The sequence below is a fragment of the Capsicum annuum genome, chromosome 3 (genome assembly GCF_002878395.1).
Source record: "Capsicum annuum cultivar UCD-10X-F1 chromosome 3, UCD10Xv1.1, whole genome shotgun sequence".
Taxonomy (NCBI): Eukaryota; Viridiplantae; Streptophyta; class Magnoliopsida; order Solanales; family Solanaceae; genus Capsicum; species Capsicum annuum.
Window position 1 is genome coordinate 30443667 of NC_061113.1, and position 62519 is coordinate 30506185.

General features: G+C 33.7%; 3 protein-coding genes across 8 annotated transcripts; 2 read left to right on the forward strand and 1 right to left on the reverse strand.

The window, feature by feature from the left end:
• Positions 1-32319: 32319 nt before the first annotated feature.
• Positions 32320-38909, forward strand: LOC107854418 (beta-glucosidase 11). Of its 6 annotated transcripts, none has more exons than XM_016699430.2 (13): positions 32320-32587; positions 32901-32964; positions 34066-34121; positions 35181-35256; positions 35357-35428; positions 35544-35631; positions 35740-35995; positions 36247-36362; positions 37238-37458; positions 37549-37571; positions 37649-37736; positions 38067-38157; positions 38527-38909. In XM_016699430.2, the coding sequence occupies exons 1-13, from the start codon at positions 32435-32437 to the stop codon at positions 38759-38761; spliced, it is 1539 nt and encodes a 512-aa protein (XP_016554916.2). In that variant the 5' UTR covers positions 32320-32434; the 3' UTR covers positions 38762-38909. The 6 variants fall into 6 exon arrangements, with proteins under 6 accessions (XP_016554916.2, XP_016554917.2, XP_016554915.2 ...); XM_016699429.2 differs by having other exon boundaries at positions 32324-32587; positions 35740-36034; XM_016699431.2 differs by lacking the exon at positions 38067-38157 and having other exon boundaries at positions 32322-32587; positions 35740-36034.
• A 9779-nt stretch (positions 38910-48688) lies between these two features.
• LOC107854425 (probable E3 ubiquitin-protein ligase BAH1-like 1) lies at positions 48689-53697 on the forward strand. The gene is made up of 6 exons (XM_016699438.2): positions 48689-49151; positions 50597-50841; positions 50921-51175; positions 52351-52488; positions 53127-53185; positions 53299-53697. Exons 1-6 carry the CDS (start codon positions 48941-48943, stop codon positions 53402-53404), a joined length of 1014 nt encoding a protein of 337 aa, XP_016554924.1. The 5' UTR covers positions 48689-48940; the 3' UTR covers positions 53405-53697.
• Positions 53698-55108: 1411 nt separating this feature from the next.
• Positions 55109-58348, reverse strand: LOC107854423. Its single transcript, XM_016699437.2, has 3 exons — positions 57881-58348; positions 55647-55768; positions 55109-55558 (listed from the first exon to the last, which is right to left on the reverse strand). The coding sequence occupies exons 1-3, from the start codon at positions 58236-58238 to the stop codon at positions 55442-55444; spliced, it is 597 nt and encodes a 198-aa protein (XP_016554923.1). The 5' UTR covers positions 58239-58348; the 3' UTR covers positions 55109-55441.
• Positions 58349-62519: the final 4171 nt, after the last annotated feature.

Consider the following 62519-nt stretch of genomic DNA (forward strand, 5'->3'; position numbering starts at 1 on the left):
ATGAAACAATCAAGGGGGTGAAGCCTAGGGTCAAAGCACTTCGAACAATCATACTATGTTATTTAACTTTATTCGTTAACTCACTTATCTTGGTTGTTGATTCATAGGGTTAATCGCATGATCATAGTCTCCCGACCTCTAATCGTTTACCTAATTTGGACATTACAACTACATGATTGAGTAGGGATGTAATAATCCAATTAAGTTCTTCAATCATCCTACGTGTGAATCAAGTAAGGCTTCTAAGTACATCCCTGTCCTAGACACTAATTCAAATTCTTTATTTCAGAAAAGAATACAAACTATACTTTGTTCATCCCCATGTTCTATCTACCTATTCCCTCACCCGAGATCATAAAGTCAACAACATATAGATAAATAGCTAAATTTATCAATCCTCAAAATAGATAAATCAAGAATAAACAAACAACTAATAACGATAAGCGAATCAAACAAAATCAATCCATAACAATAGTAGACATGTTCTTGGCTTTAAACCCAAAAAGGGAGTGCTTAGCCACTCATAGTCATAATCATCATCCAATTAATTGTATGAAAGATCAAAAATATAAAATAGCTAAATTAAAGAATGAAAAAACTAATAGATGAAGTTACAGCAGCCTCCCCACATCCAAGATATCCCAAGATGATTACAAAATATGATAATGTTCTATTTAAAGTATAATTTTACAAGCCTAAGACGTATAGGATTGGATTTGCACTTTGACCGAGGGTGGAATATGTGGTGCGGCGCCTTAGTTATTTGTAATACCTCAAAAATCTAAACCTATGTTAGAGCAATATTCCAAGCTCATGCAAAGTACATTATAGTTCTTTAGTAGTTTTATGAGTGAGTTAGATGTATATTAAGGCATCAAATAAATCCCAAGTATTAGATGAATCAAAATAATCCTTACCCATTGAATTTTTGATAAAAATATTGCTTTAGTCAACTTCAAACAAGTATATCTTTTGATATATTGAGAATTTTTCATCTCAAGACCGACCAAACTGTAGGAAATTGAATTAGCTTCCCAACGATACCAATTTCACCTAAATTTGATACTCGGGTGAGAAGTTATGACACTTTTAGTGAAAAATAGTAGCCCAGCGCGATAAAGCCGCATCGCGGTGATGTCCAAACTCACGTTCGTCCTTTTCCATTGTGTCACCATGATAAGCACTACGTTGAACCAAGGGACATTTTTGCATTTGTCATTTTCCAGTGAGGCACCACGATTGGCACCACATCGCTCCAAGGTGCCATTTCAAAATTGTTAGTTTTTCAGTGGCTTGATACAATTGCGCTGCGTCGTGTCGGAGCCAGAAATTGGGATTTCCATCTTTTGTGATTTAAATTCCAGAGACTGTTTGGTCTTTTCCCAAGGCCTTAAACTCGTCCAAAACACAAAATTAAAATTCTAAAGGGGCATTATGTGCCCTATTACTCATAATTCCTCTCCAAGAAACTAATTATCTTTCAAGAACAAACCTTATCCTTTAAGATTCAAGATCAATTCTCAAGAAAAACCCCAATAACTCATCATGAATTCATCAACTCAGGTATGTTAAGTGTTTATCTATGGGTTCCTTTCACCCATGGAATCCAACTATCCAATTCTAAATTAAAAGTTGGTATCTTTACAAGTTTTCATGATTTTAGTTGTGATTTTAACCATGAATTCCTGTGAATTATAATTTTGTATTATGTTTCCATTAAATTGTCATTGTTATTCAACCCCGTATGTTTTAATGATGTTATTCGCTGATTTAATTCATAATTAGTGATGCTGATATTGAAATCATGTTATTACTACAAGCTTTAAACTATTCACATGCTTAACTTACATTATGCATATCAAGTGTTTGATGAAATGCCTACAAGAATGAAATTTGAATAAATGCATTCATATTATGTCCCCAAAGTTTTAGTACTATCTTGCTATTAATGATATCGAGTCCTGGGAGTTATGAATACCCAAAAACATAGTTGTTTACTTAGTCTCAGTATCTTCAGAATAGTTTCAAAAATATGTTATGAACATTATTAGTTCAATCAGTTATCATAATCAGTTAAACTCTGAATAGTTCAGTATTCCAAGTCAGTTCAGTTGGGAGTAGGATTTAGCACCGAGCGAGTACAGGGATGGAGAATTTCTCATCAGATAGGTAGAGTCATTAGTAGTAGTCTCTATAGTCCAAAACTACGTAGCCAGCCTAGGATATGAGGAGTCACCCGTCATTTTAGGCTTGACTACCTTGCAAGGGCCACGAATCATTTTAGGCTTGACACTCTTAGTCCTTTGGGATAGTATATTAGTGGATCCACATAGCCAATGTTAGTACCCATGGCACGATACTGACACCCTTCCAACTGGGGTCACAAGTTGGACCCAAAATGTGCTTATTTAGGGCATTTCAGTTAGATGATAGCTCGCACAGTCTTAGTCTAATAATCAATCCAGTAATTAAGTTTCAGTTTTCCTTGACCATAGCATACAGATATTTGTTATTCAGTTATTAGATTTCAGTTTACAAATTATATTTAGGACATGTTTTATGCTTGGTCATGCATTTTCAGCATTTACAAATTTCATGCATACTATTTAGTACTTTATGCTATTCATTCAGTCAGTTAGTACTCATGCTCACAAAACTATGCATATAAGCTTACCTCATTTAGTATACCAGTACATTCAAAGTACTATACTCTTTTATTGTACAATGATGTATCATATCATAGGTTCAAACTCTTTATTCCGGATCATGTATAGATCTTCTAGATTATTAGCCATAGCAGTGGTGAGTCATAATATTTTGAGGACAGACTATATTGATTTTTATGCTTTTAGTTCAGTAGTTAGTTAGAGTTAGTTGGGGCCTTTCCCATCAACTCTTATTGAGTCAGTTATAAAGGCTTTCGGACACTTCAGACCATCAGTCAATTTATCTTTATTTTATCAGTTTTAGGCAGTTGTTTTCAGACAGTTGTTGTTTTCCAGATTCATGCTTCAGAAATGCTTTATTATTTAAAACCTTATGGAATCTTTAGATATTCTGTGTATGTTATTTTTTTAATATAATTTAGTGCTCATAGCAGGTACCAACTCATGGGTTAGCTTGTGGTCCCTCAGGACTGTAAGCACCATAAGGCCCCCAAGGTATACTCTTAGGGCATTAAAAACTTGGCATCAAAGCCTAAGGTTTTAAAGTGTCCTAGGAAGTCTCAAAACCACGTCAAGTAGAGTCTTCTACATGGGTATGAATTTGGCCACACTTATGGACAAGAGGCTATGAGGCATTTTAGGAAAAGTTCCTTTTTTTAGTATTCATGTTGTGTGACTGAGCATGAGCTTATGTTAAACTCTCTGTATAATCCATTATTTCTTCTATTTGTAAAAAATGCCTCCTAGAAAGACAAATGAAAGAAAAAATGTAAACCAGCTAGCGTCTTCACCCATTCAAGAAGAACCCCTGAATGAGCATGTTTCTCATGCAGGGTTAAGAGTTTCATTCACTACTCTAGATCACTCTGTAGCGGCTCAAAATGCTCACCCATCCACTGTTCTAGCCAACCCACTGGTCAATACTATCGCATTTCTCTGTCAGATATCAGGAGTTTCTTATATTTGAATGGCTATTACCAGTGATTTGTTAAAGGGTTTTCATCTATTGAATCCCCCATGTCCAGATTGACTCAGAAGAAGGTTAAGTTTCAGTGGTCAGATTCTTGTGAGAAGAGTTTTTCAGAGTTGAAGACTCGACTCACCACAGCCCCAGTTTTGACATTGCCAGATAGTTCGGATAGGTTTGTTGTGTACTGTGATACTTTTAGAGTTTGTTTGAGGTGTGTTTTGATGCAGAAGGGTAAGGTTTTAGCCTATGCCTGTATACAACTTAAACCCCATGAAAAGAATTATCCTACCTATGATCTTGAGTTAGCTGTTGTTGTGTTTGCCTTAAAGATTTGGAGGCACTATTTGTATGGGGTACATGTTGGACTGTTCACAAATCACAAAAGTTTGCAGTATGTGTTTTTACAGAAAGATTTGAATCTACGCCAGAGAAGGTTGTAATAATTATTGAAAGATTATAATATGAGTGTTTTGTATTACCCAGGCAAGACCAATGTAGTGGCAGATGCCCTAAGTAGATTGTCTATGGGTAGTTTTGCTCATGTTGAGGGTGATAATAAGAAGTTAGTTAGAGAAGTTCATCAGCTTACCAGATTAGGTATTTGTTTGGTTGATTCAGCTGAGGGTAGTGTTTGGGTTTAGAAGAGTTCAAAATCTTCTTTGGTTGCCAAAGTAAAAGAAAAGTGGGATAGGGATCCTAGTTTGGTGAAGTTGAAGGAGTCAGTCAGAGATCAAAAAGTAGAGGTTTTCTCCTAAGGGGGAGATGGTGTGTTGCGTCGCTAGGATAGACTGTGTGTGTCATGTGTTGATGAGTTGAGACAGCAAATTCTTTAAGAAGTGCATGGTGCGCATTACTCGATTCATCCAAAGGCCAAAAATATGTACCGCGATCTATGAAAAGTCTATTGGTGGAGTGGGATGAAGAGAGATATTGCAGGGTTTGTGGCTAAGTGTTCCACTTGTCAGCAGGTTAAGATTAAAGTTAAGATTGAACATCAGAAGCCTAGTAGGTCTATGAAGGAGTTCAGTATTCCCACTAGGAAGTGGGAAGTAGTGACCATGAATTTTGTGACAAGTTTCCCTCGTACTCATCAGCAGCATGATTCCATTTGGGTCATTATGGAAAGGATAACCAAATTAGCTTATTTCTTACCTATCCATACTTCTTATTCAGCCGAGGACTATGCCAAGCTCTATATTAGAGAGTGGTGAGGTTGCACGGTGCTCCACTATCTATTATCTCATATAAAGGTACTCAATTTACCTATTACTTTTGGAAAGCTTTTTAGAAGGGTATTGGTACCCAAGTTCACCTCAGTACAGCCTTCTACCCTCAGCCAGATGGTCAGGCAGAAAGGACCATTCAGACCCTTGAGGACATGCTGCGAGCATGTTAGTGCACTTTAAAGGCAGTTGGGATGACCACTTGCCTTTGATTGAATTTGTGTATAATAACAACTAACATTCCAATATTCAAATGGCTCCGTTTGAGACCCTATATGGAAGGAGATGTAGATCTCTGATTGGTTGGTTTGATATATGTGAGGATGTGGTAGTGGGTCCTGATTTAATGTTTGATGCTTTGGAAAAAGTACAGTTAATTAGAGAGAGGCTTAAGCCAGCCCAGAGTCGACAGAAATCTTATGCATATGTGAGGAGAAAGTATCTTGAGTTTGAGAGTGGTGACTTTGTATACCTAAAGATCTCTCCCATGAATAGAGTGAAGAGGTTTGGTAAGAAAGGGAAGCTTAGTCCCCGATATGTTGGCCCTTACAGGATTTTGAGCTATTTTGGAAAGGTGGCTTATGAACTTGAGTTGACTGCAGACTAAGCATTAGTGCACCCATTATTCCATATCTCCTTGTTGAAGAAGTGTATTAGTGATCCAGTTGTAGTTGTTTCCTAAGAAATCATGGATGTTCAGAACAACCTTTCTTACAAAGAGTTCCAGTCAAAATACTTGATTGATAAATTTGTAGACTAAGGAACAAAAAAGTTCCCCTAGTCAAAGTTCTTTGGTGGAATTAGTCCATTAAGGGAGCCACTTGGGAAGCAGAAATGGATATGCGAACCAAGTACCCTCATCTTTTCTCCGCGAACTCAGACTCAGCTTAATGTAACAATCTTCTTTGAATTTCTCTTTTTCATGCTCAGTTTCACCTGCATATCATTTTCATGATAGTCATGCATTCACAGAACTAGTTCAGTCATGAATCATGTTTCAGACTCAGTCATGTAACCACATTTTCATCACGTACATTCAGCATATAACTTTATTTCCTCAGTACTTTCAGTTTAACCAGTCTCATTCGAGGACGAATGATCCCAAGGGAGAATTATTGTAATACCCCAAAAATCCAAATCTATAATAAATTTAGGTTCCAAGCTCATGCAAAGTACATTGTAGTTATATGGTAGTTTTATGAGTGAGTTTGATGTATATTAACGCGAATCAAAATAATCCTTACCGATTGAATATTTAATAAAAATATTACTTTAGTCAACTTCAAATGAGCATATCTTTTTTTCTATTGAGAATTTTCCAGCTCAAGACACACCAAACTGTAGGAAATTGCATTATCTTTTCAACGATATCAATTTTTTCCCAAATATGATACTCGGGTGAGAAGTTATGATACTTTTAGTGAAAATAGTAGTCAAACGCGATAAGGCCACGTCGCGATGATAGCCAAAATCACGTTCGTCCTTTTCCAGTGCGTCACCGTGATAAGTAGTGCGTCACAACAAGGGAAATTTTTACGTTTGTCATTTTCCAGTAAGGCACCGCGATTGGCACCGCATCGCGCCAAGGTACCATTTTAGAATTATCAGTTTTCCAGTGGCCTGGTACGATTGCACCGCGTAGCGTTGTAGCCAAAAATTGGGATTTTCAGCTTTTGCGATTTAAATTCCAGGAACTGTTTGGTCTTTTCCCAAGGCCCTAAACTCATCCAAAACACAAAATTAAAACCTAAAGGGGCATTATAGACCCCATTACTCATAATTCCTCTCCAAGAAACTAATTATCTTTCAAGAACAAACCTTAACCTTCAAGATCAATTCACAACAAAAAACCCCAAGAACTCTCACGAATTCATCAACTCAGGTATGTTAAGTGTTCATCTATGGGTTCCTTTCACCCATGGATTATAAATATCCAATTCTAAATTCGTAGTTGGGATCTTTACAAGTTTTCATGATTTTAATTGTGATTTTAACCATGAATTCCCGTGAATTGTAATTCTACACTATGTTTCCATGAAATTGTCATTGTTATTCAACCCCACATGTCTTAATGATGTTATTCACTGATTTAATTCATAATTAGTGATGTTGATATTGAAATCATGTGACTTCTACAAGCTTTAAAGTATTCATGCTATGCATATCAAGTGTTTGATGAAATACCTACAAGAATGAATTTTGAATAAATGCTTTCATATTTTATCCCCAGAGTGTTAGCACTATCTTGCTATTATTGCTATCGATTCCAGGGGGGCGAAAACATAGTTGTTTACTTAGTATCAGTATCTTTAGAATAGTTCCAGAAATATGTTATGAGCATTATCAGTTCAGTCAATTATCATAATCAGTTAAACTCTGAACAGTCCAGTATTTCGAGTCAGTTCAGTTGGGAGTAGGATTTAGCACCGAGCAAGCGCAGGGATGGCGGCTTTCCCATCATATGGGCGGAGTCATTAGTAGCAGTCTCTATACTCCAGAACTATGTATCCAGCGTAGGATATAAGGAGTCACTCATCAGTTTAGGCTTGACTACATCGCATTGGTCACACATTAGTTCAGGATTGACACCCTTAGTCCTTAGAGATAGCATATTAATAGATTCACACAGCTAGTGCTAGTACCCGTGGCATAGTACTAACACCCTTCCAACTAGGGTCACAAGTTGGACCCCAAATTTGCTCATTTGGGGCATGGCGGTTAAATGATAGCTCCCACAGTCTCAGTCCAGTAATCAGCCCAATAATTTTGTTTCAGTTTTTCTTGACCATATCATACAGATATCAATTATTCAGTTATCACATTTTAGTTTACAGATTATATTCAGGATAGATTTTTCTTGGTTATGCATTCTCAGTATTTACAAATTTCATGCATACTATTAGTACTTCATACTATTCATTCAGTCAGTTATTACTCATGCACACGAAACCATTCATATCAGTCTACCTTATTTAGCATACCAATACATTCAAAGTGCTTATCGCATAGTCTTTTATTGTGCTATGATGTATCATATCATAGGTTCAGACGCTCAGTTCCCGTATTGTGCATAGACCTTCCAGATTATCAGTTGTAGCAGTGGTGAGTCATCATATTTCGAGGACAAACTATATTGATTTTCATGCTTTCAATTCAGTAATTAGTTGGAGTTAGCTGGGGCCTATCCCATCAAATGTTATTCAGTCAGTTTTAGAGGTTTTTGGACACTTCAGATAGTCAGTCAGTTTATCTTTATTTTACCAGTTTAAGGCAGTTATTTTTCATACAATTATTGTTTTCCAGATTCATGATTTAGAAATGCTTTATTATTTAAAACCTTATGGCATTTTTATATATATCACATATGTTATTTTGTTATTATTCTTTAGTGCTCACAGTAGGTACCAGCTCATGGGTTAGCTTGTGGCCCCTCGGGACTGTAAGTACCGTGTGGTGCCCAGGGTATACTCTCGGGGCATTACATTATTCCATAAAGTTGGCAATGCTTCACCTCAGATATCTCATGTAATTAGAAAAACATAACATTGCTTATTTCATCAAAGGAGTGGTGCATCACGTCTATATCGTGTTACTTCACTGGAAGTTGCATCCAAAATAATGGTTAAGTGTTGATCGTCCTTCCCTTTTGTCCAAGCTTTTGTAGTGTATTTCCTATGGGTTTCCAGACTTTATATCATCAATATATCACCATATTGAGCTCACAAATCTTCCTACATAATTACACACCATGGAGTAGTGATCAAAACAATACAATATCCTCAACGATGAATCAAAAAGACAAGCTAAGACTAGGCTAATCCACATTGATCTTAAGCTTATTATTCCAACCCTTAACTTAATCCACTTGAACTTCGCAAATTAGAAACAAGTTGGTCCATATATAAATACACATTTAAACTATTGGGAACTCGTTACACAAATCATAATCCAACAAAATAACCTAGACAAGCACCTAGCTCAAGCTAGTCAAACTAGTTTTCTTGATCGAACTCTAAATGACTCAATTAAGTATGAACTTGTTTGAAAGCACTTTCAACCATTTTAATCACATCCTTGAAAACTTATATGCTTATTTATATCATCATCACACATAAAGTACACAAATCATCCTCAAAACAAGGCTAAATAATCTAGAATAGTAACACTAGAGTGCATAAATACACCCAACATCACCACCCCACACGTAAATCCTAGTTTGTCCTCAAACAACTCTTCACTATAAGCATCATAAACTAAAGAGACTCTTCACTTCCACTATATGCAAGACACTCAAGCTAGTACTATAATGACTACACAGAATACAAGTTTCTACACTAAACATGTTATTTACACAATTGGTAGCTCATGAATACTACTCCAAAACATCCTAGCCTCAAGAATTGACTCACCAAGTTGGGAAACTAATGTGTATTGGTCAATCAAGGACATCATAAAAATCACACACATTCATCAAACATGTGCCCCTCACAATAAGAGAGTTACCCATAATTACTCACAATAAAGCATTTTATAACATAATGGGTACAATAATCAAATTTCGCTCACACTCATAAGGAATTCACAAGTTACACATAATGAAACATAGGCTTTCCCTTAGTGTAGTGCTCCAGTAATATCAGAATGCTAAACTTAGGATCAATTAGGTCTTTTTCGGGTTGTAATGTAGCCTAAGGGATGGTTAGGAACTATTTTGGAATAATAGTGACTATCTTCCCTAAGAGCTTCAATACATCACTTTTTATACTTAAAACCAATCTCCAACAACCAAATTACACCATTTTTGTATACCCCATTCTTTTGTTTTTACCCCATCTTATTAAGCTCAATTACACACAATAAGGTGGGAGGATTCTATGCACAACTCATTAAATTTGAACAAATTTTTATTCTTTTCATAACTCAACTCCCCACCACAACACATAACAATTCTTTTTTTTCACACCAATAACTATCACTTTGGGGCTTCACTTTCACCTTTTCTTCTCTTATTTCTCACAATCCTTACTCAATTAATTTTTTATTAAAGCGCTTAGGAGCTTTGGATCAAATTATGGTCTATCAAATAAGGGATTAGGTTACATATGAGGCTACCAAAGAAAAATCTAAAGGCTCAATGGGGCTGACTAAGATTAAGAACAAAGAGTAGGTCAACAGAAGGTATAAAACATAGCTATCAAAGAAATTCCTAAATCATCTCCTAGACCTATACTATTTATTTCGCTTTTCACACACACCAGGAAAGTTCTAGAAATCACATTCAACAAGGAATATACAAATAACTCATATTATACATGGCACATGCTCAACTTAAAGTAGGATCATCATAGACACTCAACCAAACAATCACATGAATTCAACTTTAAACCAACAGTACAAGAGTCATAATCATGAGCCTAGGAGTCTCAAAAGTAGCGATTCACACAATCAACATATTTTTTACAACCAAAACACTTGTATCATCTAGTCACATATAGAACTAACAAGAATTCTCACTTACTCCTAATCTTAAAAATTTTATATTGACCCTAAAAATGGGGAACTTCTCCATCCCACACTTAAAAATCTACTTTATCCCCAAAGTATACTTAAAAGTAGAGATAGAAATACTCTCTAGGGCATATAAGCCTAGCTAGTAGCATCTTTAAACCTTAAGAGGGTCCGGGGACCCCACACTTAGTCTTCGCCATGATCCTTAGCTCAAGTTTCCGGTACTCAAAATTCCCATCAACCTGTGATCCAATCAAAAACAAAAATTATGTGAAGTAAAAACTACTAAAAACTAAAAAATAAAACATACCTACTTAACTTGGGTTGCCTCCCAAGCAGCGCCTGATTTAGTGTCGAGGTACGACCCAACTACGACTCAACCAAGTTCCTTCATCCTTTTACTTACACTTGGAGGCCATCTTTTTATTTTTTTCTGACCTCTTGAGTGTGAACTCTCAAGGTCAACCTCTTTTTCAACTTTAGCCTTTTCAGGCACATCAATCTACATCATGTCTAGTTTAAGTGGTTGTGGTTTAGGGTGCTCAATGATGGTGTCCGAAGATATATTTTAGGGAACAAGTTCCACCACCCCACACTTATCCCCTTCAATCATAGTAATCATACATAAGATTTTATAGTGGTATAGTGTGTTAAGTTATTTGTAAACTTTGAAAAACAAATCTTCATCCTCCAAACTCATTGTAAGCGTACCCTATCTCATATCAATTAAAGATTCATATTTATTAAAAAGGATGCCTCAAGATGATTGGTAGCTGTTTATCTTCCTGAAAATCTAGAATAATAAAGTTAGCAGGAATAATAAATTTACCAACCTTTATGAGCACATCCTCTATCACTTCTTCAGGACGGGCTATGGTCCCGTTTTCCAGTAGTAGTAGCACAAAGCTCAGTCTAGGATTCCCCAAACCAAATATGTTGAACAGAGATAGAGGCATCAAATTGATACTTGCCCCCAAATCACTAAGTGCCTAAACTACCTAGTTGTTACCAATCTGAATGGGGAGAGTAAACTTCCCAGGGTCCTTAAGCTTTTTTGGAATCTTTTGAGTAACCACAAAACTACACTCCTCAGTGAGTGTTACTGCCTCCACATCCTGAAATTTAACTTTATTAGCCACCATATCCCTCAAGTACTTAGCATACTTGGTTATTCCCTACAAAACATTTAAAAGAGGTTAGTTAATGTGTAATTCTCTGAACGTGTCAAAGAACTTCTTGAAACACGCATCCTCTTTTATCTTCATATGCTTTTGTAGGAAGGGTAGTTGTGGGATCTTCTTCACTTTTTTAGAAACTTTTTATTTTGAGTACTCAAACTTCCTCGACTTTTCAGCAACTTTGTCATTTACATGTTAGGGAGTCAAATCTACGTCTACCTCCTTAGTTACCTTTGGAGGTTCTCCATGAAGCTTTTTACCACTCATCAAAGTAATTGTCATAACTTGTTTTGAATTTTCTGTATCACCGGCAAAACCACCTTGAGACCTAGTATTTAGTGTCTATGATAACTACCCCAACTGTAATTACAAGCTTTACGTGGCCATTTGCTGATTCTTTACATCTGCGGCCAACTGTGTTTAATTATCTAGAATCTGCTTTATTATCTTTTCTAAGTTGCTAGTTAACTAATTTTTGTGTGCCTATGATTGTTGATTTTGCTATTGTTGGGTATTCCACAGCTGAGTTTGCCACTTCATATTATAGGCATTACCATAATTTAACTTCTGAACATTGCTTACAAATATCACTGACTCTGAATTTGTAGCACACATGGCCGCAGAATGACAACTATTGCCACAAACCTCACACCAACCACTGGTATGTTGAACTATATTAACTCCTATTGTAGGCTGTGTAGCTCCTACTTTTAGGCTGCTAAACTGAGTGTATATAAAATTTTACAATGCAGAAACCTAAGCTGATAAAGTAGTGTATTGGTACACCTCCAACACACCTGTAACTTTCTTTGTGTCACTCCTAGAATCACCATGACACTCTACATTTCCTTATATGTTACGATTCAATAAGGTGTACAGCTCCTCATAATAACTCCAACGCTTGACCATCTGCAATTGAATCTGGCAAAATTTTTGTGTTGTGATCAAGTACTTCTACAAAAGTATGAGCAAGTACCTTATTGGATCATTGATGATGTGTACAATCCCAAAAAAGTGACTTGAACCTCTCCCAAGCATGATAGAGTTTCTCATCTGGCCTCAGTTTGAAGCTCACTATCTTACTACAAAGTTTCGCAGTCTTGCCAGATGAAAAGAATCTGATGAGGAACTTTCGTGCTAAGTTATCCCATGATGTGATTGAATTTGATGGCTTAGAGTTCAACCACCTTTTGGCTTCCCCAATAAGTGAATAGGGGAAGAGTGTCAACCTCACATAATTAATATTCATATTTGCCGAAATAAATGTGTCAGTGAGTTCAATGAAATTCTTCAAGTGGACCTGTGGATCTTCATATGCAATACCTGTAAAGTATGCACTGCTAATCAACAGTTGCACCATATTGTTCTTTATCTCGAACCTCCCTCTAACAGCTGATTTTTGAAAAGGAGAGGTCAAATTTGCCAAAAACGGGATTATCACTTCTCCAACTGTCTTATGGCTAGCTTGTTCATCAAATATGATAGCAGGATTATCTTGATCTTATTTGATTTGCAGTATATGGGAGAGAAGGATTTCTTCTCTCCTTCATTGATGAAAAAGTTGCTCAGGATTTGGACTTGGTTCAACCAAGTCCTGATCCCTTACCAGCTTACTACTTTGAAAACCTGTTTCCTGCAAATACAAAAATAAGACCAAGTGTAAAAACATCAAAGAAATCTAAAATTCAAACTAACAATAAAACAGTTGCCAATTTATAAGTCCCCAGCAATGGAGCGAAAAACTTGACAGCGCACACGCAAGTGTACGTGGTCTACCAAGTAATATAGTGGCCTTCAAGATAGCTGAATATCAATCCCACAGGGACTTGTTCCAATAGCTATTTGACTTCAGTTCATAATTCAGATTCAATTGATGCAAGAGTAACCAAAAGATAGTTTTAAAGTTATAACTAAATGTAAAGTAAATAATGTGTAAAGTAAAGTCTTGAAACAATCAATGGAGTAAAGCCCAGGGTTAAAGCACTTTGAATAATCATACTATGTTAATGAACTTCATTCATTAATTCGCTTATCTAGTTGTTGATTCGTAGGGCTAATCACATGATCATAGTCTCCTGGCCTCTAGTTGTTTACCTAATTTGGATATTACAACTACATCGTTGAGCGGGGATGTAATAATCCAATTTAGTTCTATAAGATATTATCCTATATGTGAATCAAGTAAGGCTTCTAAGTACATCCCTATCCTAGAAGCTAATCCAAATTTCTTATTGCATAAAAGAATACAAACCATACTTTATTCATCCCCACGTTCTATCTCCCTATTCCCTCTCCCGAGATTACAAGGTCAACAATAGATGTATTTTAAGGGTGATCAATCCTTAAAATAGTTACATAAAGAATAAAAAAACAACCAATAATGATAAGTGAATCAAATAAAATCAATCCATAACAATAGTAGACATGTTCTTGGCTTTCACCCTGGAAAAGGAGTGCTTAGCCACTCATAGTCATAATCATCTTCCAATTAATTCTATGAATGATCAAAAACATAAAATAGCTAAATTAAAAAATGAAAAACCTAAAACATGAAGTTGCAGCAGCTTATCCATGTACAATATGTCCCAAGGTGATTACATAACGTGACAATGTTCTATTTATAGTATAAGCTAACAAGTCTAAGTTGTATAGGATTGGATTTCCACTTTGGTCGTGGGTGGAATATGTGGTGTTGCACCTTGGTTATTCCATGGAGTTGGAAATGCTTCACCTTGGATATCTCATGGAATTAGCAACATTTCCCATTACTTATCTCATCAAGGGAGTGGTGCATCGCATCTGTATCACGTTACTTCATTGGAAGTTGCATCCAAAATAATGGTTATGTGTTGATCTTCCTTTCCTTTTGTCCAAGCTTTTGTAGTGTATTTCTAATAGATTTAAAGCCTTTATATCATCAATATATCACCATATTCATTTCACAAATCTTTCTACATAATCACACACCATGGATTAGAGATTAAAACAACACAATATCCCCACCAATGAATCAAAAAGACAAACCAAGACTAGGCTAGTCAGCATTGATCTTAAGCTTATTGTTTCGACTCTTAACTTAATCCACTTGAACTTGGAACATTAACAAAAAGTTGTTCCATATATAAATACACATTTAAGACATTGGTAACTCATTACACACATCAACATCCAACGAAACAAACTAGACAAACACCTAGCTCAAGCTAGTAAATCTAGTTTTCTCGATTAAACTCTAAATAACTCAATTAAGTACAAACTTATTTGAAAATACTTTCAACCATTATAATCATGTCCTTGAACACTTATATGCTTATTTATATCATCATCACACATAAAACACATAAAACACATGAATCATCCTCAAACAAGGCTAAATAAGCTAGAATAGTAACACTAAGTGCATAAATACACCCAACATCACTTTGTGTCATTCTATTCTAATTTTTGTATATTTCAGGACCTTCAAAGTGGTAAGGTGAAGTCGATTAGTAAAGAAAGAGGAGGTATATATATGCTCAAGAATGTTTGTAGAGTAGATGAGATGCACAGAGATGGTCAAAAAGTGGTTGCAGAAGTGAGTATACAAGATTATAATCTATGGAACAGAAGACTTGGGCATTCTTCTACTCAAGCTCTAAAGTCACTAAAATTGTTGAGACACACAAAAGACATAGAGTCTTTAAGGAAGTGTCATGTTCTCCCATTAGCTAAACAAACAAGGTTAGTGTTTCCTACAAGTAGTTCTAGAGTTGAAGATGTTTTAATGTTGTGCATATGGATCTTTGGGGGCCTTATAAAATTCCAACTTTTGATAAGAAGCATTATTTATTAACTGTTGTGGATGATTACAGAAGGTATACTTGGTTTTATTTGTTACAACTAAAATCTGAATGTATTGTAGTTGTTAAGAATTTTTTTAGTATGATTCATAATCAGCTTGATGCTAAGATAAAAGTTATTAGATCTGATAATGGGACAGAATTCCTCAACTCTAAGTGCAGAGAGTTATTTTAGTTTTGGGCATAACACATCAAAGCAGTTGTCCCTATACACCACAGCATAATGGTGTAGTTGAAAGAAAACATAGACAGATATTGAATGTTACTAGAGCTATTAGATTTCAAGCTCAAACGACCATCAGATTATGGGTTCTAATTGTTAAATATACAGTTTATATTATCAACGACTACCATCTTCATCCATTAGAGGCATGAGTTTTTGTGAAATATTGTTTTCTAAGGTTCCCTCCTTAACACATTTGAGAATTATTGTTTGCAAATGTTATTCTTCAATAGTACCAAAAGCTAACAAGGTTTTAGAAAGAGAAAAGTCTGTAGTATTAATGGGATATTCTATTTCTCAAAAGGGTTATTTGCTGATGGATTTGGTCACTAATAAGTTGTTTGTTACTAGAGATGTTGTATTCCAAGAGAAGGATTCCCTTTTACAGAAGCAATAACTTTAGAATCATCTGAAGATTTTCTTAAGATTGATGCAAGTATAGTAAATCATGAAATTGATGATCTTTATGCATCTTGCCCTGAGATATCAGAATCTCAGATTCAGGTTCCTGAGGTTCTTGAGTCATCAAAAGAGGATTTACGTCTGTCACATAATCCAGCAAATACATTAATTGGCGTGCCTTCTAGATCACCAGATGTAGTTTATCAATATCATTGTCACTTACAACTGATGCTACAAGAATAGCATTTAGAATAACTAAGAAACCTTCTTGGTTGATGGATTATACTTCACCAGGAAAAAAGAAAAGGACTAGATACCCCTTAACTAATTATCTATCCTATGCTAATACTACTGCAGGTTACCAGTGTTTTTTTCTACCATGTCAGCACTGATTGAACCCCAAACTTATAGCCAGGCTATCAAGGATAAAAAGTAGATTAAAGCCATACAGTTAGAGATCAAAGCACTTGAAGATAATTATACATGGGAGGTAGTTGATATGCCTCAAGACAAAAACAGCATAGGATCAAAATAGGTGTACAAAGTTAAATATAAAGCTAATGGAGAAGTGGAGAGATTAAAAGCAAGATTAGTAGCCAAGGGATACAGCCAACAAGAAGGGATGGACTATCATGATACTTTTTCTCATATGGCTAAGATGGTTACTATCAAGTGTATCATTGCATTGGCATTCTCCAAGGGTTGGTGTATGTGCCAGGTGGATGTCTACAATGCCTTTCTTCAAGGTGATCTGGATGAAGAGGTTTATGTAGAGATGCCAGAAGGCTTTAAAGCAGGAAGAAAAAAAAAACAGGATTCACCCAGGATTCAAGACAGTGGAACATCAAGCTCAATACAGCCTTGCTTCATGCAGGATTCACCCAGAGCACATATGACTATTCTTTGTTACATTAAAGAAGAAAGAAGGCATAGTTGTAATATTGCTATATGTGGATCATCTTCTCATCACTGGTGACAGCATTACTATGATCAATCAAGTAAAAGCACCCTTGCATCAACAGTTTAAGCTCAAAGATTTGGGAAAGCTCAAATATTTCTTGGGAATAGAAGTGGTAAGATCTGCAGTTGGGGTCATATTAAATTAGAGAAAGTATATTTTGGATCTTATTTTAGAGACTGGATTAGCTGGGGCTAAACCTGCACCTACCCCATTAGAGATTAATGTCAAGCTAACCTCAGTTGAGTTTGATAAAGCAACAGGTGCCACTGGTGATGCTATTCTCAAGGATATTACTTCTTATCAAAGACTGGTGGGTAAGTTAATGTATGCAACCATAACTAGACCTGATATTAGCTATGTTGTGTAGAACTTAAGTCAAATTATACAACAGCCTAAAAGGTCTCATTTGGAAGTTGCTAATAAGGTAATCAGATACTTAAAAAGAATAGTACGCTAGGGTGTTTGGCTTAAGGCTCGGCCTACTACAGATCCTGTGTACTGGTGTGACTCGGACTAGGCAGCATGTCCAAACACAAAGAGGTCTGTCATTGGATATGTCATGCATTTTGGTAAATCCTTGATATATTATATCTAAAAGCTCAGCTGAAGCAGAATATAGAAGCATGGCTTCAGCTCTAGCATAAATCACATGGTTGATAGGATTATTTGCAGAATTAAATATGTCTGTCAATAAGCCTATCACACTATTCAGTGATAGTAAGTCTGCAATCCAACTAGCAGCCAACCTCAACTTTTATGAAAGGACAAAATACAGTGAGATTGATTGTCATTTTATAAGATATAAGATTAAGGAAGGGCTTGTGCAGACTGTATATGCTCCCACAACTCATCAAGTTGCAGATATTCTTACAAAGAGCTTGACTCAAGATCAACGCTCAGATTTTCCAGGAAAGCTTGGTGTGCTTAACATTTTGTATCCTTTAGCTTGAGGTGGAGTGTTAAAATATATATTGTAGCATTAGTTTTCTGATGCAGTAAAACAGTTTTCACTATTTTATTGCTTTATTGATTTAGCTACTCTAGGCAATTAGTTAGTTGAGTAGTTAAGCAAGTTGTTAGGAGTAGTTATTAGAAGGTTTTAGAAGATCATGTGTGACTCATGTGAGTCTATAAATACCAAGCATATTAGTCACATTATGTAACCTTTTAATCTTATCAATGAAGCTAACTTTTTCTCTTTCAACACAATAACCAAAGTACGATTTTTTCCTCTTCAACGTAGTCAGTTTTTGTCCCTACCGAGTTGAATTAGATGATTTTTAGCATGGAATCAGTCTGTTTCTGTACTTTTATTCTTCTTTATTCTAGTTTATAAAGTCCATCATGGATAGTACCAAGATTTTTCTATTTTGATCCAAGAGAAGAAACAAAGAGAATTCAAACATAAATATTTATTGGAAACTGCCAAAGCCCTCTTTTTTCAATCTAAATTTCCTTTAAGATATTAGGAGGAATGTGTTCCCATAGCCACACATATCATAAATGTACTTCCTAGCACTTATTTGAAAAACAAATGCCCCTATGAGTTACTTTAGAACAAGACACCAGTATATTCTCATTTGAGATCTTTTGGTTGCTTATGTTATCCCACTATACCTAAAATCCATAGAGATAAGCTTGAACTAAGACTGAAGCTCATGTCTTTGTACGATATACATTTGGAACCAAACGATATAAAGTCCTCAGTCTAGCCACAAGAAAAATGCATATTTCTAGAGATGTAATTTTTCATGAACATGTTTTTCCTTTTACTTTTGTCTCAGATATTGCTACCTTTTTCTCTGTACTTAGACATTTTTTCAAGTTTTATGTTCCTGAGTCTACTCCTACATCTCATGACTATTTTTTTTATAATGAGTATGGGACTTCCTCTAAAGTACCATGTGATCCTCTGGACACAGCAGTCAGCTCTTCTACTTAATCTACTACTAGTACCTCATTTTCACCTTCTCATGATAACAATTCTGCACCATTAAATATACCTGCTCATCCACCTGGACACAAAAGGTCAACTAGAACTCCTAAAACGCCTTCTCATTTTCATGATTACATATGTTCCTGACCATCCCTCAAATCTCCTCCTCATGATGAACCACCTAACGCGTCCTCTATCTTTTCTGTCAATGCCCTTTTCCCTCAACACCACTCCATTCCTCCTGAATCTTTGATACATGATAGTCAGCTCCTTGTTTGTAATGTTTGTCATGATAATTATAATACCCCAAAAAATCCAAACCAATATTAGAGTCATGTACCAATCTCATGCATAGTACATCATGGTTCTTTTATAGCTTTATGAGTAGGTTATAAGTATATTAAGGCTTCATATAACTCCCAGCTATCAGAAGAATCAAAGCATTCCTTACCGATCAAATTCTTGAGAAGGATATTGGTATAGTCAACTTTAAATGAGCATATCTCTCATTATAATTGGAATTTTTTTGATCTCATGACCTATAACAGATAGATAAGTAAATTATATTTCCAACGATACCAATTTCACCTAAATCCGATATCGGAGCAAAGAGTTATTCCTATTTTACTCCAGTATGTCAGGCTGGAAACAGTGTGACGACATTTATTGCAGCTTACCACATTTGTGACGCCCTATCACGAAGGTCGTCAGCCTCAGGCAGAAATTAGATCCTAAGTGATGACATTCATGGTATCTTACCACATTTGTGATGCCCTATCACGAAGGTCGTCAGCCTTTGGCAAAAACCAGCTCCTAAGTGACGACATTCGTGGTAGCTTACCATATTTGTGATGCCCTATCACGAAGGTCGTCATCCTTAGGAAGAAACCAACTCCTAAGTAATGACATTCGTGACAGCTTACCACATTTGTGATGCCCTATCACGAAGGTCATCATCCTTAGGGAGAAACTAGCTCATAAGTGACAACATTCATGACAGCTTATCACATTTATGACGCCCTATCACGAAGGTCGTCATCTATGATTTTTTAGCAACTGGGAATTTATTTCATAAGGGTATTCTGGTCATTTCCTGCACCTTCCATGACTTATAACCCTAAAGAGGCATAATTTTTCCTATTTTTTCTTCAGTTAAGCATCTCAAAAATCCTCTCTTACACTCTCAACCACATTATTAGGGTTTTCATCAAATCCAAGAACTCTCCAGCAAATCATCAAGGTTTCCTTTCTAAGATATGCGTAGTGTTCATCCATGGATCCAATCCATTCATAGAGCTCAAGAACCATGTTTTAAATATTATTTTGTAAATTTTTTGTGGTGATATGAGTATGTACATGTTGATGATTGTTGTTTAAGTTTCAATGTGATGTCTAAAGGTGTTTTCATGGAATATATATGTTTGTTAATTGAAAACCATGAACTTTAGGTGGTTTAATATGGTGCAAGTATGAAACTCACCTATGCCTTAAAGAATGCATGCAAGGTGTTTGATAAAATGCTTAGGATGCTAGAAACTCATGTTTTTATGGTTCTATGATGTCTAAATGACAAGTTCATTTTAGATATATACTTCAATATGAATCCCATGCTTTTCATGTGTTGCTATTGTGGTGGTATGAAGCATGTAAGATAATGGAGATATACAATATGTACATAAAATATATGCAAGCATTCCCTACAATGTTTAAGATGTTGAATAACTATATGAAACATGATATCCCCTACTTATGATATTATGAATTGTGGACTCAAATCTTGTGATCAAGTCATGTCATGTGTGTCAGTTTCCTTCTATCGAGTTTTGGGGGTATTCGTACCTGAAAAACATAGTTTTGTGCTTAGAGCCATGTCATGTTGTCACGATAATCTCAGTCAAGCTATAATCTATAGAACTCAGTCAGTCATGTGACTCAGGAAACCTCAGAAATCTCATTATCTCAGTTAACTCTCAGATAATAGTACTACTCCATCAGTCAACGGAAGTTAGTTAATCTATCTATGTACAGTCAGTTGAATCGTGTTTAGTCTCTCCAGATAGGAGTAGAAGTTAGCACCGAGTGAACCCAAGTATGGGGACTCACCTACCAGTTTAGGGTGTGATTCTTAGCAGTCATCCTTGTGTTCCAGAACTACATAGCCAGCGTAGGTTGAGACATATTAGCCTGTCTTATTAGGGTTGATAAGGTGGCTTAACCCATCAGTTTAGGGTTCCCACCATTCTCCTTTTGAATACCTACCAGCTAAGGGTCACCCACAACTGTCCTTACCAGTGACACAATATTGACACCCCTCTAGTTGGCAGAAATTGAACCCCAACTTAGCTATATGCGTTATTGAGGTATGTTGGTTAAACAACTACCTCCCACAGTTTTAAAATCAATCTCAGTAAAAGAACTCATATAGGTCTTCAGATTTTAGTGTATCAGGACTGTCAAATATAGCCAGACTCAGTTACAGTACGGAACTCATATAGTTCCATCATATTTAGGATTGTCATATATAGTCGCCCATGCTATCAGAACTAGCTATCATGCACCCACGATTTCAGTTAATATGTATGCATGTTTGTACTCTTACGTTCATGTCAGTTAGACAGTTAGCATTGTTCATGTATGTAAACCCTGTTTATATTTAGCCTACCTCACTCGTATACTTAGTACATTCTCTCATACTAACGCATTTGTGCTATGGTGATTTCTTTTCATGTTACACCATAGGCTCAGAGACATGAGCTCCAGATCAGCAGTAGCAGTAGCATTTCCAGTCGCAAAGATTTAGTAAGTCTTCTTCATTCGAGGACAATATGATTTGATTTATTCATTGTTATTTTAGCCATTTATCAGTTTACGGAGTTATTTGGAGACATGTTCCTTCAACTCTTTATTCATACAACACTTAAAGACTTTTAGATTCAGTATTCAGACTTATGTTCAGATTTGATTTAATTTTTAGCTGTTTTGGGTATCTTTCACCCATATAGATGTTATGTTTTGACAGATTCTTTATTCAGTTGAACCTTATGGCCTACATGTTCATGCTTTCCACATTATTACGTTATATATTGCCGTGTACAGGTACAGATATCAGTTATGGATTAGCTTGTAATCTTCGGGGTCATAAGCACCGTGTAGCATTTCGGTTCAGAAAAATTGAGGCGTTACAAACTTGGTATCAGAGCCTAAAGTTCAATAGAGTCCTAGAAAGTCTGAAAGTCGCATCTAGTAGAGTTTTGTACATAGGTGTGTTGCACGCCATATTTATGTACAGGAGGTTATGAGATGTTTTAGGAACAGTTCTCTTTCTTCAGTATTCATGTCGTGCTAGTAAGCATAATTTCAAGTCAATCTCTCAGTCTAATCCACGTCAGCAGATTTAGTCGAGTTAGAGATGACTGATTTTGATGTCATTCTCGGCATGGATTGGCTTCATTCCTGCTATGCCACAGTCGACTACAAAAATAGGATAGTTTAGTTTTAGTTCCTGAATGAGCCCGTCCTAGAGTGGAAGGGTAGCATTTCATCTTTCAAGGGTTATCTTGTGTCCTACCTTTGGGAAAGGAAAATGATTTCTAAGAGGTGTGTGTATCATCTCGTGCATGTTAAGGATTCCAGTTCTGAATCTCCCAGTCTCGAATCAGTGCCAGTGGTTAATAAATATTAAAAAGTCTTTCCCAAAGATCTTCCAGGAATTCCTCCCAAAAGGGAAATAGACTTCGGCATAGACCTTTTCTCAGATACTCAGCCTATTTCTATTCTGCCATACAGAATGGCACTAGAAGAGCTCAAGGAACTGAAAGATCAGTTGAAGGATCTCTTAGATAAGGGATTCATCAGGCCCAGTGTATCCCTATGGGGTGCGCCAGTCTTATTCGTGCGCTAGAAAGATGGTTCTCTCAGAATGTGTATTGATTACCATCAGCTCAACAAAGTTACAGTTAAGAATAGGTATCCGCTACCTAGGATAGACGACTTGTTTGACAAACTTCAGGGTGCCAGTTATTTCTCCAAGATAGACCTCAGATCAGGCTATCATCAGCTCAGAGTTAGAGAATGTGATATTCCAAAGATAGATTTTTGTACTCGGTATGGTCACTTTGAATTTCTAGTCATGTCCTTTGGTCTTACCAATGCCCCTACAGATTTCATGGACTTGATGAACTGGGTGTTCAAGCAGTACTTGGACACATTCAGCATAGTCTTCATGGATGATATTCTGGTCTATTCTCACATAGAGCGTGATCATTCAGACCATCTCATAATTGTTCTTTAGACTCTCAGGGATCACCAGTTGTTCGCCAAGTTTAGTAAGTAAAAATTTTGGCTAAGATTAGTAGCATTCCTTGGCCACATTATTTTCGGTGATGGCATTAGAGTAGATCCTCAGAAAACCAAAGTGGTAAAAAACTGACCTCACCCTGTCTCTCCATCAGATATCAAGAGTTTCTTGGGTTTGGCTGGCTGTTACCGATGGTTTGTTAAGGGATTTTTTTATATTGCATCTCCTATATCCAGATTGACTAAGAAGAAGGTTAAGTTTCAGTGGTCAGAACCTTGCGAGAAGAGTTTTCAGGAGTTGAAGACTCGACTCACCTCAGCTCCAGTTTTAACACTTCCCGACGGTTCCAATGGATTCGTAGTATATTATGATGCATCCAGAGTAGGTTTAGGTTGTGTCCTCATACAGCATGGTAAATTCATAGCCTACGCCTCCAGATAGTTAAAACCCTTTGAGAAGAATTATCCTACTCATGACCTTGATTTACCAGCAGTTGTCTTTGCCTTAAAGATTTGGAGGCATTATCTATACGGTGTTCATGTAGACATATTTACAGATCATAAGAGCCTTCAGTATGTTTTTTCCTAGAAAGATCTCAATCTTCGTCAGATAAGGTGGTTAGAGCTCTTGAAGGATTATGACATGAGTGTCCTTTATCATCCTGGCAAGGCCAATGTAGTAGCCGACGCACTCAGTAGACTGTCCATGGGTAGTGTTTCCCATGTTGAGGATAGTAAGAAGAAATTAGCTCAGGAGATTCATCAGCTTTCCAGACTAGGCATTCGCTTAGTCGACTCTTCAGAGGGTGGTGTATATGTTCAGAGTAGTTCAAAGTCATCTCTAGTTTCCAAGGTGAAAGAGAATCAAAACAGGGATCCTAGCCTTGTTAAGCTAAAAGAATCAGTTCAGAGTCCGAAAGTAGAGGTTTTCTCCCAAGGGGGAGATGGTGTTCTTCATTGTCAGGGTCATCTGTGTGTTACCAATGTAGATGACTTGAGGCAGCAAATTCTTGTAGAAGAGAATAGTGCGCGATACTTTATTCATCCAGGGGCCACTAAGATGTACCACGACTTATGAGAGATTTATTGGTAGAGTGGGATGAAGAGGGACGTTGCAGAGTTTGTAGCTAAGTGCTCTATATATCAGTAGGTTAAGATAGAGCATCAGAAACCTAGTGGTTCCATGCAGGAGTGCACTATGCCTACTTGGAAGTGGGAAGAAGTGAACATAAACTTTGTGACGGTTTTGCCTAGAACACGTCATCAGAATGATTCAGTTTTGGTCATTGTAGATAGAATGACCAAGCCAACTTATTACCTTCCAGTTCGTACCTCTTACTCAACCGAGGATTATGCCAAACTATATATCAGGGAGTTGGTCAGATTACATGGTGTTCCACTATCTATCATCTCAGATAGAGGTGCCCAATTTACCTCTCACTTCTAAAAAGCGTTCCCAAAGGGTCTTGGTACCCAAGTTCATCTCAGTACAGCATTTCATCCTCAGACAGATGGTCAAGCAAAAAGGACCATTCAGACTCTAGAAGATATGCTAAGGGCGTGTGCAATTGATTTCAAGGGAAAATGGGATGACCACTTGCCTTTGATTGAGTTTGCATACAACAACAACTATCACTCCAGTATTCAGATGGCTCTATTCAAAGCTCTCTATGGTAGGAGATGTAGGTTTCCGATCGGTTGGTTTGAAGTTAGTGAGACCGCAGTCATAGGGCCTGACTTAGTATTCGATGCCTTAGAGAAAGTTCAGTTGATCAGAGAAAGACTCTGGGCTGCTCAGAGCTGACAGAAGTCTTATGCGGAAGTTTGTAGAAAGGATATCGAATTCAAGGTCGATGACTATGTCTATCTCATGATCTCTCTCATTTAGGGAGTGAAGAGATTCGGCAAGAAGGAAAATCTCAGTCCCTGATATGTCGGTCCCTTTAGGATTCTCAGTCGCTTTGGTAAGGTAGCCTATGAGCTCGAATTGCCTTCAGATCTAGCCTCAGTTCATCCAGTCTTCCATGTCTCTTTGCTCAAGAAGTGCATAGGTGACCCAGCAGTTGTAGTCCCTATTTAGAGCATTGACATTAAGAATAGCCTCTCTTATAAAGAGATTCGAGTTGAAATCCTCGACTATCAGACTCGTAGGCTGAGGAACAAAGAAGTCCCTCTAGTCAAGGTTCTTTGGTGAAATCAGTCCATAGAGGGAGCTACTTGGGAAGCAGAAGAGACATGAGAACCAAGTACCCTCATATTTTCTCCACTAATTCAGACTTAGATCGAGGTGACCATTTTCCTTAAGCTTATTCAGTTACATGTTCAAAATTCTAGTATAAAATTGGTATCAAGTATCAGTACATAGCTTATCATGCATTCATGAGTTCAGCTTATCAGTCATGCATCAGATATGTATGTTCAGCTGGGCTATATTCAGTTTAGAATTTAATTCAGTCCTAAAATCATGTGATAGTTGAGCATGATCAGTGTATGCGTCATTTTATCTTTTCTCCCCTATCAAGCAGTCATCATTCGAGGACGAATATTTCCAAGAGGGAGATATTGTAATACCCTGAAAAATCCAAACCAATATTAGAGTCATGTACCAAGATCATGCATAGTACATCATGGTTATTTTATAGTTTTATGAGTAGGTTAGATGTATATTAAGGCTTCAATTAACTCCCAGCTATCAGACGAATTAAAACATTTCTTACCGATTAACTTCTTGAGAAAGATATTGGTATAGTCAACTTTAAATGAGAATATCTCTCATTATACTTGAAATTTTTTTGATCTCATTACCTATAAACATATAGATAATTGAATTAGTTTTCCAACGATACCAATTTCGCCTAAATCCAATATCAGAGCAAAGAGTTATTCCTATTTTACTCCAGCATGTCAGGCTGGAAATAATGTGACGATATTCGTGGTAGCTTACCACATTTGTGACGTCCTATCACGAAGGTCGTCAGCGTTAGGAAGAAACTAGCTCCTAAGTGACGACATTCGTGGTAGCTTACCATATTTGTGATGCCCTATCACGAAAGTCATCAGCCTTAGGCAGAAACCAGCTCCTAAGTGACGACATTCGTGGTAGCTTACCACATTTGTGACGCCCTATCACGAAGGTCGTCATCCTTAGGCAGAAATTAGCTCCTAAGTGACGACATTCATGACAGCTTACCATATTTGTGACGCCCTATCACGAAGGTCATCGGCCTTAGGCAAAAACCAGCTCCTATGTGACGACATTCGTGACAGCTTACCACATTTGTGGCGCCCTATCACGAAGGTCGTCAGCCTTAGGCAGAAACCAGCTCCTAAGTGACAACATTCGTGATAGCTTATCACATTTATGACACCCTATCATGAAGTTCATCAGCTATGATTTTTCAGCAACTGGGAATTTATTTCATAAGGGTATTTTGGTCATTTCCTTTACCTTTCACAACTTATAACCCTAAAGAGGCGTAATTTTTCCCATTTTTTCTTCAGTTAAGCATCTAAAAAATCCTCTCTTATGCTCTCAACCATAAGATTAGGATTTCCATCAAACTCATCTCTCAAAAGTAAGATTCAAGCCTTTTTCCAAGCTAATTGAGAATTAAGTTTCCCAAATCCAAGAACTCTCCAGCAAATCATCAAGGTTTTCTTTCTAAGGTATGTGTAGTGTTCATCTATGGATCCAATTCGTTCATAGAGCTCAAGAACCATGTTTTAAATATTATTTTGTAAATTTTTTGTGGTGATATGAGTATGTACATGTTGATGATTGTTGTTTAAGTTTCAATGTGATGTCTAAAGGTGTTTTCATGGAATATATATGTTTGTTAATTGAAAACCGTGAACTTTAGGTGGTTTAATATGGTGCAAGTATGAAACTCACCTATGCCTTAAATAATGCATGCAAAGTGTTTGATAAAATGCTTAGGATACTAGAAATTTATGTTTGTATGGCTCTATGATGTCTTAATGACAAGTTTATGTTAGCTATATACTTCAATATGAATCCCATACTTTTCATGTGTTGCTATTGTGGTGGTATGAAACATGTAAGATAATGTAGATATACAATATGTACACGAAATATATCCATGCATTCCCTACAATGTTTAAGATGTTGAATAACTATATGAAATATGATATCCCCTACTTATGATATTATGAATTGTGGACTCAAATCTTATGATCAAGTCATGTCATGTGTGTCAGTTTTCTTCTATCGAGTCCTGGGGGTGGTCGTACCTGAAAAACATAGTTGTGTGCCTAGATCCATGTCATGTTGTCACGATAATCTCAGTCAAGCTATAATCTATAGAACTCAGTTAGTCATGTGACTCAGGAAACCTCAGAAATCTCATTATCTCAGTTAACTCTCAGATAATAATACTACTCCGTCAGTCAACGGAAGTCAGTTAATCTATCCATGTACAGTCAGTTGAATCGTGTATAGTCTCTTTCAATGGGAGTAGAAGTTAGCACCGAGTGAACCAAAGGATGGGGACTCACCTACCTGTTTAGGGTGTGATTCTTAGCAGTCATCCTTGTGTTCCAGAACTACGTAGCCAGCGTAGGTTGAGACATCTTAGCTTTTCTTATTAGGGTTGATGAGGTGGCTTAACCCGTCAGTTTCGGATTCCCACCATTCTCCTTTTGAATACCTGCCAGCTAAGGGTCACCCACAACTGTCCTTACCAGTAGCGCTGTATTGACACCCCTATAGTTGGGGCAGAGATTGGACCCTAGCTTAGCTATATGCATTATTGGGGCATGTCGGTTAAACAACTACCTCCCACAGTTTCAAAATCAATCTCAATAAAAGAACTCAGATAGGTTTTCAGATTTCAGTATAACAGGACTGTCAGATACAGTCAAATTCAGTTATAGTACGAAACTCAGGTAGTTCTATCAGATTCAGGATTGTCAGATGCAGTTGCCCATGTTATCAAAATTTTAGTATCAGTCATGTTACCCATCAGTAAACTGTGTATTAGCATACAGGACTAGCTATCATGCACCCACGATTTCAGTTACTATGTATGCATATTTGTACTCTTACGTTCATGTCAGTCAAACAGTTAGCATTGTTCATACATGTAAACCCTGTTTATATTTAGCCTACCTCACTCGTATACTCAGTACATTCCCTCGTACTGACGCATTTGCGCTATGGTGCTTTCTTTTCATGTTACACCATAGGTTTAGAGACACGAGCTCCAGATCAGCAGTAGCAGTAGCATTTCCAGTCGCAGAGATTCAGTGAGTTCTCTTCATTCGAGGATAATATGATTTGATTTATTCATTGTTATTTTAGCCAGTTATCAATTTATGGAGTTAGTTGGAGACATGTTCCTTCAACTCCTTATTCAGACAGCACTTAGAGGCTTTCACATTCAGTATTCAGACTTATGTTCAGATTTGATTCAGTTTTAAGCTATTTTGGGTATCTTTCACCCATATGGATGTTATGTTTTGACAGACTCTTTATTCAGTTAAACCTTATGGCCTACATGTTCATGTTTTCCGCATTATTACGTTATATATTGTAGTATACAGGTACAGATATTAGTCATGGGTTAGCTTGTGATCATTCGGGGTCATAAGCATCGTGTAGCATTTCGGTTCAGAAAAATTGGGGTGTTACAATAATGAACCATCTTCTTATGATGAGGCTTCACGTAATCCACCATGGCAGACTACTATGAACTAAGGGTTTGAGGCTCTTCATGCTAATAACGTATGGGATTTAGTTCCTCTTCCACCTGGTAAGCAAACTATTAGATGTAGATGGGTATATAAGGTGAAACATAAAGCTGATGTGAGCATAGAAAGGTTCAAGGCTAGGCTAGTAGTCAAGGGATACACACAAAAAATTGGGATTGACTATACTGAAACTTACTCTCCTGTGGTAAAAATGACCACAGTAAGATCCCTAATTATGTATCAGTAATGAAGAATTGGATATTGTCCCTATTGGACATCAACAATGTCTTTCTTCATAGTGATTTGCATGAAGAAATGTACATTACAATACCTCATGGTCTTGAGGTTGATAATGTAGGGTTAGCTTGCAAACTAAACAAATCTTTATATGGTTTGAAATAAGCCAGCAGGCAATAGTATGCAAAACTAACTAAAGTACTATCTTATAGAGGTTACCAGCATTCCTTGCATGATTATTCTCTCTTATATAGAAAACACGGTTATTTAATGGTGTTCATTGCAGTGTATATTATTCTCACAGCGACAGATCAGGAAGAAATCAATGAGTAGAAGGTTTTTCTTCATGACAGATTCAAGATCAAAGACCTTAGCAAATTACATTAGTTTTTAGGCATGGAAATTTTGTATACAAATGAAGAAGCTATAATTTCTCAGAGAAAGTTTGTTTTGGATATGTTGAAGGAATACGACTGTTTTGACTTTACCAGTGTAATGCCACCACTTGATCCTTACATCAAATTAAAAGCCAAGGAAGGTGTGCCACTATCTGACCCTACTTACTATAAAAAGTTAGTTGGAAAACTCAATTTTCTCACCAATACCAGACTTGATATTTTTTTTAGTGTGCAACACCTAAGTCAGTACATGCAGAATCCAAGAGAAACTCACCTGCGGGCAACTCTACATTTGTTGAGATATCTCAAACAGGATCCTACTTTGGGCATCTTCATTTCCAACCATCCTACCTATACTGTTCAGGCTTATTGTGACTTGGATTGGTCTACTTTTCCAAAGTCTAGAAGATCAGTTAGTGGATATTTGGTTTTGTTAGAAGACACAACTATTAGTTGGAAATTGAAGAAGCAAGAAACGGTTTCTTTATCCTCTGTTAAGGCTGAGTACAAGTCTCTAAAGAAAGTTGTTGGTAAGTTAACATAGTTGTGCAGGCTACTCACAGAATTATCAATTCCAAACTTTAATCCTATTACAGTCTTTTGTGATAGTCAATCAGCGCTGCACATTGCAAGGAAATTAGTTTTTCACTATCGTACTAAACATATTGAGGTTGATTGCCATTTTGTGCGAGACAAACTACAAGAAGGCCTGATCAGTCTACATCACATTGACACCAACAGTCAGCTAGCTGACATCCTTACCAAATCCCTTACAGGAGTCAAACATGCTACTGTACTTAGCAAGTTGTCGGTGAAATCTCCACCTCTAACTTAAGGGGGGTATTAAATTAATTAGTGTGTATCAATAAATGAGATTCGGTTACCTAGCTCAAGTAGTTAACTCAAGAAGTTAGATTAGTTAGGTTGTTAGCAGTGATGTTAGTTGAACTTCTAGAACTTTCCTAAACATTTGTATATATTTACATACAGTCTAAGTAATTTAATCAAGCAGTTACATTTTATCTTCCTTTCTTTCTCTACCAAGCTCCTCTCTCTCATCCACCATTAATGGAGATCCTCAAGTTCTGGAAAGAAGGGAAGTGAGCTCTGTCCTTGCAACTAACACTGTGAAAACAGTGCTAACTAACTTCCGGAAAGTACTTAGTAACTAATTTTGTATCTTGTAACTAATTAAGTTAGTTAAGTAGTTAGTCTCTTGAACCTTCTTTGATTAGCTATATATACATAATAACTACACATTGTACAATATAAGATCAAACTTCAATCATTGAGATCAATCAAAAAAACTCTTCTCTGTTTCTGCACTCTTATTCTTCTTTCTTCTTCATTTCAGTTTACAAACTGGTTAAGTTCATGGTATCAGTGTCTCTACATATTCTTGAACTTATTTTGAAAATAGAAGAATTATATCAATTGCAGTTTGGAAATTTACAATCATAAATACATCCAATTGTATCAAGCTTACGGTAATACTGTAAGTTTAGGTGATCATATATACCTTTCACATTGTTCCACAATTGGGGTTTTCACAACTAAATATTCAATTTCAAATCTTCATGGAAATACTAATGATTAATTAGTCAAACACAAACTGTTTTCCATCAAAATTATTTTATTAAAAATCATTATCGACAAAAATATTTTTCAAAATAAGTCGATTCAAAACTTGATCAAGTACACCGTACGTATGGGTGTCCATAACATAACATGGGCATTATCAAGATTACAAACATATCAAGATTGATGAACACATGGATACACTAAAACAATTTTTCACTTATACATTTTAACTTTGACATGTTTCAATTGAATACTCAACTTATCTTAAAATTATTTATTATTTTATTACACACTATTTTAACAATTAACAAAATAATAAAGAGAGTGCAATACACTCATTGACGTGGCAAAAACAGTGAATTAAGTGGTTACACTTACATGTGACATTTTGTGTTTAAAGAACTATTTTAAATCTTTATAAATAAAATTAAAAATTATTTTAAAAAAAACGTAATTTACACTCAATCTAACAAATAAAATCGTAGCTTTTTGGAAAATGAAAACAAAAAAAAAACTGGGAAAAACGAAACTATTTAAAAAATTATTTAATAAACAAAATTAAAAATAAAATTCTCAAAAGGAAAAATAAAAAATCAAAGTAAACTTTAAAAAATTACAGGTTCTTAAAAAGAACAATGGAAAAAATTTGAAGAAAAAATAATTGGGAAAAAACCTCTAGATTTTTTATTTTTTTGCAACTTTTAGGCTTTAATGGAAAAAAATCTATTTTTATGGCTTTTCACAATGCAACTTTTAGGCTTTAATGGAAAAAAAAATCTATTTATTTTTTTTTTTTGCTTTTCACAAGCCTATTTGGTTGGAAATTCATCTTGTCAATTACTCCTATTTCAATTTCAATTTGTATGTCTTTATTAGTTCATTTAAAAAGAATGGGTTCTTTTCTTTTAATAATTTTGTAATTTCAACTTCTTGTAAGATATTTTTAAAATCATAGGTGTAAAAAGAATATTTTGATATATTTGACATAAATTTAATTTAAGAATTAAGGTTTATTACATGATTTAGCTAAAGTGTTTGAGTGAAAGATGTCTGACTATCTGTTTTGACCATGCAAGATTCATGGACCATAGCTTTGCTTAATGAAAGTCAAGCAAGGACTTTCACTATTTCACATTGTGACAGTTTTGGACTTTATGGTAAATGGTCCTTATCTCATTACCATAAATGTGGAATAGTAAGATCTAATGAATGAACAAGTTTTCTCAAAATTTGCTTCCTCAATGTCACTATCAATTATCATACACTTCAAATTGATTTTCTGAAAAGTATGCTTCAGAGTTTAAAAAATGATGTTCCAAAATATGCAATCCAGTTTCTGTTTTTTGCTTCTGGTTGCTGCTATCCAGTGTTTACTGGTGATAGTATTTGGTAAAGATAATTACAGCAGAGGTGACTTCCCTCCTGGATTTATTTTTGGTGCTGGAACTTCTGCCTATCAAGTCAGACTAAAACCTTTCTTCTTTTTTAGTTCTTTCTCCATTTTAGTTTAGGTGGCATTATTTGATTTGACACAAAATTAAAAAAAAAAAAAAGAAGAAATTTTTTGATACATGTGGTCTAAAACACTCTTTAACCATTTGTTTGGTTATAAATCATTTCATTAGGCATAAAAGAGAAATTTTAAAGTTAATTTGTTTCTAATTAGAAAAAAGTGACATTGTAAACGAAAAAACAAAGTGTGTCAAATGAATGAATTGAGATGGAACATTGAATGTTCACTCTTTGATTGGTTATATTTTTGGGAGAAAAAAGGTTGAAGGGGCAGCATTTGAAGATGGAAGGACACCTAGCATTTGGGACACTTTTGCTCATGCTGGTCTGTCTCTCTTTCTGCTCCAATAATCTTGAAACTAAGCTTGTGTTTGGGTATAGATTTTGAATCAGATTTTGAAAATTTGTTTTCAATGTTTGTTTGGCTGTTAAATTTGAATAGATTTCGAAAAATCTTCTTAAAAATATTTTCAAGTTTCAGAAAATGGTCCGAACGGGAGCTAAGTGATAGTTTGTCAGCGCAACCCATGACATGTATTGTTCGCTTTGGCCTAACTGGCCTCATGGATTTGTCATTTAGAGCTATGTCACATGAAGTAGGACAGCATAGTGTATTTTGTACTTTCTTATTTAGCATATAAACTTTCTGTATTTCCGACGTTGGGATTTGTCTAAGGTGTCATATGTGCTCCTTCAAAAGCTTATCAACCTAGAAGCCTACTGATCATCCCCCTTCCATCATAAAGCGTCACATGGATGATGCTTTACCATGCTATGCCAGACTTCGTTACATTCTTTTACAATTGCCTGACTCAAATGTCTTCACATTTTGATATAATCACATGCTTCTTTTTTACCTCTACGGTAGTGAAAGGAAATTTAGATTTTAAGCCCATTTCCGATATGGAATTTGCCTAAGGTGCCATATGCATTCCATCTACGGAAGCTTGTCACACTAGAAGTCTAGTAGTCCTTCTCCGTAACCACTCTGATCAGTCTGCCTTCCATCATAGAGTGAAACATGGTTGATGCTTTACCATGCTATGCCAGAGACCTCTTTACATTCTTTTACAATTGCCTGACTGAAATGTCTTCAAATTGTGAAATAATAATATGCTTCTTCTTTACCTCCAACTAGAGACACAAGTTAAAAGGAAATTCAGATTTTAAGCCATTTACTCTTCAATAAATTTAAGCTTGATTATAATATCATGCACAACCAATCACTAATTATGGTGCAGAACATTGTCATACTACTACTGACTGTAGTTCATTTGATCAAGGGGATATACTATTTATGGACTTATCATTTATTTGTTGGAATATTTCTTTCTATAGAAATTTAAATTCTCTTTATTAGGAAACAAACGTCGTGAGTTAGGGTAATGCAGATTGGCATATGATATTTCAAGTTTCTTGTTTCCAGGTTTTTCCGGTGGAGCCAGTGGAGACATAGCATGTGATCTGTACCGCAAGTACAAGGTGTATACAATCACGCTGTTTTAATCTGATTTCTTTAACTTCCCACTGACTGATATAATTAGTGATATAACAAAATCTGTTACCATTATAGTTAAAGGGGAGTGTTTTCTGCATAGAAGTTTGATTGATATGTATCAGTGATGAGCAAATTATACATGTAGAATCAAATAACATGCTGATGAAAAGAAAATGAAAGAAGTGTTCAGTTCCATGATTAGGATTTAGAATCAAATAAACATCTTTGTTATTGTATTTTACAGAACTACAATGTATGTGGGATGTATACTGGTTCCTATCTTTCAGTTTTCTTAACAATATGCCAAAGAAAACATATGACTCTGGTTCATTAAGCTTCACTCTCGAATCATATTTGTTTAATCATCCGATGTTGTTAAAGGTGTGCTTAAAGCACGCGTAAGCCCTAAAACGAGGCTCAAAACACGTTGAGCATTTTGTCTGGCTAAGTGCGCTTTAGTGTCATCATCAAGGCTCTAAAACAAACTTTCCCTTGCGAATGAGCATTTCCTGAAGAGGCGATACTAAACAATTGATATTTCACTATATCTTAAAGAAATTCAATTTCTTTGACCATATATTTGTTATTCATACTTATAATTATTATTCTCGGATTAAACATAGATATTTTTATGTTTACTCCAATTTGTTATTCATACTTATAATTCTTATTCTTGGATTAAACATATGTATTTATATGTTTCCTCCATTTGCGCCTTTTCTCATTAAAGCCCACTCTTTATCTGTGCTTAAAGCTCCAACAGACCTTAGAGCTTTTTTGCATTTTTCGCTTGTGATAATGTTGTAAGCATCTTTAAATTGATCTTGCATAGTTTAGATCCTTCACACGTTAGCATAATCTTAGGTGTGGTACCTCTAAGTGTCTTCTTATTCGTGGTTTGCAGTTTTCAAGAAATGGTTTGTCCTTAACATCTTGGAAAGAGGGTAGAACTTACGGTTTGTTTTTTTTTTTTTTGAAATTAGAGTTGGTAGAACTCAAGTTCAATCAGGTTTTTCATAAAGCTCATCAAATTTTCATTACAGGATGATGTCCAACTCATGGCCGACACAGGCTTAGAAGCCTACAGGTTTTCTATATCATGGTCTAGACTTATTCCTGGTAGGTTTAAGCTTTTAACACTACCCCATATTTTTTTTATTATTATTTGTTTTGCTTTTCTTTTTCCGTCCCTTTTATGCCGTGTTTGTTCTCTTTTCAGATGGAAGAGGACCTATAAACCCAAAGGGTTTACAATTTTACAACAATTACATTGATGAACTTATCAGCCACGGTCATAACTAAATTTCTTTACAAGCATTCCAACATTTGGAAAGCAAAAGGCTGCAGTTCTGAAGTCCTCTGAGAAGTACACTAAAAAAATCTTTTCATATCTTCTAATGTTGCAGGTATTCAACCACATGTTACACTATTTCACAGTGATTTACCACAGACACTTGAAGATGAATATGGGGGGTGGTTAAGCCGAAAGATTGTGTATGTCTATAGTGTTTTTTTTTACCTTATTTACTCATATATCAGTTTAGAGTATCAGACCACTTGGATATGATTGACTTCAATAGTAGAATTTACTATCGACTTTAGGAAGGACTTCACCGAGTATGCAGAGGTATGCTTCAAGGAATTTGGTGACAGGGTGATGTATTGGACCACCATTAATGAGGCCAATATATATGCACTTGGAGGTTATGATTATGGCTTCACCCCTCCAGGACGTTGTTCCCCACCTTTTGGAGTTAATTGTTCTAGAGGGAATTCATCTACTGAGCCATATATGGTTGTTCATAACATGTTGCTTGCGCATTCATCTGTGACGAAATTATACAGGAGAAATTACAAGGTACGACTCAAGGATTTCACTGAAGAAGCAAACTACCCAGTTAAATAACTTTCATCTGTATTATTATTATTATGCGTTTTATTCTTCTTCTTGTTCTGAGGTTATAATTTGAACATTCCCTATTATTCTATAGTTTGATCAATTTTTACCAATACAGGAAGGGCAATTTTATCACCTCATTTTCCTTCTGCGTGAACGATTTCACCTTAAGACTTGTTCTTACTAATGGACAGCAAACTTTTGCAATGCAGTCTACTCAACGTGGTTTTGTGGGGTTTAGTATATATGGTTTGTGGTGCGTTCCTTATTCAAATGCAACGGCTGATGTAGTTGCAGCACAGAGAACCAATGAATTTTATACTGGTTGGTAAGTTTCAGAATTTCATTTGCTAATTAGTAAATTCGTCACACATGGAACCTTTTGCCTAACAGACACATCTATCTGAGTTTAACTTCTATATACTAGCAATGTAAAAGTTTCTTACACAATCTTTTCCTTTAAGATAGATGTTAAGAGCAAGAGAAGATTAGACTTTGTACAATTAGTTAGTTAGTTGGTTAAAAGTTAGTTATAAGTTAGTTATACATAACAGACTACTCTAGTATAAGTACTACAGCTGCCCAGTTTTATCAAGAGAATAAGAATTTCTCTTTGCTTTCTTCTTCATACATCTCTTCTTCTCTGAATCATTTACTTCACCCTCATTAATTCTGCATTACTCAACGATAGAAGTACTAGTAACCTGTAAATTAAGGCACGTAACCTTCTATAGAATGTGAAATGCACTTCTTTTTCTTCAAATTTTAATTACAGTTCCAGTGAAAATAAGTTAATCCTATCAAGCATTTTACCTATCTTTGCAAGTAAGATGTTGGCATAATAGATAAACAGACACTCAAACTTGACATCAACTTGCAAGTAAACACTCCAACTTTGATAGTTCATATCTAGACACTCAACTTGGTCTCAACTGATAAATAAACACTCCCAACTCATCCTAACTGTGTTTCCTGAGCACCCGATGCTGACGTGGCACATAAATTTCAGAGGTGTCTAGATGATCATTTGGTAAGTTGGAGTGTTCACTTGACACAATAAAGACAAGTTGAGGTGTCTAAGATTTGCATACTCTAAGTTGGAGTGCTTACTTGTGCCCATTAACGCCAAGTTTAAGTGTTTAGTTATGTATCATGCCTAAGATATTTGTTTACCACAATTTCCTTTTCCAACTTTGGCTGCAGGATTATGAATCCTTTCATATTTGGAGACTATCCCTCTGTAATGAAGAAAGCTGCTGGGACAAGAATTCCAACCTTCACCAAATATGAAGCTAAGCTAGTTAAAGGCTCGGCTGATTTCATAGGCCTAAACCATTATACTACTGTATTTGTTAAGTACAAGCCTTCCAGCATTGAAAAGCATAGCAGGGACTTTGGTGCTGATGTAGAAGCAGAGTATTCACGTATGAAATCCCGTGCTTACTAAATGAAGATCACCCTCTCATATTTTGGCTGTTAGCTAACTCAAACTCATTCTGATCCTTATCTTGCAGTTGCGGCATTGAAAGCAGATCAGGTGAGGACTCTAATATAAGTTCTTATGTGATGTTTCGAGACTATGCAATCCGTCACTTAAACGCTGTCCGACTTTAGTATCCAGTGATACCTTCTGGTCTTTATGAACTTCTGGAGTATCTTAAAGAAGCTTATAGCAACCTGCCGATTTACATTCAGGAAAATGGTTCGTCCTCTCCAATCACATCCCTCTCTTTTGATTATTTATGCGCATGCAGTTTGTTCGGTTTTACACCTTTGTTTTCTCTGGCAATGTTTGCCTTATCCGGTTCATATAAAGCAAGATGCCTGCTATAGCTGAATTTGGACCCTACAACCTGGTTTAAATATTTTTTAAAAATATGATGAAGTTTGCAGATGCAAATTTTGCTAGGTTGTAGTTTCCGCTGAATTCCAAATAAAAGGTTTTTTATGCTGCTTTGCAAACTTATGTTACTTTCTTCAAATTCCTGAAGTGAAAAGTACTACAGATGCTTAGAATGAGTTACTTTGGCAGGACAAAAGACTCCGCGAAATGGGACACTAAATGACACGTCAAGAATAGAATATTTGCATGCCTACATCGGGAGTGTTCTTGATGCTATTAGGTACCCACTTGCAACAAGTTATTGATTGTTTATGTAGGCAGAGAGACCTCGCAATCTTATCTTTGATGTTATCTTTGGAAGAAATGGGAAAGTCAAGTTCATTTGCCTTTTGTAAATTTGGCAAAACTTTTTCCCAACAACTGAACAAAATCAGAAAGATAATACAGTCTAGTTAGTTCAAATGTTGAGACAGCTATCTTAATTACAGCGGGCCACCTTTTAGGATTTAAATTACATACATTGGCAATGTATTAGTACAGTTTAACCTACTATAGCAGGTTTACATAGGAATTTACCAATAATTACCTTATAAGCGACCTGATATGTATAATACTCAACGCTTAAACTTAAACTTCTGCAATGATGCAGGAATGGATCGGATACTAGAGGATATTTTGCCTGGTCCTTCTTAGACGGTTTGGAGTTACTTGCTGGCTATGTATCGGGCTATGGATTCTACTATGTAGATTTGGATGATAAAGAGTTAAGGAGGTATCCGAAACTTTCTGCATACTGGTACGCCAACTTCTTAAAGGGAAAAAACTCAACAAACAGTACAATTCTTCAAGTAGGGAACAAGCTAATTCCTATTAACAAATCTTAGTTTTGTTGCTACACTCGTTTTCTCTAAAATGAAGGTGTTACATTATACAGACCGCTCTTGTGGAAGTACACTGGGTTTGTTATTGTTCTTATTGTAAGGCGTTAACATTACCTAAATTCTGTTGATGAAACCCCACAGTTGGTTGTAACATTTGTCTTCTAAGGGGACTAATTATTCTCTGGAGATCTACTAAAGGGCGAAAATGGTGGGGTGTGGCGCACATATTAGAGCTCGGAGCCTTCCCTCGCCCCAATCTTGCCCCACCCTGCCCCATGACTACACATTAATACTTATTTGCACACTTGTTTACACCAAACTATAAAATGAGGTATCGATGGATATTAATTAACCTGAATTCTGAGCACTAAAAGAATCTAAGAATAAGATACTACTTCTAGCCATGTTTAATTGGTTTTTTTTTTCATCGGGTATTCGATATTCATATTGAAATTTAATTAATTTGAATTCCCATTATATAAAATTTTATTTAAGAGAGAAGCACTTCCCAATTGAATCTTATTTCAAAATTCAAGGCTCAAACTCAAAATTTTTAATTAGCTGATGAGATTTTATTCGTTCTACCATAACTATCGTTGAATGATTGTAAGTTGGAATAAGAGGTGAATAAAGACTATATAGAAACAGAATTGAGATGCACCAAGTTTTGGTGGACTTCCCACCAAGAATGGTCAGTTTATATTTTGATTATTATATCAATGATGAGGTGTGCGCCATAAGCTATGGACCGTGATAAAATGTGTATATATATAGAAAATGAAATATAAATGTGCAGTTTCAACACTAAAAATGTTGCTTTTCAACCACCCACATATCTCATTAAAATTTAGACAATTGCGTGACCAAACATTAATATCTCAAGATTCAATATTTTTTCACTTAATTATAAAATATAATATAAAATAAAAGGATGCATAAACACCTAGTGGTTGAGACACTGTTTATTAAGGGATGTTTGTTAGTGCTTCGCAAAAAAAAAAAAAAATTAAATTCATTGTGAGCATAAATATTTTTTTAAAAAAAGATAATATATTTATATACAATATATCGTCGTCGTTTGAAAATCATATAAAATAAATATGAATTGAGGACAAAAATAAAGCATGAAGAGTATATAAACATCGCATAATCGAAATACAATACTAATTATGTTTGATTTATGAAATTCTGTGTATATCACTCTCTAATCCACATGGAATGCTGAGCATAATTTGTTCTTCTAAGTATTTGATCCAAACTCCAAAGGGTTAATCGACAGCCGCCACCACTATTGAGGTGGAAAGGTGAACAACTCTTCCAATTTGTCAAAAAGCATAATCCTTAGATGGGGATTTTGCATGCAACTTTTTAGAAAAACAATTACTCCTATAAATAATTAATGATTATGAATACATCTTCTAAGATTGTGAATCTATCATACCTGGCGGCATTATCATGGCCAAAGGTACAATTTAGGGAAATGTACTTTTCTTTTACCAACTCCCTTCGCTTTTATTAGTACTTAGTAATTTTTTTAACATAACACACTCATTAAAATATAATTATTGATAAAGATTATTTTATCATTCTATTTTTATCACTCAATATTTAGATTAATATGTCTTAAAAATTATTCAAAAAATAAACAATTAATATTATTATTTTTTCTTGATATGTCAAAAGTGACCTAAAAAAATAAAATTTCAATTAGGAAAATAGCGATAAATAAAAGCGAAAAGAGGTAGTATGTAATATAGTAAAATTACAATTGAAGAAATTGAAGCAAACATGTTATAAATGTCTATTTTATTTTTTATATTGACTTCTAATAATTAGAAGTGATATATCAAAATTACCATAAAAATATTTGTGAAAAAAATATAAAGTGAGTATCATATAATTCGTCAAGATAATTTATAACATTAAGAGTTAATTTATCATTTTATGTTTATTTTATTTTTTTATTAAATATTATTAATCTTTTAATACTTAAATAACTTATAATAATTAATTAAAGTGATATAATAAAATCACAGTTGAAGCAGCTGAAGCATACATGTCAGAAATGTCTATTTTACTTTTTATATTGAATATTATTGATTTTTTAATACTCAAATGACTTACAATAATTAATTAGGGGTGATATAGTAAAATCACGATTGAAATAGCTAAAACAAACATACATGTCGACCTCGTACCTGCTTCAGCAGCTTAACTCCCTCTTATTATATACTAGTCGGTTTACGTCTGCTACGCAAGACCCAATGTTGATCCTTATAAAAAATATTATGTATAATTCTATCATATAATTAAAACGTTCATTTGTTTGATTAATAAATTCTAAGTTAGGCATATATTATTATATTTAGATTGATGAAATTTGTATAACAAAATTTTAAGTTCTTCAAACTTTTGTGGCATTGATAGTCAATTATATTTTTTAAATAAATAAACTTTTAATTATTGTGATTTATAATATTTTTTATTCTATTCTACTAATTGGAAGTTACATGGTAAAATAATTATAATAAAAAATTGTGATTTTTTTAAGTGGTCCCATATAAGACGCCAAGTTAATTTAAAATATCAAAAAATAATTTATCATTTTATGCCTATAATTAAATATTTTTAAATTTTTAATACATAAATGACTTATAAGAACATCAAAAAACAATTTATTATTTTATATATATTTTATTTTTTATTCAATATTATTAATTTTTTAATATTTAAATGACTTATAATAATTAATTATAAGTGATATAGTAAAATCGCGGTTGAAGCAGTCATGTAATAAATGTCTATTTTAAATTTTTTTAGTTTTTTAATACGTAAATTACTTATAATAATTAATTAGGGGTAATATAGTAAAATCACAGTTGAAACAGCTGAAACAACCATGTCAACCATGAGTAGTCTGCTTCAGCTGCTTATTTTTTTATTTAAATATTATTAATTTTTTAATACTTAAATGACTTATAAAATTAATTATGAGCGATATAGTAAAATACGATTGAATCGGCTGAAGCAGTCATGTCATAAATGTCTATTTTAAAATTTTTATTAAACTTTTTTAGTTTTTTAATGCGTAAATAACTTATAATAATTAATTAGGAAAATATAGTAAAATCACGGTTGAATCAGTTGAAGCAGGCATGGTATGTCGACCATGAGCAACCTAAACTGCAATAAAAATTACTTATGAAAAAATTTAAGTGGACCTCATATAAGGTGTCAAGCTAATTTAAAATAATAAGAGTTAATTTATCATTTTATATCTATTTTATTTTTTTAATCAAATATTTTTATTTTTAATACTTAGATGACTTATAACAATTAATTAGGGGCGATATAGTAAAATTACGGTTAAAACAGCTAAGTCAGACATGTCATAAAATGTTTATTTTATTTTTTTTATTAAATATTATTAATTCTTTAATACGTAAATTATATATAATAATTAACTAAAAGTGATATAATAAAATTACGGAAGAAGCAGATACGTCAACGAAGCGATGTCTGCTCCTTCACGCTTCTATATATGTAATTCTTATAATATATCGTAAGATACGTCAACGAAGTGATGGCTGCTCTTCCCGCTTCTATATATGTAATAATTCGTATTATATATAGTAAGTAATTTATTTAATTCTTGAAGATGAAGATAGCGCTAGATAAACTTCAAATAGGGTTATTTTTAGTATAATTGTTTTATTGGATAGAGATGCCAACACTTCTTCCCGCCCTTTAAGCGGTTTGGAAAAGTGAAGAAGCCAAATTAAAATATGTGAAATTTCTTATTCATACCTGACGTTTTATGTCAATTCAATTAATACGCAATGTGTTAAATTAATAAGCCTAAGTATTATTTAATGTAAAAATCGATATAGATATTTTTTCTATATCCAAAATATAGTCTCAAATCATCTTCTTCTTTTCTCTTTTTTCTGTTTTCATTTTTCTTTTGGTTTTGGTGTGGGGTGTATATAGTTTGAACGCTGATATAGATTATTTCAGAAGCACAGATGCACAACATGACTTATTTGATAACTTACATGTTCACCTAGTCACCTTGCATACATCTTAACTTATTTTATTAGTATTTACTATCTTTTGATCGACAGGAGTACAAAATTAATCCACATTCATGTGTCCAACTTTTTTCTAGTTACTTCCTCATCTAGTTTTTGACCAAAAGAAAAAAAAAACATAAAATTCAGAAACGCTTTTAAGTGGATTCAACTAGTTCTTTTTAATGCTATTCTTGGGTAAGAAGCATTCAATTTAAGATGACAAATTAACAATGACAGATAGGTTAGGCATCCTGTAAAACTTTGGTCTTACATTTTGTTTTCTATTTTATAAAAATTTATTATATAGTCTTGTTACATTAATTATCTTTTGGACGGTCACGGAAACTTCACCTAAGCATATTTTATTTGGGCCAAATCAAGCCACCAATAGTTATCCTTGTTTATCATGGTTTTAACCAATTCCACAAAGGTCACAACAAATTAATCATTAAAAAAACAATCAATCAATAGGCTTTTATTTTCTTATCACTATCATTTTAGAAGCATATAATTTCATTTTATTCCAAAGCGAAAAGATCAAAGTAATAAAACATGCCTACTGCATGATCTCAGGATTAGGTTGACGCTGTCAAATAGCCACACTATTGTATGAGGAAGAAAATTGGTATTTAAAGTTGGCATCAACTATAAAAGATAGTAGATTTCAATTATTTTTATAATAGTAATAAGTGAATTTTATGCAACAGTTTCACAAATAGAACACTTAATTTCGTATAACTTCTATGAATTAAACGTAAAAATAAGATCTTGTACAATAACTAATACGAGTTAAAGTTATAAAAGAATTTATGTATTATTTTATATATAGAATATAAGACGAAATAATTAACATGTGTGTGATAATATGAGAGTAAGAGCATTTATAAGTAAAATTGCATTTACAATATATAAAACCTAAATAATAATTTATGCATAATTCCTTTTTTTGTATAATTTTAAATTATTTTGTATAACAATTTTAATATTATTTTTTAAAAATAATTTATACATTATACTCCTGTTCCTTTATAATTAATATAGCTAATTATCTTATTGGTCAAATTTTCAAAATCTATTTATTTTGCAAAATGCTTTCAAAAAATATCTTTGGATAGTAGCAGAATATAATGTGTTTGAGTAATCAATTTGAAAAATATTTTGGCTATTGTTAGATCAGTATATTGTGCTTGACTTTGACTAATTTCCCAAAATGTGTATTGGAAAAAATTACCTGCTTTACTTTAAAAAACAATTTTTGACTCAAAAATATTTTTTTTCTCTAAAAGTTTGATCAACCTCTCGATTTTTTCAAATATCTACTATTTTTTTTATATAAAGAATATATTTTTGACATTTTAGAAGCTTGCGAGAAATAGAAGCTCAACTTACAACGTTTGATAACAATGCTAAAATAGTAGTAAATCTATTGATACCATAGCAATAGCATGCATAACTTAGGACCTTGACCAAACAGATTACCATCAAGTACTTTTACTGTATCAATAACTATAAGATCCTTCATTGTACTATATCAGGTACTTTTTTCTTTCAATGTACTAAACTGTATCAAGTAGAGAGGCATAAATATATTATTCTAACCGTGTCACCATCCACCAACCTATTTTTGTTTGGAAACTGGAAGCAATTAATAACTGATCACACAATTTTTTGTTAGTGCTATTTTCCTTTGTTTGCGCCAAAAAGGAAGTATATATTCATAACGGATTACTTTCACATAAAGGCAAAATGACCTTCTACACCCCTATACTATGTCAGTTTTGTAAGTTGGACGATTCTACTTACATGTTTATCATCTGAACCCCTGAACCCATTAAAAAATAATTTTTTAAACCCTCTATCGGTCTACTAAGCTGTACGTGTTGCACAATCGCTGTCACGTCATTAATTTTGTATAAAATAATTTCCACGTATGAAATGACGTGTGTAGAATATAAATAGTAAAATTTGACCTAAATTTTAGGTCATGTTACGCCTATTTCTTCGCCTCTCCTCTCTCTCTCATCCGAAATTGAAAGATTAGCACGATTTTAGGGTAATTTAGGCCGATAGTTGGTGATTGTTGTTGCAATCCTTGTAAGTATTTAATATTTTGGTGTAGTTGTAGTATGTGGTTGTTTATTCTGAAACTTGTAGTCAATTAAATGGTGGTCCGTTCTACTGATTTTAGGGTTTTCCAGATTACGAACATTTTTCTGCAATTTTTTGTGTGATTTTATTCTTTTTCGCATGTAGTGTTATTGTGGTTAGTATTTGTAGTGATGATATGCTTCAATGGCATATATCTGGTTTTGATTAGAATTTTGGGTTTTCGAGTTTTCATAAACTGAAAAATTGAGACCGAAAATTTGGGGCTTTTGGTTTGTTTGTAGTCTAATGCTCGTATAAAAGCTATATACTGTTGTTTTTACGCCTTCGATGACATTTTTTGTTATTTTGATAAAATTTTAGGGTTTTTTGGTCAATTCAGAATTGGGTCCGAAAATTTTGGACATTTATATCAGTCCTTGTTGTCTTTGTTGCCTTAGATGTCTACCTTTATATTGTTCATTTTCATCGGCCCATCGAAAGAATCCACAACCAGTACCAACCTGATATTTTTGAGAGCCCCAAAACATTCTTCCCGGATTGGTTGGTGTTCTTGACATCTTAAATTCCGCGTAAAGTCCACAATAACAAATTCGAACTGTCATGGTGTTGCAAAAAATTAAATAAAAAATTAATTTTTCAATATTACAAGCATAGCAAGAAAAAAAAAATTAATGAACAAGAACTTGGAGAGAGAAAAAATGAAGAAGAACGGATGAAAAAAAATGCTCAAATTGCTCCAACAATGGTGTTGGAAGCAAATGAGGAAGAAGGAGCATTTATAATGGGTGTTGAAACCCTTTTTGACCGTTGGGGTCCTTTAATTTTTTGGCTGACACGCTGCTGGAGTGTAAAACACACGCTCCTAAGTAGTTCCAGCCACATAGGATGCCACATCAGAAATTATGTTTAAAAAGTTACTTTTTAATGGGTTCAGGGGTTCAGATAACAAACATATAGGTAGAAGCATCAAACTTACAAAACTGATATAGTACAAGGGTCCACAAGGTCATTTTGCCTTCACATAACAATTCTTTGAATGTACGAAAAATACGGACGATTATAAATACATGTTCTAGTTATACAAAAATTAATTTTTATTGATCGTTTGGTATTCCAAAGTATCAAACATTTTAACTTCTGTAAACTTTAGGCATGAAACTTCTTTTAAATTATTTATTTGAAACTTAATAAAAAGTAATATAAGTCATAATAATAGATAATTTAAAATATTTAAAATATATATAAAAAATTCACGATGGAAAAAATTGTTTGAAACTCAATTCGAAAAGTGGTACATAAAATAAAAGTGTATGATATTGCAAATTAATATACATTATATGTTTCATTTAAAAAAATATTTACTGTTATAATTACTATTACTACTATTAATAAGAGTGAAGAAGCAGACAGTTCTTCGTCAACATGTCTGCTTCTTCATCTGCTTCAGCTGTTCCGTGATTTTACTATATTATCCCTAATTAATTATTTTAAATTATTTATATATAAAAAAATTAATAATACTTAATTAAAAAGGGTAAAATAGACATTTATGATATGTCTGCTTCAGCTGCTTCAATGTAGTTTTATTATATCACCTCAAATTAATTATTATAAGTTATCTAGGTATTAAAAAATTAATACTATTTAATAAGTAATAAAATAGATATAAATGATAAATCAATTCTTGATGTTTTAAATTAATAGGATATCTTATCTGAGACCTATTTAAAAAAAATCACAAGTATGTTTGCTCCATGATTTTACTATATTACCCCTAATTAATTATTGTAAGACATTTACATATAAGAAAATTAATAATATTTAATAAAAAAAAAAGATAAAATAGACATTTATGACATGTCTACTTCAGCTGCTTCAACCGTAATTTTACTATATCACGCCTAATTAATTATTATAAGTTATTTAGGTATTAAAAATTTAATAATATTTAATAAAAATAAAATGGACATAAAATGATAAATTAATTCTTGATGTTTTAAATTAGCATGACATCTTATATGAGACTCATTTAATTTTTTTCACAAATATTTTCTTAGAGTAATTTTGCTATATAACTTAATTAGGTATTATAAGTCATTTAGAATATATTCATTTCGTTGCTTCAATCATAAAATTTGGTTGACTCTCGAATTTATTTCAGTACTACTTAAATTAGAATAGAAGAAAAAGTATTATAAATCATAATAATTAAAAACTTAAATTATTTTAAGAATATAATTGAATATCAATGCCATAAAAATTTGGATAAGGAGAGTAACATATATTATTTGAAAATTACATAAAAAAATATTATAAATTACAATAGCCAACAATTTAAAATATTTAAAATCATATTAAGAATCTGATTGATTATCTAAATTATATTTGTATCACGTAAATTCGGGATAGTTTTGACATTCTATAATATGCATGTTTTATTATTTTAATTTAGTAATTGATTGATCCAAATGATGTTTTCGAATTTAGCATATTTTAAAAATTTAGTACTTTGTTTATTTTAATTTATTTATTTTATTTTGGTAAAATATTATATATTTAAAAATTATGCAAAAAAATAATTATAAGTCATAACTATTAACATCTTACAATATTTTAAAAATATATAGTAAAAAATATGATTGACTTTTGAAATTCTAATAATGTCACATAAATTGCGATAAAGCAAGTAAAATAAATTATTTGAAATTACATTAAAAGATACTAAAATCACAACGATTAACAACTTACAATATTTTAAAAAATAAATTAGTAAAATAAATTTGATTGACTCACTAAATTCTAAAATTAGGACAAAGCGAGTAACATAAATTACTAAATTACATAAAAGATACAATAAATCACAATGGTTAGCATACTATAAATCACAATGATTAGCAACTTAAATTATTTAAAAATTTATATTAATAAAAATTCAATTGACACTCCAAATACTATTTGTGCTACATAAATTAAGATAATATAAATAACATATGTTGGGTCCGTGCTCGCACGGACTACAATATCTAGTTTAAATAAGAAAAGGTCAAAATCACATATGAACTATACAACATTTGTTGTCTTCCGAAAATAGTTTGAGGCATCAATATCCTGATTGTTATAAAAATAGCATACATTTGCCTTTTTTAAATCAAGCAAACAGAACTATAAAAAGAATTTTTTAAAATCCTAAATTTGTTGCCATGGATCACTTTTATTAAATGAAATGATTCATAAAATAACTTATAATCACATAAATATTTAAAATTTATTTTTAAAAAATTTAATTAAATTTTCTATTATGAAAGAAAATCTTAATACAAGTTAGACAATATGTACCTGGACAGCACAAGTACTTATTTTGGTAAATGTAATACTTCCACGTGCATTTTATGTCATTATTAATATGAATTTTTTTTATAATTTATTATATAATTTTAAATATTTAAATATAAAATATTAAATTAATTTAATTTTAAAATTAATTAAATTCACTTTCAAAAAGTAAAATCTGATAACTATTATGAAACGAGATAATAATATCATACAGTATAAAATTTCTAAAAATTATAATAATACATAATTTATGTTTCAAATATAATAAAAAATTCAACTCCCTAAACATATTACAAAAATCCCTCGTATATGTTATGTATATTAACATAGAGATTTTAAAATAATTTAAAATTGAAACTCAACCTTAAGCGCACAAATTCCAACGCCTTTTATAAATAACCACACTGCTATAACAAATTTTGCTACCTTTCACACTATCCAAAAACTTCCCTCTTTTCCCGTGAAATTATCATAAATTTCTCCAACTTTTCTCAAAATTAATTTATCTGTGATCTTCAACAATGTCATGTGTCACTCTTTCCACCTTTTAAGGCCATACAGATAAAGTCTAAAAAAAAATTACAGAGATTTTTCAGTATTTTTTCACTTATATAAGTGCTGGCAACTCTAAATTATTATTATTAATACTATTTTTGAATATTTGAAGATGAAATTTTGCAAGAAATATGAAGAGTATATGGAAAAGCAATGCCAGAATAAGAAATTACCGCGTGTAGGTATTAAGAAATTGAAGAAAATTTTGAAGAGATGTCGGAGATGTCATCAATCAACACACAGTTTTGCTTCAGTGTCTGCAGATACAAATAGTACTAATAATGTTCATGATAGCTCCACTTGTTCACACCATCAATGCACTGGTTTGTTTTAATCTGTTGAATTTATATTTGGTTAAGTATGTACATGTAAATTTTTGGTTGATTTGAAATTATTTTGTATAGAATGGATTTAATTTAGTTAACAATTTGAATATCAGTGTCGTCCAGAAAAAAATATTAGGTGATTTTTTTTTCATGGGTGGTAGTTTTGGTGGATCCAGCATTTTCATTTAGGGCTTCAAAAGTAAACATATAATTAACCGAAGTGGTTTAACATCTATTATATATTAAAAAAAATAAAAAATTTAACTATATAAAAATAACATAATTTTCCGTCGAAGAAGTTCATATGAACCCCGGATGAAAGGTGGCTGCCTGAGATTTGTTGTTGTTGGAAGATGATAGTTATCTCGTGAATTAGTTGTGCAAACTGGTTCAGGTACCACTCGTTTGAAATAGGGAGAGCTTAAATTGGTTGAGAATCAGTAGCTCTCAGGTTCAAATATCAGTAGAGATAAAAATACTAGGTGATTTTTTCTTATTTGTCCGAGTCTTGGTGGATACTTGTTACTTGGGATCTATTGTTGTTGATGGGAGATGAAAGGTATCTGCACCAAGATTATTTTAAAAAAAAAAGGATAGCTTAAATTTGGTTAATAATCAGTAGGCCTTAGGTTCAAATTTTGTTGCTTATACACGACTAGTTTATTGAGTTTGAAATTGCTTAAATGTTTATAGATTTGTGGTTGGTTCTTCTCTAATGAGTATATTTGTTGCTTTTGTGTCATTTACATATTCATTGTTTATTTTGGAATAGGATAGCTTAAATTTGGTAAAAGAGAGAAAAGAAAAAAAGAAATTACCCCCTTCTAAGATTTTGATAAATTTATGCACTGAAGCAAACTTTAAAACCTGTAAAATCAATGAACTTTCTTGTTGTTTTTGTACTATATTTTATGTCAATCATTTTGTAAGGTTCTAACTTTTAAGTGGTCTTTCGATTTCTATTCCTTAAGCATACAGGGAATTTCTTGTTGATTACATCTCGTGAGCATAGATGCAACATTCCTTTCACCCTGGAATTTAGTTTTCTTTCCATTTTCAAATTAATCTAGTTTAATGGATTGAATTGGTGAAAGCAAAAGAAGAAATTCACCCCTTGTGAGTATTTGACAATATATGCACTAGGATAACTTTTAAAGCTTCTGAAAAAAAAAACTTCTGTTTTTGTTTCGTAGTATGTTGTATACCAATTATCATTATTAGGTTCTGATTAATCTATTGAGTTATATTGCTTAAACATATTTAGAATCCCTGGTTATTTACATCTCTGATGAGCATTATTTACTGCTTCAATTGCATTCTTGAATTTAGTGTTCGTTACGCTTCAGATTAACGTAATACAGGATAGATTGATTTGGGTAAAAAAGAAATAAAGAAATTCCTAGCCTTTTGAAGTTTTGACTAAGTTTTCCTCGTCTCTGTAGTTTGTGATGGAAGCTTTTTTCCATCTCTGCTTAAGGAGATGTCTGAAGTTGTTGGCAGCTTCAATAAACGTGCGCAGAGACTGCTTGGATTGCATCTCTCATCGGGTTTCCGCAAGTATCTTATCTTGCTCAAAGAAAGAATACAAGGAAACCATATTGCTTTAGTTCAAGAAGGAAAGGATCTTGTCACCTATGCTATAATCAATGCAATTGCCGTGCGTAAAATACTTAAGAAATATGACAAGGTATTTCCCTTATGGACAATTAATTCAGCATATTAACTGAGTTTGTTTCCTTGATTAACTTTCCCTCGTCTGTCTGTAGATTCATTATTCCAAGCAAGGCCAGGCATTCAAGTCGCAAGCTCAAAGTATGCACATTGAGATCCTTCAGTCCCCCTGGCTGTGTGAACTTATGGCTTTTCACATCAATTTGAGAGAAAACAAGGAAAAAAATGGAAAAGCTCTTGCACTTTTTGATGGTTGCTTCCTGGCGTTCAGTGAAGGGAAACCATCTCTCACTTGTGAGCTCTTTGATTCTATCAAGCTTGATATTGATTTGACCTGTTCCATTTGTTTGGTACGTGCTCGCTCTTTCGCCATATCGTGTATTTTATGTTATCATCCAAGTATTACCCCCACCACATACCCCAGCAGCACCACCACCACTCGAAAAAAAAAGAAGAAGAAATTCCCCTTTAGCTATGAAACTATTATCTAGCAAATCCTAATCTAAAAGAATAATCATGTCTAGATAGATCATGCTATAATAGTTCATAATTGGATTAGCTACAATTCAGTCGTTATGAACTCTATGCGATTTAAACATAATTAATATACCTACTTAAGGACACAGTGTCATAACTCCTCAAATGACAATGGAAAATACAATCACAATGAATGACTTAGTGTTAGGTATATGGGCTAGTGTCTAATCAGTGGAGATGAATATAAGGTATGCAAATTTCAGATATTCTTCGGATATCCAAAAATCAAGAGTCCCAAATCTGAAAATTTTTAAAGTAAAATCTATAATTCAATGCGTGATATGAAAATCCAAAATATTCGTACTTTGGTTTTACCCAAACTATGCCCACCCTACCATTAAATGAGCTACATTCACAACCTTATGCCTTGCAGCTTTATCAAATTCTGCCTTGCAACTCTAGGGACTTCTTCTGCTTATTGCAGACATGTAGACAAACTTAGACTCCGATTAATAAAAAAAAAAAAAAAACATTGTGGTCGCAGCACAAATTGACCTGTGAGTAGAGATAACCATTTTGTTGCTTAGATAAGTGAATCACGAACTAGGCTGTTACAAAGTTGACCAACATGAGTTTTTTTAAAAGGGAAAAGCTGCTATGGTGAATCTTCTGGAGCGAAATGCTGGGACCAGCACTTATCCAATCCCTAATAAACTAGCCTACTGAATATTAAATCTAGGAAAGTTTCTCAAAAATACCAGATATGATACTTGAAATACATCTTGTTGCTTTGACTTCAAACTCTGTTGCATGTCATCAGTTGCTAGTGTAGCTTAGCTGAAAGGTTGTTATCTCTGTAATTTTCAGCATATCAGTTTCTCTTCAAGAAAAACGTATTGTTGCGCTATATCCTAGCAATCCTTGCAGAAACTTCCCAATTAGATTTATCATTTGTCATCCATTTAGCATGCAGGATATATAAAGCGGAGGTTAACTTTGGGGTTTCTTTTTTTATGGAACAGTGCTGTAAATACATCTGTTTATGCAGGATACCGTATTTGACCCAGTGTCTCTCACTTGTGGTCATATCTTCTGCTATATCTGTGCTTGCAAAGGTGCATCAGTGACCATAGTGGATGGACTGCAGGCGGCAAATCCCAAGGAAAAATGCCCTCTCTGCCGAGAGGTTAGTTAAACTTTCGATCTTCATTCAGTGGCTTGAGAGCAAAGATTCATACTTTTTTTTTAATAACTTTGGTGTCCGGACTAGCTTGCTCACACCTTAACTAATTCCACAAGATACATGTCACCTCCACCAGTGCAAAGTCTCAATACTTGTGAATAATATGTTACAAAGCCCCAGTATTTTTTTGAACACTGAATACCAAATTGCCTATGTTTAACTGAGTGGTACTGTCACATCAGAGAGGATAAAAAAGTTACTTGAATCAAAATATTTCTCTGGGCTTGTTTCCTCCGTTTACAATATAGCAGCTTCCCTACCATCATCCCTGAAACAAGGAAATTTTTACATGGACTTTTGAACTCATGAGAAATACCAAGATGTGCCTGCTTTGCAAAATCTGCTTAATAATGCAAGAGTACTGTTCTTAAGAAATTTCCGAACATTATTTTAGTGATAGACATAAATTGCAAAGAAATTAGTATTCAATAATATCTGTTCGGTTGTGATTGATCTCTCAGTTTTCTAGCTTCTGCACCAGCTTATTTCTTATTCAGTTCTGATTTACTTTGTGCTGGTACGATGTTACTCATGATTTGTGACATAACAGTCTATCTCATATTTTTTGTTGTTTGGATCAGGAAGGAGTGTATGAAGGTGCTGTGCATCTGGAGGAGCTCAACATTCTACTGAGTAGAAGGTATTCTTTCTTCTGTAATGGGTGGTCGGATTATGTCTATCAAGTCTGTAGGAGGTTATACTTTATGCACTCTTGTTGCTTATGTTCTAATTCACATCCACATTTTTGAACAGTTGCCCTGATTATTGGAAAGAGCGCCTTCAAACCGAGAGAGTAGAGAGACTTCGGCTTGCTAAGGAGCATTGGGAATCTCAGTGTCGGGCATTTATTGGCGTCTGAACAATAATATTAGTCTTGCGTAGTAGCATTTGGTTCTCCTGCATTTTCTTCTATGTTTTGCTTGGATTTGAATTCAAAATGTTGTTGTACCCATTCCGGATCCTCCAGAAATATTGCATTTTTAGAGAAATATTTTTGGAGGATCCGAAATGAGTGTAGTTTCTTTTTTGAGGGATTCCAGCAACATAGATTTTGTTACATTTCTCTGTGTTTCTGCTGTTCATGCCCCAAACAAGTGCAGCTAAAATTTGTAAATATTTGCATAATTTTGTTATGTTACCTGTTTTTAAGAATTTGGTATTGGATCAAGTAACTCAAGCCGTACTTTGTAAGAGAAATTGTTTTGTGGAACTCAAAATCTCCTATTACTTCACCCTTTTAATTTATGTGATGATTTTTTTTGTTTAATTCAATTAAAAGAGAATGACCATTTTTATATTTGGAGTCTTCTTGGGATTAGCAAAAAATTATGTTTTTCAATTTTATCGTGTTTGGTTTATCAAAAATTTTGAAAAACAAAGCTCTTCAAAATGAGGAGAAGACTTTCTACTAAAAGCAGGGAAAACAAGTTTTATAATTGATAATTCACATTCATTGGTTTCTTCCCACACCCAGCATCCCATCCCCACCCTTTGACCATTCCACCCCCAACCTGTCCTGAGCCCTCACTCCTTATCCCATTCCTCCAGCGTAGTATTTTTCTAGATCGTTTACTTATCAAACACTAGAAGAAAAGTAGAAATTCATCTATTTTCTAACAAAACATTTTCCTCATACCAGATAAACCCTTAATAATAATTTAATTTTAAAATGTTCATTTTATCCTTATGAGATAATTTATAATTAATAGAAGTGGGGTGGTTTATCTTAGATTAGAAATTTTTTGTTAAAATGGTAGATTATAAGTTTTTTGTTAAAAAAAAATCTTTCTTAAATGTCTTGTCCAATCAAATTCACATGAATTGGGATAAATGGAGTACGAGATTTCCAGAAGGCAGTTCCTTGAAGTTCTTACCTTTTTTTTTTTCCTTTTATCATTTGGCACCTGAATTTCACTGTCTCAGCATTTAGATGTGCATTGTGTTACTTGTGTAGAGAAAAGACATTAGTAATTTGCTACATTGGGGCGTTACATTATTTTCAGCTTCGCATTTATAGGGAATGAATGGTTCTTGTTAGGTTCTCCATTCTCCTCGAATTTGAAAACTTAATTAAGGATGAAAAAAACCATATTTCCACCATATTCCTTGGTGGTTAAGAACAAGTATTGAGCATCGGAGAAGAATTTACTTCACTTGCAAAATGAGTATGGTACTATTGCACATCACGATAGTCCCACTTAAGCTAGAATTTGAAAGAAAGGGTCTCTTTTTTAAAAAAAATCTAGGTGACATGATTTTATCTTGAGAAGTCAGAATTGAATTGTTGATATCTCCTTTTCATTATGTCGAAGAGATTAGAGCAGTCATCAATTCAATCATTCAGATGGTCATTACATATCCATCACGATTTTTTTTCCCACATAAACAATATCGCTATTGATAATACCAAAATCACACTTGAAAGGGACGAACAACATGGTGTGTATCACAAAGAAACTGATCGAAAGTGCAAAGGCGGCACTTTGTTTCAATGTTACATGGAGAAAAGAGGAAGGAATGTTGAGGGAAAATTATATACTTATCCGCATCGGGTGTCCATCTATTGGTTGGCTGAGAACGCAACCTTGCATTGACAAAATAATATGTTGCGTCCCATTGAGGCAACATGTGAAAAATACAGCCATCGTTTGAATGTGATACCGATCTCATTTTACAAAGAAACAAGTTTCAAGAAGGAAATTCTAAAGAAATCAGCAGAAACGGGAAAATAAGCTAAATATCGCATCCGGGCTCTCTTCATTTCCACCATTTCTGCAAATGAAGCCTAATACAAGCACTCTGATGTGCAAAGATTGGCTAACAGTCACCCTTGATGAATGAGTGACCCTACCGAGTGTGGATATCATATTGTTATGTGAATTATCCCGGATCGTCTTCAACAGCCAACAAGTAATGGATTTTTATCCATGTACATGTGATACCTTTTGCAGAGTTTCTCTAATGTTGCTACAGAATGCTGCATTTTATTGAGTTTTGTGTCCATGAACATGCTCTGGAAAAAGGATAAAAAACCATGTCTCCAGTAAGTAAACGACAGAGAAAATACATGCCAAATGATTTTGTAAATCTCCCATTATTACCTGATAATCATCTCCATACTCCTCCACAAGCCTGCTAATATAGACTCGTTGTATAGTAGTCAGTGGTTGCAGAGGAGCACTTTTTCCATCCCTTCGTTTTTTCCCAAGGGCTGACTTAAGATCTAAAGTTCAGAATCAAAAGTATCACATATTAATATCATGGAATATGAATGCTATGACAAACAAAAACACAAGGATCAGACTCTTATTAAACTAAATTGTCTTCACTGCTATATAACAAATATAACAGGTCACCCACCATATCATTCATCATGCTTGTTTGCAGTTGGAAGAGTGAAACAGGAATCTAGACATTGTCTTAATTCTGCAACGGTAATTTGTTATTCATCCTAAAAGACTATTTAACTGGCATTTCCATGTGCAGCCTCTTGCAATCCTTCTCTCCATTCTCCAAGATGAACTCCTTACTACCTAACTGGAAACTTCTTCTCCATTAGGAAAATATTGTGCATAGTGATTTTAGTTTCTCATTGACTTCACAGCTAAGTAGTAACAGAATACTGCAAGTGTGGAAGTTTCCACTATCACTTGAAACATTCCAGATACGACTTCTTTGAAAGAGAAAAGAGGAAAAGGACCTAAAGGTATTTTTCTTTAGCAGAAGGCTGGCACTCCCATTCATTATATAGTAGTATGTTCTTTTTGGTGACGCAAGTAATGAAGTTGAAGCAAGCGGTGCAAATCGTATGCGTTTCATAATCTAATACCAATCTACTATGGTAACCCACAGCCCAGAAACGCTCCAATAGACGCAACAACCAAGCAAAAGAAAATTTCTTAGTAGCCAGATGGTATATCTTATCAGATCTCTTTAACTAGGTCAAAAAATAATGTGAAATCTATGCATTAAATATATCAAATAACATTAGCATTATTGACATTGCACCATCCTAGTCTAACCATAGTCCAGCTATATATAACAGAACTTTTTTATTTTTGAAGTCGGTAACTATATAACAGAACTTTTAGCTCATGATAACTTCTCCAGAGTAAACAAAATAGCCACACCAACCAGCTGAGATAAATGCTTAATTGTTGCTACACTTACACATTAGGTCCTCCACCTCATTGTTTGTTAAGAATCTTTTTATTCTTGTTAGGGACTTGTACATCAGAGTTAAGAGCCTCTAGTTATAGTGAACCCTTAATTTCCCTCAAAAGGCTCAATTTTTAGCATTGATATGAATGAACAAATGAAGCAAAATGGATATGAATTATGAAGTACTTCACTTTTAGCCCACTCAACTAGTTTGAGACCTGAGGTAGCATAGTTAATTAAACAAGTGAATTCCTAGAGTAACAGCAACTAAACAGCTTGTTTGGATGGTTTTACCTATTGTATTGTATTCTGAGGTCGGTTTAAATACAATGTCGGGGTTAATTGTTACTTAAATTTGTTGTATTAAGTCCATCGTTAGGTAATAACAAAAAGTCGCATTTTGTGTAACGACCCACTTATTGGATCACATCGTTACCTTTTTTTTTCACATTGTCTTTATTATCATATAATAATCCTATTTTATAGTTTAGGGTAACTTTTTATAGTAGCTCTATTTGAAGCAATACTTTTTTCTTTAAATAACCGTGGTGTTTGAGCTAGCCTTCGCACACCTTAACTAATTCCATGGATGTGACCTCCCACCAACAACGGGTATCAGATAGCCGTCCGCCAAGGTTAGGCCAGATGAAAAAAAATCACCTAGTGTTTTTGTCTCCAATGAGATTTGAATCTGAGACCTCGTGGTTCCAAACTACCTCCGTGACCATTAGGTCACACCTTGGGTGCACCTTATTTATTTTTCCTCATTTTTTTCTTTACTTTTTTTTTTTTTGATAACCACGGTGTTCGGGCAAGCCTGCGCGCCTCGATTATATCAAGGGATACCTGCCATCTCTCATCAGCTTCAGGCAAACCTGCCCGCATCTCGATTAAATCGAGGGATACCTGTCATCTCCCATCGGCAACAGGTACCAAGAAATCACCTAGTGTTTGTCTATGTTGGGAATTGAATCTGAGACCTCGTGGTGCTCATCCCACTCCATTGAATCGCCATTGTGAATTGACGGAAAATGACTCAATCTACCCAAACAATAAAGTACAACACAATACAATAAATACATCATGAACAATTAACAACCATCCACAAACAGTACATCATGAACAATTAACAACCATCCACAAACAGTGTAACAGTAATATAAAAAGCACTCACCGTCTTCCTCAACTTCACTACCAGAATCATCCAAATCCTCAAGCCCATCACCCCCCTCATCACCACAACCTTCCTCCGTTACCACCTTCCTCTTCTTTGGCGGCGGAACCTGCAATGAATCCGCTTCAATCATATGCGAAGTACGGCAACGAACACCGAGCAAATTAGGGTTCGAAACGACGCCGAATGACTTGTAATTGTCGATAACGCTGCCTTTATCATCCCAATGAGAATTCACAAGTGATCGGAGCTTCGGTGGAAGGGAAAACGCCGGTTTGAATATGTTAGGGTTCTTCTTTGGTAGACCGACCCGAACTTTTGTACGCGAGCGCTTGTATTTCCGGCGTGAACCGCCCATTGAGGAAGAGAAAGAGGGGACTAGGGTTTAAGGGGAGTGTGATTGATGAAAACCTTTTAAGCGATGGCTGTTTTAGACACCGCTCATTTATTATACAAACTTCAAAATCTCTAATATATATAAAAATTTATCTGAAATTTTTGCATAACTAATTTTAAAATATAATAATATTTTATTATTAATATTTACTTTTAAGACTTTTTCTCTTTTTATAAATTTATTAAAATTCTTCGATTTCATTTATTATTTTTTAAATTAATAGTTTAGGTGTATGCGCCTTGTGCGTGTATCTCACTTTATTAATGTCAAATGTTACACTAAATAAGATATTTGTTTAAATAATAAAGATAAATACAATAATTAAATTCAACATCTTTTGTAGAATGTATTTAATTGAACCTAACGTTTACCCAAAAAATTTCTCAAACCCGATCAACAAACAATACGATGATAGAGACATTAAAACAATATAATTAAATCTAATCCTTACACAAAAAATTTCTCAAAGTCGTCCGACACTCATCTACCATCTGTAAACTATAACAAAATAATACGACAATAGAGATATCAAAATAATACAACTTTACCTTTACACCAAAAAATTCTCAAAACAGAGATATAAAAATAATAAAATTAAACTTAATCTTTACCTAAAAAAATTCCTCAAAGCCGATTGACATTCATCTTCCACCTGTGAATTCATCTACGATCTGTAAACTACAACAAAATAATACAATAGTGATCACAAAACTTCAGTTTTGATGAAAATAATTCTTGTCTGAGCGAAAATTTTGACACGAAAGAATGACTTGAATGAAAACAAATAAAATATATATACCTACACGTTGAATTTTATTATGTTGAGTAAAATAGTGAAGAAGTTGAAGGTTAGAAAATTAAGCATTCATTAATCTAGACATGCAACTGAACCAAGTTAGATGTACGTCAATCATATTTTCCAAATAAGTAAATCAATTTTTTCTCTAGTTTAACATACATCTCAATATTTATAAAAATATTTTCTTAATAAAGTCTTATTTTAGGAGTATTTTTCTATTCTATTTTAGGAATATTTTTCTAATTAGGAAAAAGTTCAAATCACTTTATAAGGTCTTCACACTTTTAATATATTATAGATAATTAATTTTAAAATGAAAAAAAAAAAAAAAAGCAAAATAGCCAAAAGCCTATGTCCAGAAAACGTTCAAACTGTGTTTAATTACACTATTACCCTTTAACCCACTAAATATAATTAGGCACCAATTTTTCCTTCGAAACATTAATTTTTCCTCCAAATTTAATTTTAATCATTTGTTAATTAATTTAATCATTCATTATAAGGAGAATCTTTAAGTACTCGTGAGCATTCTTGCCAACAATTAATATATTCAATATTTTAATAATCTATTTTTTTTTAATTAACGTACAAGTTAACTTGTATTTGAAATCCATTTTTGTTGCTCAATTTTTATCCTTCACTAAACATCAATTAATCAGTACCTTTATCTATTATCATTTTTTTTTTTATGAAAGAATTGCCTAATTATAAACGTTTAAAATATTTTCTGAGAAAAGGTATCGTTTCCACCCCAAACTATACAAGAAAAGTTTAAGCCACACCTAAACTATCTGAGTGACCTATTACACACATAAACTATAAAAAGTGATACTTTTTACCTCCTGTAAATCATTACACCACTTGCACGTGGTGCGGTGTTCCACACACGCCTGCCACGTCAGCACCACGTCAACATAATTCGAAAAAAATAATAAATTTATTATTTTTATAAATCTTTCTTTTTTCTTTTTATTTTTTTCTTCTTCTTCTTCAATGTCTAAAACCTTCATTGTTATGAAATCTATGCCCAAAACCTCCATTGTTATGAGGTCATAAACACCATATTCACCACCATAAACTTTATTCCACCAACAAAATTACCATAACTATGCAGCCAATTTAGAAATGAAAAGCTTTATTTATTTTGTTACGAGGTCAATGGAGATTTATCTTAGCAACAAAATTATCATAACTATGCAGCCAAAACCTCAATTCCAGCTTCTTAGTTTCTATTTAGCTGCCAACATACTACAAATTGTTCTATTATTAACATTTCACTAATTACGCGCTACTACTCAGATATTCTCAGCGGAAACCGCAACACCGACACAAGAATCACAGATTGGAAAATGTCCTGTTGCGGTAAACTTGTCAATTGCAGCACTCAGAGCTTTAATTTCATCCAGGGACTTTCGCATCTCAGAAACTTTAAATCTAATTTTTTTCAACAATGCTAAGTCCCTTACCATACATATGTTGGTATACGCTATATCGAACGTAAGGTACACAAGATAAACCTATAATATTCAAAGCACTTGTTCCTTTGAAAGCAGCCATAGGAGGAAGAGGCATCCAAAACCTCCATTGTTATGAGGTTAATGCCCACGATGCAATTCTTTATTTTATTTTTTGATACAACAATTTTTTGGGAATTATTTTTTAGATTTTGAAGAGCTTTATAATTTTGAGGACCGACTAATAATTGCTTGAAGAAACTAGCGTCGATTTGGTGGGGATGGATGGTGGGGTGTGAAGAAATTGTGTTATTTGGTGGTGGGGGTGATGAAGAAGATATGTTGGTTGGAGTGGGGTTGGAGTTCAGACGTGGGGGTGATGAAGAAGATGATGATTTGGGGGTAGGGGGTGATGAAGAAGATGATGATTTGGGGGTAGGGGGTGATGAAGAAGATGATGGTTTGGCGGTGGGGGAGGGGAGATAATGCTGGGGGTTGAGTAGAGGAGTATTTCATTTTTTTTTTTTTTATTTTTGTATTAATTTTTAATGTAGACACGCCTTTTTTTATTTAATTAATTATATTTTTTTCACGTCAGATCTATGGAGTAAAAAGTATCACTTTTTTATAGTTTAAATATGTAATAGGTTACTTAGATAGTTTAGGTTTGACTTAGACATTTCTTGTATATTTTGGGGTGGAAATGATGTTTTTTCTCTATTTTCTTCCAAAAAAAAATTGCCTAAATGTGAAAGATTTTTATTTTTTCACATAAATTATTTATCAAGTAACTTTTTTTCATAAATTTACCAAGTTTTCCCTGCAACGCCCCCCCCCCCCCAAACAAATCTCAACCCCATCCTACGTATCCCTAAATCCTCTTTCTTAAGATAATAATTACTTCTTCCATTTAAAAAAAATGACCTATTTTCTTTTTTAGTCTGTTTCAAAAAGGATGATCCTTCCCTTTTTTGGAAATGCTTTAATTCTACCTTTCCACATGACATGTTTAGGACCACAAGATTAAAGAGTATTTTGGTACATTTGACACAATTTTAATTTGAGATCTCAAAATTCAAAAATATTTTTTATTTTCTTAAATTTTATGCCAAGTCAAAATAAGTTATTCTTTTTTAAAGGAGGGAATATCTTTCACTACCAACACACATTCTACTCAATAAATTGTTTATTTTTTAATAAGTTCTTAATTTGAAATAATTTATATCCTCCATAAAATTGTTACAAGGCCTAAAATTTTACAATCTCTTTTGCTCTTCCTTCTTCTATAATAATTTTGATTATTTTTATTCGTTATTCTATATAAAAATTAATTTATTATTTACTTTTTTATTATGTCCAAATCATAAGTGATTAAACTAATTAAAGAACTATCATATATTTTTTTTATTCATTAAAAAGGAAGATTAACTTAATTATTTTATTTTTAAAATATTAAACATAGTTAAAGATAATAAAAGAATTATCTTGAACAAGATATTACACTCGAAAGATCATCATATTAATTATGCAAATATAAAATAAATAACAAAAATAGGAAAATGTAAACATATTTCTGTGTGTGTATTCAAGATACAAAATAGCCTTGGAACTAGCAATTGAGTATATATTTACAAATAATATAAGAAAAAAATATTAAATAATAAAACAATATTACATAAATTGAAGAGAATTTTTTTAATAAAGATAAAATCTTAGAAAAAATTCACAAATATGAAATAACCTTAAAATAAATAATTGAGTACATATTTGTATAATATATTTTATATGAATCATATTTTATATTATTGGTGCAATAATATTTATACTTTGTGCGATCTTTTTTTCTGAATACATAAGAAAGCAACTTTCGTAGAAAGTAATTGTAATATTTTATCTATATATGTATGATCTTTTAAAATTTATTATCAGAATTATTGAAAAAATTATTTTCTTAGTAATAAATTATAAACTAAAAGTATGAGATATTTG

Excerpts from the sequence above, each read along its gene's own strand:
- LOC107854418 (XM_016699429.2), top strand. The coding sequence starts at position 32,435 with ATGATGTTCCAAAATATGCAATCCAGTTTCTGTTTTTTGCTTCTGGTT. Across the intron at positions 32,588-32,900 it reads CTGGAACTTCTGCCTATCAA|GTTGAAGGGGCAGCATTTGA; the intron begins GTCAGACTAAAA and ends GGGAGAAAAAAG. Across the intron at positions 35,632-35,739 it reads TGGTTAAGCCGAAAGATTGT|GAAGGACTTCACCGAGTATG; the intron begins GTATGTCTATAG and ends TATCGACTTTAG.
- LOC107854425 (XM_016699438.2), top strand. The coding sequence starts at position 48,941 with ATGAAATTTTGCAAGAAATATGAAGAGTATATGGAAAAGCAATGCCAG. Across the intron at positions 49,152-50,596 it reads TTCACACCATCAATGCACTG|TTTGTGATGGAAGCTTTTTT; the intron begins GTTTGTTTTAAT and ends TCGTCTCTGTAG. Across the intron at positions 51,176-52,350 it reads TGACCTGTTCCATTTGTTTG|GATACCGTATTTGACCCAGT; the intron begins GTACGTGCTCGC and ends CTGTTTATGCAG.
- LOC107854423 (XM_016699437.2), bottom strand. The coding sequence starts at position 58,238 with ATGGGCGGTTCACGCCGGAAATACAAGCGCTCGCGTACAAAAGTTCGG. Across the intron at positions 55,769-57,880 it reads TAGTGAAGTTGAGGAAGACG|ATCTTAAGTCAGCCCTTGGG; the intron begins GTGAGTGCTTTT and ends TCTGAACTTTAG. Across the intron at positions 55,559-55,646 it reads AGTATGGAGATGATTATCAG|AGCATGTTCATGGACACAAA; the intron begins GTAATAATGGGA and ends TCCTTTTTCCAG.